Raw genomic sequence first — 64004 nt, forward strand, 5'->3', positions numbered from 1 at the left:
AAGGGGCAGGCCAAAGCAGAGCAGTGGGCTGCTGAAGGGACTGGAGCATCAATCAGAGGGCTCCAGGGCAGGAAGAAGGATCCCCCTCATGCAGTATTCTGAGGGGACTCCAAGTGTGCTCAGTGGTGTAGAAGGCGAGAAGAGAGCTCTGGGGCAGAAGAAAGCCTGGAAGAGTAGTCCAGAGTGCACTAGGGTGATCCTAAGGTGTCCAGGGGACCTCCAAGAGACTGTTGGGACTAGAATACAGCTGTAGGGCACAAGGAAAAGCAGTAGCCCAGAGTGCGCTAAAGGGGTGCTAAGAGGTCTAGATGGCCAAAAAAATTGTCTGAGAAACAAGAAAGAGATCTGGAGAGTTTCTTTTGAGACTGGATGGCTCCTAAGGGGGCTGGAGTGGCAGAAGTGAGCTCTGGGAAGCAAGAAATACTGAAAGAGTCATCCAGAGCACTGTGCAGCATTGCTAAGGTGTCTAGGGGGCGAACAGAGGTCTGCAGATGAAAGATGAAATGTCAAAAGAAGAGGCCAAAGCAGAAGAGAAGACTGTTAAAGGGGCTCCAGGGCAGGAAGGGTAGTTCCAGAGGGATTCTGAGGTCACTACAGCTGTCCTAATTGGGCTGGAAGACCTGAAGGCAGTTCTGGGGCACAAAGAAGCCTAAAAGAGTAGTCAAGAGTGCACTAGAGGGGTGCAATGGTGCCTACATGGTGCAAAAAAACTCTAGGGAACAAGCAATAAATCTGGGGAAATTCTGATGAGACTAGATGATGCCTAATAGGGTTGGGGGATCACAGGACAGCTCTGGAGCACAACAAGCACCCAGGAGGTGTTCTGAGTAGACCAGAGGACTCTTAAGGGGACGAGGTGGCCAAGAAATAAAAACTAGTTAACGAGACAGAAGTCAGGAGGTGCTCTAAGGGAACAGGAGGGGATCCTATGAGATGCAGATAGCCAACAGAGGGTGCCAGGGCACAAATGCCTCAGGAGGGCTTCTGAGCAGACTACATGAGTCCTAAGGGGTCTAGAGGACCAATACAGAGCTCTAGGGCACAAAGTCGACTTGGATAGTCATCCAGAGTGCACTAGAGAGGTGCTACGGAGTCTAGAGGGTGAGAAAAATGACTCTGGGGAAGAAGGAAGAAAGCTGGAGGCGTTCTGAGGAGGCTAGAGGGTTCCTAAGGGGGGCTGAGGGGCCAGAAGACAACTTTGGAGCACACAGAAGGCTGAAGGGGTAGCACAGAGTGCACAAGAGGGGTGCCAAGGGGTCTAGAGGGCCAACAGAGGTTGGGGGGAGTCAAAACAGGAGGCCAAAACATAGCAGAGGGCCGCTAAAGCAGCTGGTGCACTAACAGAGGGCTCCAGGGCAGCTTGAAAGGGTTTCTGAGGCAACTACAAGGGTGTTAAGGGGTCTAGAGAGACATAAAAGAGATCTGAGGCACAGGGAAGCCTAAAAGAATAGTTAAGAGCACATTAGAGGGGTACAAAGCGGTCGACTTGGCCGAAAAAGTAACTATAGAGAAGAAGCAACAAATCTAGGGAGGTTCAGAGGAGACTAGATGATTCCTAATGGAGCTGGGGAGTGGGCACAGTACAGCTCCAAGGCACAACAAGCACTCAGTAGGTGTTCTGAGCAGACCAGAGGGCTCCTAAGGGAACCTGGAGGCCAAAAAAAATATAAACTGGGTAACAAGACAGGATTTGAAGGATCCTATGGGATGTGGATGGCCCAAAAGAAGGCTTCAAGGTATAACAAAGGTCTTAGGAGGGCCTCTGAGCAGACAAGATGAATCTTAAGTGGACTTCAGGCCAGAAGACATCCTTGAGGCATGACAAAGCCCTTTGGAAGGGTTCTGAGGGGACTAGAAGGGTGCTAAGGGGACTAGAGGGCCAACAGAGGTCTGCAGGTGAAAAAGGAAAGGCCAAATAAAAGGACAAAGCACAGTAGAGGGCTGCCAAAGGGACTGAAGCACCAACAGAGGTCTCCAGAGCAGGAAGAGGAGCTCTGGAGGGATTCTAAGGGAACTACAGGAGTCGTAAGGGGTCTAGAGGGCCAAGACAGAGCTGTAGGGCACAAAGATTCCAGGAGGAGTCATCCAGAGTGCACTAGAGGGGTGCTAAGAGGCCTACCTGGCAAAAAAAAAAAAAAAAAAAAAAAAAAAAAAAAAAAAAAACTCTGGGGAAGAAGGAAGAAATCTGGGGGGATTCTGAGACTGGGCAGTTTCTAAGGAGCCCAGGGTCCAAAAGATAACTCTGGAGTACAACAAGTACCTAGATCGTGTTCTGAGCTGAGCAGCGCAGAGGGCTCCTGAGGGGACTAGGCGGCCAAAAAATAAAAACTGGTTACCAAGACAGAAGTCAGTGCTCTGAGGGGCAGAAGAGGGTCCTATGGGATGTGGATGGCCAAAAGAGGGCTCCAGGGCACAATAAAAGCCTCGGGAGGTTTTCTGAGTGGACTAGATGGGTCCTAAGAGGACACAAGGGCCAGAAGAAAGCTCTGGTGCACAAAGAACACAGAAAGAGTCATCCAGAGCACACTAGAGAGGTGCTAAGGGGTCTTGAGGGTCAGAAAAATGACTCGGAGGAACAAGGAAGATAGCTGGAGGGGTTCTGAGGAGACTAGGGAGCCAGAAGACAGCTCTGGGGCACAACAAAGGTCTCAAGGGATTTGGAGGTAACTACGGGATTCTAATGGTTCTAGAGAGCCCAAATAGGCCTCTGGGGCACAAGGAAGGCCAAAAGAGGGGTCCAGGGTGTAATAAATTGTAACTATTTGTTCATTGTTTAGAAGGAGGAATAAGCCGATGGAGGGGGAGGAGGAGGTTTTACAACAATCAGGGTTGAGACATGGTGTCAGACAAATAAATTATGGTAAGCACAAAAGCTTATATGACCCCTTGTGGAACCAGTGTCGGGGCCCTAGCTATCTTGCAGGACTATGAAGAGCTGAAGTAAGCAACAAGCTGCTCAGAGGTTTTGAAGGTAAAAGGATAAAGAAAAGATAAGCAGGCGCCTGTAATTTTCTCACAGAACAGCATCCCAAAAGGGAGTCAACACAACAGATAAGCAAACCCCTGTGATCACTCACAAGGAGACAAACCAAAATAAAGAGACAGAAGAAGACCACGGCCTTCCTCTCCACGACCACCAGAGAGCTTCAGACGACCTCCCCCAGCAACTCACACATGCGCAAAACGCACCAGGAGATTACAACGCAGATTATAAAAAGGGGACTGTATGTGAAGGAGGCGCGCGCCGTTGGCGGAGCTGAGACTCCCCGGCCGCCCAGCGCTGTTTTGCTTGTGGCTGCTTACTTAATTAAATAAATTGTTCACATGATTTAACAAACTCTCTGTATGAATTAACCTTCAAGAGAGTAACTTATGACACAGGGTTCACTAGAGGTATCCTAAGAAGTTCAGGGGACCAAGAAAAGCCTCTAGGGAATACTGGTCCCAAAGGGTCCTAAGGCAAAAGAGAGGTCTTGAGAGAGCTAGCAGGCCGAAAGAGGGCTCTAGCCACAATTTTGGCCACAAGAGGCATCTAGAGTGGACTAGGAGACTTGTAAAGGGCATAGGAGGCCAAAAAGAAAAGAAAAGGAGCTATAAGGCACAATGAAGGCAAAAGGAGTGGTCCTGATAGAAGTAGAGGGACTAGCAAAGGGCTTCTGCCTAATGAAGGCCAAAAGAGAGGTACTGAGAGAATTAGATAGGTCCTTCAAGAAGTGTTGGACCAAAAGAGGGCTCTAGAGGCACTAGGAAAGCTGCAGGAGGGCTTCCGAGAGTACTAGAGGGATCCTAAGGATTCTACATGCCCAAGAGAGACTCTGGTGCACAGTGAAGGCCAACGGAGGTCTTCTGAGAGGACTGGAGCAGTCCAAGAGAGCTAGACATCATAGGCCTGTAGGGCACAGTGAAGACTTTGGGAGCAGTTTTAAGTTCATTTGATTGGAAAATGGAAGAGTCTTGAGAAGATCAGAGGGCATGCATTTGGTTCTAGGATAGCTTTTCTCTAGTACACACCAAAGGCTCATGGCAGGGGTGGAGGGGGGTTGTTAGGGAGCCAAGGGACCAAAGGAAGCATTCTGTAAGGATTAGAGAGCAAATGTGGGAGTCCTGAGGGGGAAGAGAGAGAACATAGTGGACACCAGGGCACACCAAAATGGAAAAGGATGGGTCCTGATAGGATTAGGGTGCAGAGGCCTGGAGCACAACAAGAGAACACAGGGGTTCCGAAGGGAGCAGAGAGCAACTGAGAGGATGTGAGGCACACTGAAAGGAAATGGATATGGCGTGTGCTCAGAGGCAAAACAAAGATATCTGAGAGAAACAGAGAACTCCCAAGTAGGAGCTGAGGTAGGATTTGAGGGCATTTCAGGGGCGCTGGAGCACAATGAAGCCCCACCATTTTGACACTACATGCCACATGGATCAATTCTGACCAGACTAGAGGACGTATGGAGTGTTCTGAGGGACAACAAAGGAAGACAGAGGAGTCTTGAAGGGATTAGAAGCAAGGGGGTCCTGATGGGATAGAAGGCACACAAAATGGTCATAGGGATAGGTCACAGAGAGAACTCTGTAGTCAATGGAAAAGGAGAACTCTAGGGCACACTGAAAGGGTGCAACGAACACATAGGATTTTGGGGTGTCCCCAGTGCAAAACCAGGTGTCCCAAGGGGAGCGTGTAACAATCCGAGGAGTTCTGATGGGACTAAAGGGCAGTGAGATGGGCCCTAAGAGGCTCAGAGAGCAGAGGCATCCTGAGAAGACTAGAGGGAAAAACAAAGGCTCTGGGATGCACCAACAGCAAACAGAGAGGTTTTGAGGGGACTAAAGGAAAAAGAAAGAGGACTTAATAGGACAAGAGGACAAACATAGCAGTCTTGATGCTACTAGAAGGCAAACAGCAGAGTAATCTTGCAGGAACTAGAAAGAAACAAAGCATTTTGAAGGGACAAGAGAACTAATGGAGTGCCTTAGAGCACACCTAAAAGCAAACAGATAGGTGTTGAGGGATGTAGGGAGTAAATGGATGAGTCCTGAGGAGACAAGGGGGAAAACCTGAAGATTCTGGGGCATTAACTCATCTGCTGTAATCTTCCTATTTGAACGCTGCCTCTTACCTCTGAGAAGCTGGCTTTTGCTTTCATTCCACAGGCAGCTGTCAGCTGTTGGGCAGTCTTGGCAGGCAAGTTGGGGATCGCTGCCCAAGTAGTTGTGACCTGCAACACCACGTGTTGAGAACAGTTCTCAGGGAATCATGCAGATCCATAACCTGAAGGGTAAGAAACAAGTATCTCTTAAGGATAGTTTTTATTTCATCATAGGAACAATTTTTCCCCTCTCTTCTCCACTGTACTGCCTCTAACAACACACCTTGTAATCATCATTTTCTGCTGCTACTTCCACTGCTCTCAGTTGCCCTGCATTTTAGTCCTTTAAAGTGGCTGTTTTTCATCCACATGTATTTTCATGTCTGGTCACTGCTGATTCCCCCTCCCATTTGTCCTATAGCAGGCAGCTAAGACACCCTAGCCTAGTTCTTAGCTGCACATCCCTTCTAGTCTGGCCAGCAGCTCTGATAGAGCAGAGGGCAACAAGAAGAGTGGATCTAAATGTAGTAGTCCTGGGCACCAAGCAACACAGAAGCAGCAGCAAAGCATCCAAGAGATCACATCTTTCTAAAGAAAATACATATAGCTCCAAGTGATTGAGGAGTCCCTTTATCTGTACCCAGGGCTCCTGCAGGCTCTTTCCACACAGTTAAAAGTACCTGAATGTGGCTGTTCCAGGGTCTCTCAGGTTGTTCAAGGATCCTTGGACAGAAACAGCACTGATCACATTTCCCTGAGGATTTTGCCTTGTGCTTCATAACAGGACAGCTCTGCACCAAGCCTTCCCAGCACCACCGCTGTCTAAGAGGCTCCGATCCTGAGCAAAGCTATGACTACCAGGAGCCCACACCGCCCCTTGCACTCCTGCTTGCCTCCCCCACTGCCAAGAGGGAAGGCCTCAGCCCCTGGGACAACCTGCCTGCTTGCACCAGAGATGGAAAACACTTTCTGCCCTGCACCAGGGGAAAAATAAGAAAATTCCACTGGCCCAGTGACCTACAGGGACTCTTGTATGAGTAGCACTTATCCAGTAAGGAGCAGACACAGCAGGCTGCTGCTGCAGGGCTGAGAAGGCAGAGGCACCTGGAGCTACCGCTCCTGATCGCCACCAAGCACAATGTGGCTGGCTGTTAGGAGCCCTACTGGCAGAGAACCACGCCTTCCAGTACCTCGAGAGGCACAACATGATCCCCCAGAAGCCCAGTATGAGAATGTTGTCCCAAAATTGGGTTCTGTTACACAGTGTGCAAGGAACCAATAGACGCACAGGGTTAAGATATTTATTTCCTTTCTCTGCAGAGATGGGTGCTAAGTGGTAGATCCACAAAGCTACCACCCCTTCTCCTTTCCTCACTCTTTATTTATATATATGTTTTTCAGGGAGTACTTTATATGATTTATATTGGTTACAATTTTATCACATCATCCATTAATTCCATGCTTGCACTTTAACATTCCTGTTAATTAGCATAATGCACAGAGAAAAAGACAGTAATATATTAGTATGTTAATAAGCCTTAATGAACTTATAGGTTACTCTCTGTTATTCTGCTGTTTTTGTCTTGTCGACTCCTCACACTTAAGTGTTGTGGTTTCCTTGAGGTTATTCTGCTGGAACCGGTTGTCTTTCGCATTACTGTTTTACGATATCCTCTCTCCCTTCTCCCAGAATTTGCACAGCCGCGTTCCAACAGGAAGACTATATCTCCCAGCATGCGTGGCAGACTAAAATGGCCTCCCGGAAGCCCGGTGCCGGAAGAACACATCTCCCGACAGGCCGCGCGAAACAACATGGCTTCCCGGAAGCCCGGTGCCGGAAGAACACATCTCCCGGCAGGCCGCGCGAAACAACATGGCCCCGCGGAAGCCCGGTGCCGGAAGACTACTGCTCCCGGCAGGCCGCGCGAAACAAGATGGCCCCGCGGAAGCCCGGTGCCGGAAGACTACTGCTCCCGGCAGGCCGCGCGAAACAAGATGGCCCCGCGGAAGCCCGGTGCCGGAAGACTACTGCTCCCGGCAGGCCGCGCGAAACAAGATGGCCCCCCCGGAAGCCCGGTGCCGGAAGACTACTGCTCCCGGCAGGCCGCGCGAAACAAGATGGCCCCGCGGAAGCCCGGTGCCGGAAGACTACTGCTCCCGGCAGGCCGCGCGAAACAAGATGGCCCCGCGGAAGCCCGGTGCCGGAAGACTACTGCTCCCGGCAGGCCGCGCGAAACAACATGGCCCCCCGGAAGCCCGGTGCCGGAAGACTACTGCTCCCGGCAGGCCGCGCGAAACAAGATGGCCCCCCGGAAGCCCGGTGCCGGAAGACTACTGCTCCCGGCAGGCCGCGCGAAACAAGATGGCCCCCCGGAAGCCCGGTGCCGGAAGACTACTGCTCCCGGCAGGCCGCGCGAAACAAGATGGCCCCCCGGAAGCCCGGTGCCGGAAGACTACTGCTCCCGGCAGGCCGCGCGAAACAAGATGGCCCCCCCGGAAGCCCGGTGCCGGAAGACTACTGCTCCCGGCAGGCCGCGCGAAACAAGATGGCCCCCCGGAAGCCCGGTGCCGGAAGACTACTGCTCCCGGCAGGCCGCGCGAAACAAGATGGCCCCCCCGGAAGCCCGGTGCCGGAAGACTACTGCTCCCGGCAGGCCGCGCGAAACAAGATGGCCCCCCCCGGAAGCCCGGTTCCGGAAGACTACTGCTCCCGGCAGGCCGCGCGAAACAAGATGGCCCCCCCCGGAAGCCCGGTGCCGGAAGACTACTGCTCCCGGCAGGCCGCGCGAAACAAGATGGCCCCCCCCCCCCCCGGAAGCCCAGTGCCGGAAGACTACTGCTCCCGGCAGGCCGGGGAGCCGCAGTGCTCCGTGCGGTGTGACCTTGCGGCGATCCCGTTCTGTTCCGCCTCTCCCCCCGCCCCCTTCCCCCCCCCCACCGCTTCGGGACCTAGAAAGCTCTGCAGAGCCCGGACCGCACCCCCGCGATCCCCGCCAGCGGCCCCGGGTCAGCTCCAACACTGCCCCTGCCCCGCACAGCCCTCCCCAGGGCTTCCCTCGGGATCCCTCCTGCCCCTCCCGGACATGGTCCTGATCTGTCCAAGGACTCCCCCAGGCTAATCCGAGCGTGCAATAAACCCCACCACAGCTCTAGCGCAACCCCTTCCTCCCCCCCCACCACACACACGTACACCCTCAGCCCCGGTGCAACCCCTTCATTTTCACCCCTCCAGCCCCACCCCACAGCCCTGGTGCACTGCTCTTCCCCACCATGTCCTCTGCACCCACTGCCCTCATACAAGGCCATCCCTGGCCCCAGTGTGGTTTCCCCCAGCCTGGTGCACCTCGGTTGTGCCACTTTGCCCAGGACACTCCCATTCACCAAGGTCCCCAGCATATGCAGGACCTGCAGCCCAGGTACCCCCCAGCCCCACTAACTTCCTCTGAGGTGCAGAGGTCCTGGTTCCAGCAGGCGGTGCTTAGCAGCAGCTCTGTTGTGCCAGACTGACTCCAGCATGAGCTTTTCCCAAATGCAGACCCTAATCCCAGCATGTGCCCACTTCCTGCCCTCGCAAGCAACCCAACAGGCCCCACCTGGGACTTGTCCCAGCCACAGGGCACACAGCTGCAGCCCATCAGGGACAGCTGGGACTGCCAGGACAGCAGAGGCACCCCCAGTCTTGAGAGCAGCTTCCTGAAAGCTCAAGGGAGAGTCTTGGGGTGCATAGGGAGGAAAAAGAGGTATTCAGGGGACAAGAGAACAAATCAAGAGCTGTGGGTGCAACAGAAGTTAAAAAAAATGAAAGAGCAAACAGAGCAACTCTGGGGGCAGCAAAAGGCAACAGGAGAGCCCTGGGGCACTCAGAACACTCTGGGACAGAGGAGAACGCTAAACAGAGAACACTGTGGCATGCTGCAAAGCAAACACAGGGCCCCAGGGCACACCAAAAGGCACATGGGTGGCTTGGAGGCACACAAAATGTGAATTGAGGGGTCCTGAGGACATCAGAGGACAAACACAGAACTCTGGGGCAAAAAAAAACATAAAGGGCCTCAGCACACATCAATGGGGCCATAAGGCATGTCACAGAGCTTGATGCAGCTGACTGGACAGTGCCTGCAGGCTCCCCCACCACCACCCCATAGAAACTCTGTGTCCCTGCTCCAGACAGACAGACCCCAGCCCTAGACACACGAAGGATGTTGCGGAGTGCTGAAAGCAAATCCACGATCAATCTGGGCACCTCACACAGCCATGGAGGGGCCCTGGCTGCCCCCACGATGATGGCAATCGCTCCCAAGAGCCCAGGCAGAGCAAGGGCAGTTCCACACAGCCCTGCGAACAGCACTGAATTCCCTGTTAACTGCAGGCACTCCAAAGTACAAGGGACTTGGGCAACAGCTCCCAGCCCCAGGTGCAACTTGTAACCTCCTCCCCTAAGCATTATCTCCAGGCAAGGGAACATCCAGAACCACAGACATCAGCACAAAGAATAAAGCAACTGTTTATTGTTTTACTGCACAGAAACACCACCTGGGAGTGAGTCCGCCATGAAGCTTGGTGCCAGCATGCTTACCCTTACTTAGTGATATCTGAAAAGTCATTGCTCTGCCAGCATCCATCCATCAGGGAAGGATCAGCTCCTGCTGCTGCCTTTAACATGGCAGGTGTCTGAGTAGCCAATGTCCTACCCCTTCTGCTTTTCCTTCAGGGATAGGATTCAGCTCTGAGAGTTGAGAGGACAATGTCTGATCTCACCTGCCTGTATTTTTGTACCTCCCAGCCCTACTCACATAAAATACAGCCCCAGGACTTAGCTGTGTCCACACTGCAGGTCAGAGCTCATCCTCCATGGCCAGCTGCAGATCTCTGCAGAGCTCCCAGCTCTTGGGTGACATTCTTCTAGCAGGCTGTCTATCTGAACTCCTCCATCTTGCCTAAGAGTCTCCCTTCGGACATTATAACTTTGTCAGCAGCAACTTGTTGGTGCAGACATAGTAAAACCCATCACCCTACAAAACTATAGAGCAAAGCAAAGCAAAAAAAAAATAAAAAATGAAATAATCAAAGCTCTGCAGAGGCTAAGGCCCAGTTGGAATTGAGTCTGGCAAGGGATGTCAAGGACAATAGGAAGGGCTTCTTCAAATACATCAGCAGCAGGAGGAGGACTAGGGAAAATGTGGGCCTGCTACTGAATGGGGCGGGGGCCCTGGTGATAAGGGATACAGAGAAGGCAGAATTACTGAATGCCTTCTTTCCTTCAGTCTTCACTGCTAAGGGCAGCCCTCATGAATCCTGCAGCCTGGACGTGACAGAGAAAGTCCAGAGAAGGGAAGACTTTCCTTTGGTTGAGGAGGAAAGGATTAGAGACCTTCTGGGCAGGCTAGACATCCACAAATCCATGGGCCCAGATGGGATGCACCCACGGGTACTGAGGGAGCTGATGGATGTTGTTGCCAGGCCTCTCTCCATCATCTTTGAAAGGTCCTGGAGAACTGGAGAGGTGCCTGAGGACTGGAAGAAAGCCATGTCACTCCAGTCTTCAAGAAGGGCAAAAAGGAGGACCCAGGCAGTCATAGGGCAGTCAGCCTCACCTCCATCCCTGGAAAGGTGATGGAACAGCTCATTCTGGGTGTCCTCTCCAGACATATGGAGGAAAAGAAGGTGATCAGGAGTAGCCAGCGTGGATTCACCGAAGGGAAATCCTGCTTAACCAACCTGATAGCCTTCTATCATGGAGTGACTGGTTGGGTAGATGAGGGGAGAGCAGTGGATGTTGTGTACCTTTACTTCAGCAAGGCTTTTGATGCTGTCTCCCATAACATCCTCCTAGACAAGCTCAGGAAGCGTGGGTTAGACAAGCGGACAGTGAGGTGGATTGAGAACTGGCTGAAAGGCAGAGCTCAGAGGGTCGTCATCAGTGGCACGGAATCTAGTTGGACGCCTGTGGCTAGTGGAGTCTCCCGGGGCTCAGTACTGGGTCCCAACCTGTTCAGTTTCTTCATCAATGACCTGGATGAGGGGACGGAGTGCCTCCTCAGCAAGTTTGCTGATGATACCAAGCTGGGAGGAGTGGCTGATGCACCTGAGGGCTGTGCTGCTGTTCAGAGAGACCTGGACAGGCTGGAGAGCTGGGCGGAGAGGAACCTCCTGAGGTTCAACAAGGGCAAGCGCAGAGTCCCACACCTAGGGAAAAATAACCCTAGGCACTAGTACAAGCTGGGGGCTGACCTGCTGGAGAGCAGCTCTGCAGAGAAGGACCTGGGAGTGCTGGTGGATGACAAGCTGACCATGAGCCAGCAACGTGCCCTTGTGGCCAAGAAGGCCAACGGTATCCTGGGGTGCATTAGGAAGAGTGTTGCCAGCAGGTCGAGAGAGGTGATTGTGCCCCTCTATTCAGCCCTGGTGAGGCCTCATCTCAAGTACTGCATCCAGTTCTGGGCTCCCCAGTACAAGAGAGACATGGAGCTACTGGAGAGAATCCAGCGTAGGGCTACAAAGATGATCAGAGGGCTGGAGCCCTATGCGGAATGGCTGCGAGAGTTGGGCCAGTTTAGCCTGGGGGAGAGAAGACTGAGGGGGGATCTTATCAATGTGTACAAGTACCTGAAGGGAGGGTGTCAAGGGGACGGGGACAAACTCTTTTCAGTTGTCCCATGTGACAGGACAAGAGGCAATGGGCAGAAATTGAACCACAGGGAGTTCCGCCTGACCGTGAGGGGGAATTCTTCACTGTGAGAGTGACAGAGCACTGGAACAGGTTGCCCAGAGAGTTTGTGGAGTCTCCTTCTCTGGAGACAGTTGAGATATTCAAGGCCTGCCTGGATGCAACCCTGTCTAACATGCTCTAGGTGACCCTGCTGAGCAGGGAGGTTGGACTAGATTATCTCCAGAGGTCCCTTCCAACCTTACTGATTCTATGATTCTATGAAAAAGGCTTGTCTTGTCCCAGGAATTTAAGGGCAGATGTTAATTAATTCCACGAGGCTTTAATGTTTCCTCCCTCTATCTACTGTCTTGCTGTTTCCCCAAATACCACTGCCAGTTAACTAACTAGGAGTTGCACTTACTGAGCCCTCTGAAAATGATCTCTTGATTTTACAGTTCATACAATTTCTCTCTCTCTCTCTGTCTCTGCTTCTTCAGTAATTCTGGCCACTTAACCATCGTTCCCCTGAGATAATAATCTGCTGTCCTGTAGCTTTTAAAATAGGATGTTTCACAGATGTGTAAAGTCACATGCACAGAAACACATGTAGGTAGCATACTTGTTGTAACACGTGCAGACTTTCCATTATATGTTGGTGATCTATTATTCCAATTGCTATTAACAGCGATCCTTCCTCAACAGGAAGAATGGGCTTTCCTTTGTGGGAGATGGAGACAGCTCTCAGTTGGTTCCATTTGATTTAATCACTTCAGCTTGCTTACATTTTTTTGGCCTCTTCAGCTTCAGCCATGGCAATTCATCTGAAAGAGTAAATATTGTGTCTTTCCATCTATGCACATATGATAGCAAAACAAAATAGGAACAGGCAAAGCAAAACTAAGGCAGATGCAGTTATCGATATCCACAGGATAGGAACAGGTTACTTAGCCCTCAGTGCTGCCTCTGGGAGGTTGGAATAACTAACAGTTATTATCAATAGTTACCTTACCCATGGCAGAACACCTCCTGCTGTAGCAGTTGCTGGGGATACCAAGCGTCCGCTGCATTTTTGCTTCCTTTTTTCAATCCCGTCCCTTCAGTATTAATCACAAAAAGGCTGCTTGTCTAGCTTTCCTCTCTGTCAGCATTTGCTGTCATTGGTTCCAGCTCTGCAACAAAGAGAGAAACTGGCATTTTACTTGCAATGAAAGGCAACGAAAACATTTATGCGTGTTCTTTTTCCCTTTACCATGTCCTCCTCCCCCCCACACTTTTTTTCTCCCCTCCTTCCTTAAAGGAAAGGTCTCAATACAGCACTTTGCATCATACTTTATATATTGTACGTTGTTGGAAACATCGCATACGGCAATTAGGACTGGGCTAATAGATAGGCAGGCACATCACCTAATACTTACCTACTCCATCTTCCACAAAATCTTGTTTTTAATCCTGCTTCAATATTATTGTTAGTGTTCAGTATCCTTTCTCAAACCCCTGTATACACCCACTTAACCAGCAATTCCCTTGGTCTTTAACTACATAGAAAAATGATAGCACTTGATTTGCCTGTCTCTCTTTCAAACTTATTACCTTTTCGATACAGCTCCCAGATTCGCTTGGATGCTTGTCTCACAGGTGCTCAGGTTTTCCTCAGACTTCTGCTAATGACAGCATCTTTTTCAAGTTAATGCCCATTTGCTCTTCAGTTCCTGTTGCTAAAACTAGATTTTGGCATGCCATTTTGCATGCTGCCCAATGATTTGAATTATTATAATCCCAATTCAGATCTACTCATGGTTATGGTTGTCAGCTATCATCTTAATCTGCCAGTTCCCTATCCTTTTTCAATATTAGTTCTCTATGCCCTGGCTGAAATATCTGTTGTAAAAATACTCGAAACCCCCCCTCCTTCCCCCCCCCCCAAAAAGTAAGATGTCCCTCTACTATTGTAGGAAACAGTCAAGCTGCCTTCTCTAGGTCTTCCTGCACCCGGGACATTTGCTGTGCCCATTGAACTAGATCCCGGAGCCCATGGCCAATAAACATAGGCATGCAAGACCAGTGCAGGCGGCTGCTGATCTGGTGCCCGTGGTATCCCCATACCTGGTAAGGCATCACAGTGCCAATCATAGCAGCTTGCAAAGTGACAGATTAACTTCCTGTAGGAAGTGACAGGTATAGGCTGGAAGTTTGAGCAGAAGCAGATTCAGGTGCTGAAGCGGAGCCAGGGGGAGCAGAAGCAAAGCCGTTACTTGAGTCTTCCAGCATTTGTAGTGCAGACATACATCTTATGTTAGCTGAATCTATGAATCCCCTGGATGCTTAAACACCCGGTTATCCCAAATATACCAGTAGTTCATTTGCTGAGGTTTCCGATCCTCCAAATGAACCATCCAGTGGCCAGTGCTCACACTTGAGGGCCTTCTCAAGTCTGTAGTGACCATTTGCTCTACCCTTACCGAGACCTGAGGTACCTTTGATTTTCTTTTAGTTTTCCAGTATTTCTGCTGGCAGTAAACCCATTTTAGCTTCCTACTGAACCCTCCATGATTCATGCTGATACGGTTTTAGTACCTCCCTGGTGAGCATTGCCACCACAACTACTTCCCAGTGAACTCACCCTGTGCCGGCTGCGTCGAATGCAGTTCCAGCACTCACCAGATTGGAGGCTTGCTGCGTCCCACTTGGATTGCTAAACTGTTAAAAATTATCTGTTCTCTTTTGTTCACTCATGGGCACCAGTAATGAGCAGCAGGAGTCAGATTTCTAAGTATTTTGGTTTTGTTTTTTAAGTTTTATTGCTAGCAATAAGGTGCTTTTTGGCTGGGAGCACAAGCAGGGACCTCCTAGCAGCTTTTTTGCTACAACTTTTACAGGATAGTAAGTTATTACATATTCGATACTTTAGTTCATATAACGAACCAGATCTATCCACGATTCTTAGTTCTACCAATCTCCTTACCATGTTACAGTACAAGGTAGTTCTCCGCCAGCATTATTTGGTCCATCTTATAATTATTCATTAGCTGATTTTGTACCTCTTCTGGTGTTACCTTTGAACAACTTTTGTACTGCTGGCTGGATTAAACTGGCTTCTTTGCAGTTCTTCAACTTTGTACAAAAAACAGGGCTAAGGCAAGGTCAGATAAGATGTTCTGCTTGCAGGATGCCGTGATCTTGCATGTTCTTTCCATGCAAAACTAGAGTATAGTGGAAATTTTCTTAACACAATGCTCAGTGAAAAGGTCTCTTCCAGTTTTGAATCTGCAGTGTTCTGCAAGCACTCCCTGAACAAAACTGACATGTACTCACACATGATTTCCATAGGCACTACTATCCAGTAAAGAATCACCTTGCTCTTCCTATTAGGAAAGAAAAAAAGCTCAAGTTTTTCCCTGCATTGGGCCACTGCGCATTATCCCAGCTGCCCTTAACAAGCCCTAACTTTCATCTGCTCACAACCCAGCCATTCTATGAGGCTATCCTCATGTGCCAGGACATTCTCCAAGTCACCCTGTTGACTCTCTATGACACCACATCCCAACTAAAAAGCCATTGTTCTGGTATTTGATCGTTCTCTGTGAAGCAGGACTCAGATTTTGCTGGTACAAAGAGCACCATATGTTCTGCCAATACGCAAGGCAGGACGGTGCCGACAGCTGCCTAACGTACGTATCCTCCGACTATACCGCTCTCTGTGCGCTTACACTGCAGGCTCTTAACAACCTAAACATGGGTACCCATCTAGACTAGTCCTGCTGCTCAGATCCTACTTCTCATCTCTGAGCAGCACAGCTGCTGGATAGCTTACCTTAAGCCTTTCTGTAGCTTAGGCCAGGCACACAGCTCAGGCATCACTGCCCACACCATTGGGACCTGCCACACTATTCAGGCAGAATGAACCAGGAAACCCTGCATTTCAGTAATATCAGTGAGAGGACGCAAGTGTCACTAAGATACAGGCCTTATAGCTTGCTCAGTTACAGGTTAGGGAAAAATTCCCCCTTGCCATTCTCCACAAACAGGATATGAAAAACCTGCAGTAGGTAGCCAGAGGGAGTCAGAGGCTCTTTGCCAAGAAACCTACTAATCGTGACTCCTTAATTAATCCATTTTAATGGGACCATCGGCCAGTCAAAAGTGGCGCTTTCAAGCAGTGCTGCCACATGGACAAGAAAAAACAGGACTACTGCAACACATTTGCCCACTGCTCCTCTCACACACCAGTACAGACACAGGCAATTCTCCCCACCCCAGTCACTGTCTCCCCCACAGAAAAGATCCCGACACCCTTCATAAGCAGGAATGACACAGATCACCACTCCACCCGCGAGGCCCGAGGGATGTGACTCAGACTTTGCTCTAGGCCTCCCCACCGCAAGCAAGCCGATACTCCTCGGAACCCAGTACAGCCTCGCTGCCCTCTCCGCCGCGGAGCCTCACACGGCCTTACGAAAGAAGGAAGCGGCAAGCTGCGCCCGGCTCGGACCCTGGCTCGGGCGCGGCGCGGCGCGGCGCTATGCAGTGCGGCCGGAAACAAGGCGGGAAAAACACGGGCGGGGGGGGCATGTGACGCATGCCGGCACCCGCCTGCGGGCGTGCCCGCACCCGTCGCTAGGGAAGTGAGGTCACGCAGCATGGCGGGCGGGCGCCGCAGCCTCTGAGCTGCCGGGGCTGTGGGGAATCCGCGTCCATCCTGCGGCGCACCTGCGGCGCCGGTGCCGCCCGCCTCGCCGCTGTCACGCGGCGGGACAAAGGCCGTGATGGCAGCGGGAGCCGCAGGGCTGTGAGGTGGCAGGGCGCCAGCCGGTAGGGTGGACAGAGCCGCCGAGCGGGGTCGCAGAGGGAACGAACTGCCGCTATGGAGCTGCGGGTGGGGAACCGTTACCGGCTGGGCCGGAAGATCGGGAGCGGCTCCTTCGGGGACATCTACCTGGGTAAGGAAGGCGGCTCGCCCGGGCGAGGCCTGGCGGGCCCGGCGCGCTGTGGGGAGCAGCGGGAGCCGCGCCGGGAGCTGTGGGAGCTGCCACCCGCTCCCGGCACCCGCTGAGGCCGGACTGGGCCGCTCCCGCGACCTCGTTTCGTTCCAGCTGTAGGTCAGACCCCTAGATGCTCCTCGATGCAGGGTGCCTTGTCACCGGTGCAAGAATAGTTTAATATTTTATTGGCATCGTGTCCTAATTTAGACAGTGCAGAAAGCAAGACTTCTGGATTATTTGCATGCCCCTTCCCATTGTTGTCTTGTGACCTTGGGCACACTCAACCTTCTTGCCTGTAAAACGCGGATAAGGATGTCAATCCCTTCATGTGAAAAACCCTTCAGAAAAATATTTTGAAACAGAGATGTCACCCTCCGCACTGTCGGTATTAAATGTAACTGCAGTGTGCTAGGAGAAATTGCTGTCACTGGGAGGACTGTGTTCTTCCTGTGAGGCCTAAACAAACTAGGTAACTAAGGATGACTGGATTGGAGCTAAAAAACGTATAAACCCTTCAAAGAGTCAGCATAGGTCAGCTATCCTCTTGCTTGAATGTTATCCTCATGTCTTAATGCATGCATCTTATCCTGCTACTGTGTTTGCTATGCGACCGTAAAGTTGGCAGGAATAGGACTGTCTTTTCCTGCCTATTTATGTAGCTCTCCATCGTAATGGTTTGCTACATTTGATAAGCAGTGGTGTGTACAAGTTCTGAAAATATGCTTTTGTAGAGCATTATGTTCTGCAAAACAACAAACCTTAAGAAACCGGGAAAATCCAGGGAAACGTAAAGTTTGTATACTGCCACATAAAAATGAACATTTAGCTTTTAAAAGTTGTGTTAACTTTCAAAAGGCGCATCAAAAGACATGGGAAAAAAAAAACTTGCTGGAGCAAAGGTAGGTTAGCTTCATATGTCTGGAGGGTAAAAAGAATGTCGCTGGCTAATGCATGTAGTACATAGTGCATGAGGGTTTTTTTTTCTAGATAACAGCACTTTGTATTGCAACACACAGTTGCTGTTCTGAAATAATGTTAGTGAAAACTGCACTTGTTTACGTTATTGAGATATTGGTTATCCTTGAAATAGAACATACGCCTACTGGAAATTCCAGGTTTCTGGCAAAAGGTTTGTGGATTGTTTAGAGGCAGAGAACACGATTCTTTCTCTCTCTAATGCTTTTATAAAAGACTGAAGACTGTTGCAAGAACAGTACACATAAGTTATGCAAAATCGTCGTGTGCTACCTTTGGGGTTTTGGTGGGGATTAAGACAGCAGTTAAAATCTGAAAAATCTTAGCTGATCTGTGAAACTTACCTCAGCTTTTGACTACTCAGGTAAATCTATTCACATTTAAGTACAGCGTATTCATACTTTAATTTGTAATCTGAATTAACTGATAAAAATAAATCAGGCAACTATTGTTACTGTTGCATGTGTGGTAGCTAGACTGGAAACAGTAGATATTTTGTTTGTCACTTTTATCTTCATGGGTAGAGCCCACTAAAAAATTGCAGAGGAGATAATAGTTCTGTATTTATTAGCACAGAACTAGTGCTGTATGACATTTTTCACAAGAATTCCTTGTCCTTTGATTTTATCCTCTTCGTTTAATCCCTGAGGAGTCAGTGTGGATTTGCTTTCACGGCTTACTGCAAATACGATGATTGAGTCAACAACTAATAGCAAAGTATATGTGTAGAAGATCTAACTAACGATACAGATTTCTTTTTCTGAGGTAATTGCTGTTTCAAGAACTGAAATGTGGCAGTCTTTTATAGAGGCCCATTTTGTTTGCCTAACATAATCTGCTAAAAGAATTTTTTAAAACCTATGCTGTGTGTCATATGAAACATTTAAAACAACAAAAATAAGTTTATTCAGATGTTCAGACTGTAGAGTAGGTATAACTACATTAAAATAACTTTTTAAATCCTTTCAGATCTCATTAGTTTTCTTAAGTACGGATGGCTTTCTATCCTTCAATGGACTTCAGGTTTCCAATTTAATTTTATGATTAATCTTTTTTTTTCCAGTCTTCCTATAGTTTCTTTAATGAATTTAGAGTGTTGAAGACAGTCCAATGAGAAGAGGAGGAAGACCTTGTTTTTTTTTTCTTTCAAATACAGAGCTCGCAATTCACTCTTGAGTATCACAGTTCTTTCATAATCTTTCCCATTCTCTCTCGTGCCTCAGAATTTGTCTTCCGGAATTTGGAGTGGCCCCAAATTGGCTTACTGAGGATGGTAGGGTCCTACCGTTCTACCACAATAGTGGTAGGCACTATCTTAAAAAAAAGAATTGACAAACCTAGTGAAAATAAAATTTAGGAATTTAATGTACCTGCATCTGTTAAAATTACCTTCCAGCAGAAGAAGTGAAAGAGTAGCACAGATTACGAGACACTCTAAGTAGTACAAAACAAGGAATACCATACAGAAAAAAGAATCAGAGTAAGCATGTGTTTTCAGTCACTCTTGCAGTGAAAAAATGTTTTCTTATATTCAAGCAGAATTTCCTTTATCTCAATTTATGCCCATTGGCTCTTGTCCAGAGTAATGGACAGAGCTCTTGGAGGGTCAAAACTGTGATCGATCAGGTAATGATTTACTACTGTATGGAGCAGGACTTGATATCTGTAGTACTTTCTTCCATGCAGGTCTTGCCCCAATCAAACGCAGACATCTGCAGATATGTGTACAGAAAGATTTGCTTTTCAGTGTACCCTGAGGGTCAGCAGTTTGTGTCCATTTCATATCAGAATAAGAAAAAAAAAGCCGTTTCTGATGCTGATCGCCCTCAGATAGTATTCATCAGTGAATGTTTTTTGTGGTCTTGAAGAGGGCAGGTACTGAGAACAGGAAAAAGCATAATCTGCCTTGTAGGAAAGTTCAAAATCAAGGTTGTATCTGTTTTCTTTTTGGTGTAAAATGAAAAGATAATGCCTTCCTCCTTGTGTTATCAAGGAGGAAAAAAAGTACATCTGTCCTTTGATGTTTCTGGATTGATGTGCAGCACAGCCCCTTTAAAATCCATTAGAACAATACATTCACAAAATATGAAGACCTTAGACTACAAATTGAAGAGTTTCTGGTTGCTGCTACTGCCCAGTGACCTAAGTAGCAGTCAGGGATCTTGTCACTCATCCCAGTCATGTAAGGCAGATATACAGCCCTAGATACAAAAAGGAGAAATTATTTTCTTATGTCTTCTGGTACAGTAAATGTCTTGCATCCAGAGAGAGCTTCAGACAGTTTGTTTTCTTAAGGTGCATTGTCAAATGCCTAATAGATACTAATCCTAATGTTGTCTCAGCACATCACACTTTACTAGAAACACTCTCTTAATACACATGTGCACACACACACAAAAAGACATTTTCTTAACCTAATAAGATAAATAGCCTTGCATGAATTCAAAGATAATTCAGTGTTCAGTCGTGTCTTACTACCCAGGGGTAAAGAATGGCAAAATGACTGAAATGATACAAAACAGAAGTTTGAATTTCAAGACTGTCTAAAAAAGATGAAGAAATAATACACTTTTTTTGGGGGGGGGAGTGGCCTTGCAAAGGTTTGAGAGAATGAAATTCAATGGTGCCCAGTGACAGGACAAGAGGTAACAGGCACAAACTGAAACACAGGAAGTTTCATCTGAATATGAGGAAAAACTTCTTTACTGTGATGGTGACAGAGAGCTGGAAGAGGTTGCCCAGAGAAGTTGTGGAGTCTCCTTTTCTGGAGATGATCAAAACCCGCCTGGACGCAGTCCTATGCAACAACATGTTCTAGGTCGTGACCCTGCTTGAGGGAGTTGGACTAAATGATCTCCAGAGGTCGCTTCCCACCTCAACTGTTCTGTCATTCTGTGAAATCACTGAAAGCATGAAATCTGCTTGCTGAGTGATAGGGGAACCTGTGGTTCGAGAAGCTGGTGTGATTGCTTTTTACAGTAAAACTGTGATAAAGTATGACTGTGACTGGACATGGCTGTAGGTGACAGGACATCTCATTGTGACAAGGTATCTCAGGAAGGCTTCTTCCAAAGGGCCTCTCAATTTTGACTCAGATAGACAATAATGTTTTGGTATTCTGTAGATTCAAACACCTTCATATCCTTTTTTTGCTTGAAGACTAAAGGAAAATGTCAAGTAAACGTAGGAGAGCTTTCCATGGGAACTTGTATTACCAAGAAAGGGGAGGAAAAAAAATGGTTACAGGTAAGTTTCATACCTAGCAAGTATCCAAAAGCTCATAAGGTAGTTTCTGTATAAAATAAATTTGCCCCGCTCCTTACATAACAAAATTGGCTGTGTTATCCTCATTAACCTTGCAGATAGTAACCAGAAAATGAAACTGCTGTGCTATCAGAATAAATGTTTGAAGATGGGTTAAATGCTGTTTTAGAGGTAGAAATGGAGGGTAGAAATAAAGGCTTGCTTACGAATGAACTGAATACTGAGGTGATACAGTTTGCTGCTGATGAGAAGATATTTAAATTAATAAAAACAATGGCCAGCTGCAAGAACTGTGAGAAGATTTCAGTGTTGAACAGCCTGGCAGTGAAACAGCAGAGGAGATTGAATACACACAACTGAAAAATCATACCCATTTAGGTGGGGGAATAGTGTGTCTTTATAGACATAAGGGTGAGCACTGAAGGAGCTTCTTAGCTTCAGGAACAAGATTTTGGAGTTATGATAGTTCTGTGAGTACATTAGCTCAGTACTCAGTAATAGTCAAAAACAGCATAAACAAGTTACTAGGAATTATTAGGAAAACTAATTGGAAAAAAAATCATAATACTATTGTTCATCTGTAACTTGATTATTTTGTGTGGATCTGAAAAAGGCATTATGAAACTGGAAAATTTACAAAGAAATGAAACTGGAAATAATTAGAAATAATACAAAATGACTTCTATACAAAAAATGACAAGGATATAGGATAGCAGCCTTTGACTTCTTATGCTAGAGTGTCTAATGTCTGTGTTCTTCTAAACTGCTAGTGCATTGGATAGAAATTAGAAGACTTCAGAAGAGTTTTAGATAATCATGGCTGAAAGTACTTAACAACATCTGGATGTTTGCCATGGAGAAATAACTTGTCAGTGTTTGCTTAGTTTCAGTATTTACAAAGGAAATGCAATATGAAAAAATATTGTGACTGATGTTGTTAAATTTTTCTGATTTCAGGAACTGATATTGCTGCTGGAGAGGAGGTTGCAATTAAGTTGGAATGTGTGAAGACCAAACATCCTCAGCTCCACATCGAAAGTAAAATCTACAAAATGATGCAGGGTGGAGGCAAGCAAATTCTTTTCCTTTCTAAGAGACTTAGTTGTTTTTATGTTTTTGATTTTATCTTCCATCTTTAAGTATTTAATAGCTAAGATCTCTTTTGGAAAATTATGAGGAAGTGGAAAAGGTGATAGGGTAGGTGCAGTATAGGGTAGCAATTTCCAAACTATGGCTAGCAAACCTCGTGTTATTCTGTAATATCCTCTAAAAATGCTTAGGGCCTCAGAATATTAAAAAGTGAAAACCTGGACCAATATAGAGCAAAGTTTGGTCTTGCGTGGCGGTATGTTGCTTGGTTAGTGGTATTTCTCATGGATCAATGAAAGCAGGTAACCACTGGTGTTGAGAATTTAACCTAGCTTCCTTGATACAGTAGCACAAATTCTAAGCTTAGTAAATTCGTGCTAATTCTTGTTAAATTCTCTACTATTGTTACTTAATTAAAAGTATTTCCTTGCTGTAGGAATTCTAACATGTAGTGGCGTTAATAGTAGAGAGCATGAATGAAGCAGTTTCATAGCTCGTGCATGGTACTCTGCTAGGATAACTTGCTTAATGGTTTTAAAATTCTGCAAATGTAAAACTCCAGTGCAATTTTGGGACATAAATTCAGTATAGTTAATTTTTTTGCTTTTATTGTGTAATCTGTGGAATTCTTTCTGGGAAATGTTATACTTTGCATAAAGGCTGCATTTCACACTATATCTCAAATACAAAATGTGGTAAGTGTATATCTAAAAATAGACGGTAATGTATATTTGCAAATTTGCAGAATTAGGGTTGTTCAGTTATCTTTCAATTCCTGCCTTTCCTCAGTTAGTTACTTTCTGGGTGTAACCTGGCTAACCTTAATAGAATAAAATACTTTCTTTATAGGCTTGCTAAAGCCAGGATGGTGGGTCGCCTCTGCTGATGAAAACTGTGCAGAGGCAGGTGATAAAGCGAAGTAACCACACAAGTAGGGTTTCCCTATGAAGGGAATTCAGGAAAAATTAATTTATACTAAATAAAAATATAAATTAATTGTACTATTTCACTTCCAAATTACATAAAAATAACTCACAATAAAGTTATTTGAAATTTTGAGTGAGAATATCTACATGGGTGTAATTCAAAATATTTGAACAGTTGTACAGTTTTATGTGAAATAATGTTCCTGAGTTTCTCCGTATAGCAGAGCTATCTCTGGCTATGTCAAACTGGGTATATAGCAGTATAGCATGTCTCATAAACGGTGCTACTTCAGTAGAGATTCACCACACAGCAAATAAATCAGAACTGGAAGAAAGGCAGTAATATGAAGCAAAGGGGGAAAATCTTTCCAAATTCAGAGGGAAGAGAGAGGTATTTTACAGTGATCTTGTAGGCTTTGAAAGTATGTCTTTATTTTCAGACTTCCAGTTTGCTCCTTATTGACATCTTGGGTACTGCATGACTGTTACTATTTATAAAATATATATAAAGTTCAAATCCAACAAAACCACTAAATGCTTTCAAGTGTTTAGTTGGATCGTCACAAGCTAAGCACAAAGACTGTGAGGTTTCTGTGAAAGAGAAAAAAGCTATTTTAGATCTCTCTTGCTATATTTTTTTGTATTAGTCCTTCTATGAAGTTATCAGACTTTTAATTTCAGAAAGGCTGAAGGTAGCACGAAATATTAAGCTTCGGTAGAGATACTAAAATACAAACATTCACAGTAATGACCCTCTTAGAATCAGTGTTGTGAGCCTTGAAGATTTGTATGTGAGACCTATATAAATCCAAAAAATAAAAAAGGTACTGAATACACTGTTTTCTTTGTTCCAGTGGGTATTCCCACAATTAAGTGGTGTGGAGCTGAAGGGGATTATAATGTAATGGTGATGGAGTTGTTGGGACCAAGTCTTGAAGATCTCTTCAATTTTTGCTCAAGGAAATTTAGCCTCAAGACAGTTCTCTTACTTGCTGACCAAATGGTAGGAAACTGCTTTGGTGTTCTTGTTAATGAAGTATGTTGGGCATATTCACATTTCGTAAGAGAGATCACAACCAATTGTATTCTCTCTTTGGTAATTTAGAGATGAATAGGGTGTATTATATTAGAATAAAGGCTCAAAATTAGTTTTGCTTCTGTAAACATACAGTTTGTCATCAAAAGTAGTTACAAAGTCCTAATTTGATTTTAAAACCTGGACCTGAGCCACTTGCAAATAGGTATTACACTGCTCAAATGCAAGCAAATTTCCACCAAGAATATATTTTAGAAACAAAAGTGGAATAGACACAGGGAAAAACTAGAGAGAAGGTTTATCTATAGTCTTAAATTATATTCTCTTAATGCCTCTATGTTTTACAATAAAAAATTTAATTGCCTGTTTTATTAATAAGATCATGTTTCTAGTGCTTTTTAAGAAAAATGTGTATGCCTAGCCTCTCAGTTGTTTTCATCCTCTGTATCCAGATTAGTCGAATTGAATATATTCACTCTAAGAACTTCATCCACCGAGACGTGAAGCCAGATAACTTCTTAATGGGCCTGGGAAAGAAGGGCAATCTTGTCTACATAATAGACTTTGGATTAGCGAAGAAGTATCGAGATGCTCGAACTCACCAACATATCCCGTATCGTGAAAATAAAAACTTGACGGGAACTGCTCGTTACGCATCCATCAATACTCATCTTGGAATTGGTGAGTTAGAGAATTCAATAAATAGAAAATTTAGTGTCAGTTTAGTTTAGATGTTGATAACTTTAGCAGCCAAATGTTGCTTTATGGAGGCATAGCAGACCATCTCTATTCCTGATGCTAACAGTGCAATATGCTTAGGCTTGTGTTGGTGGGGAGGGAGTCAGTGAAGTTGTAATTCCACAGAATTAGCACATTTTTAATAACTGCAAGGGTCATAGGCTTTTTCTAGTATTGGATGAGTTTAACATGGATGTACTAGTTTTCAGCAATCTGTTGTATTTTTAAGGGGTTTTATGACATTATTGTACAGTTTTGTGTTTTTTCCAGTAGAAAATGAAACCTAATGAGTCTACTTTTTTATGCTGTTGTAGAGCAATCTCGCAGAGATGACTTGGAGTCCTTGGGCTATGTTCTGATGTATTTTAACCTGGGCTCCCTCCCCTGGCAGGGACTAAAAGCAGCAACAAAGAGGCAGAAATATGAACGTATCAGTGAAAAGAAAATGTCTACACCCATTGAGGTTTTATGTAAAGGATATCCTTGTAAGTTTCTCTTTTTGTGACACTGGCTGCAGATGTTTATTTGTTAGTGTTATTGCTTTTTTGTTTACACTAAATTCTAATGCCTGTATCAGAATGCTGTGTTTGAAGCATGTAATTTACTAGTCTTTCTGACTTGTCTTAGTGCGTGGGCATGTCCATAATAGAGATACTGTGCTTTCAAGACTGGAATCTTTGTCTTCCTAGATCATTTCTACTTATCCTCTCTGTTAAGTATTTAATGTGCAATCATTGCCATGCCTTTGAGACTGAAGGTTAGCTCAGAGTATCTGATCTACACTATGTTATGCATGTACGCGTATGTGCTGCCTGGTTAACTGCTACAGCCAAAGAGCTTTTTGAGGAACATATGTTTCTTCATATGTGTGGGTGCTCTTTCATGGATGATGAGGATTGTATGGCTAAGCTCACCTGTAACCTGTTGCAGCTGTTTCATCTAGTAATTGTCATGCTTAGTTCATCTGGTTTGGTTGGTTGGTGGCCAACATCTGTTAGAAGCGTAAGAAACTCTCCTATATCCTAGTGTGATCCCTCAAAGCCAGTCTTTTCCTCAATTTGGTATTGTTCTCATGTTAATAATTAGACAGTTTTTGAGCCATGCAAAATGATACTTAAATATACTTTAAAACTTGTTATCATTAACTGCTATTAGAGAATATTGTTTTCTCTCTGGAAAAATTCTCTACTCTTTCCGCACTCTTGGCCTCAACAGTTACTAATGATAATGAGAACCATAATTGTTATTATGGTTGTATGAAAACTTGTTTTCTATGATCTATTTCAAATGTCACTTCATTTACGTTCCTTTACACTCGTTAACATTTCTGTCCTCTGGAGTTTGCAGAGAGGGAAAAGTAATCAATTTTTCCTGCATTATTTGTTAGAATTTCTTATTTAACATAAAGTTGTCAGTGTAATCTTTCAGCTCAAAAAGCTGACATTTGAACTCAAAAGCTGACATTTTGATACTAATGTTAAGTCTCATGCATTGCATTCACAAACATATTCTGGTTTGATTGTGTAGCTAATATTTTGTAAGCCATGTAAAAATAAGTGTTCAGAATATTGGAAATCTAAACTTGCAACATGACTTACTTGTGATATTGTCCATGTTCTGTTCCTCTTCCTTCCTTCCTGTCCCTTGTTAGCTGTTAAGTAGCAGAAATGAATCTTCACGTGACTTTACAGCAAAAAGGCTGTAAAGTCCATGTCCTGAGAGAAATTCAGTTTAAATACACTCAGAACAGAAAAGGCAAAAAAAACCCTCTATTTCCATTGCTGCAACTACAGTTTTAAACTTGTCTCCCCTCTGTCTCCTCAAACCCTAACATTCAGTCTCCTTTCCAGTTGACAAGTGGGATCTTTCCCTGCTCTGCAATAGACATATAATACCTTTTTCTGGGTGTACTTTGGTAGATGGGATATAGTATTGTCTTCACTAGGTAGCAAGTATTTGGTTTCTACTGTCTTTTTCTGAGTTTGAGAGGTTCTCTGTTCTTATGGCTCAGAATTATAAAAAGCAAATGTGAAGCTGGAGGAAAAAAACAGGCTTTTTCTTATTACAGCTGAATTTGCTACATATTTGAATTTCTGCCGTTCTTTGCGTTTTGACGACAAACCAGACTATTCCTATCTAAGGCAATTATTCAGAAACCTCTTCCACCGACAAGGATTCTCCTATGACTATGTATTTGACTGGAACATGCTCAAATTTGTGAGTAGCTGACAGCTTACTAGAATAAATTTTCTTAATTTTTTTATTACATTGTCAGTTTGAGTTTTAACCGATATGTTTTATCTCTTCCCCTGGAAGCTTTATTGTCTAGGAAAAAAAGATCAGGAAATGCAGGAGTTGCAAGAGCCATGAGATGGGGCTGAATGGCAGCTAAGCTGCAGTTACAATGTTCTAAATGTATAAGGCTTTTGAGGTATTTCTGTCAGGGTAGTGACCAGGTTAGGTTGCTGAATTACTATTTTCTTCCATCTTGATCTTCAGCACCAGTCTGCTATGAAACTGTTACAAGCTGTCCAGCTGCCAAAATAGCGAGCTTGTACATTACGTTTTGAAGACTATTCCAACAGATGTATGAACTGAATTTATGACAGTTTTAAAGAAAATTCACCAAAAATTAATGCCCTAGCAAATTGCACTTAACAGTTTTTAATTTTCAGTATCTATCAGACTATATAGCTTTAAGTTCTGTACTCCAAGTTGTTCACTAGTCTCAACCCACAGGGTGCAAGCAGAGCTGCTGAAGATGCCGAACGTGAAAGGAGAGAACGAGAGGAAAGATTAAGACATACACGAAATCCAGCTGTTCGTGGTTTACCTTCTACTGCTTCTGGCAGGCTGAGGGGAACGCAAGATGTAGCTCCACCTACTCCTCTTACCCCAGCTTCACATGCTGGTAAGTGAGCAAATACCAGGATAGATGCACCTTGCAGAATACGCTAATTTGCAGTTTGTTCTTGGTAATTGAAATCAGGAATTAGAATTAGGATACCCGACTGGCATTTGTCTTTAGAGTATTTTTTGTTGTTGTTTTTATTTGTTTGGGCTTTTTAAAACAAATCGAAGGTAATTGTACCCGTTGCCTGCCAGTTGCTACTTACAGATTTCTGTGGATGTAGAACAAAGCCCTTAATTTCTCTGGCTTTGGCTCTGTGGAAGCCATATAAGCAAACAGCAAGAGTTCAGGAGTTTTTGAACGATTATGGTTTAATTCCTTTTCACATTATCAGAATACTAATGGAGTTTTTCTCACAGCCAACACCTCTCCTCGGCCAGTGTCTGGTATAGAACGAGAAAGGAAAGTGAGTATGCGATTGCATCGTGGTGCCCCAGTCAATATCTCATCATCTGACTTAACAGGCCGACAAGATACCTCTCGCATGTCAACTTCACAGGTAAAAAAGATTTTTGTGTAATGCAAAAATGAGGGTGATTTGATTGGGTTAATTTACTAAAAGAGCATATCAGCTAACTGATGAGATTTCATAATGATTTTTCAGACAATGTTGGTTCATATAAATGTTTGAAGTTTTACTTGAATGTTTGTAATTTGGCTGTAGGCTACTATAAAAATTCTTGTACCTTGGCAGTGATAATCCTAAAAGCTGAGAGTAAAGAAAAATCTTTTGTGTACGGGACAATGCAAAATCCTAGGGATACAGATTTTTTTTGTTGTTCTTTTGTTTACAGTTGTAGTGTTTAGCTTCTTTGATTATTGAATTTCTCGTATCAGTTATCAGTGAGGAAGTAGAGCAAGTTGGAGTCAGTTATGAGTTATGTTCCCAAATCAATGCAATGGATAATATCGGTACAGACTAGAAAAGAGAGAATTCATAAAGAATAGAAAGGTAAAGCAGTGAAGAAATACTGTAGTGCAGTACAGTAATTCAAAGCAGGTAAGCCACATTCACAGATGATTGAAAGGTCACAGAAGGCTCAGTTGAACAAGGGTGGCAGGAGGTTGAATGATACAGTGATTCATAGCTGTAGCCTGCACTGAAATCATCCGCATTGCCCCCTGTGACTTTCTAAAAAGTTTTTAGGAAAGCTTCTTTTTAGTACCAACTAGCAGTATTTAAATATATTTTTAACTCTCTGTGCCCTATCCGAAACATTCCTTTGTCAGATCTTTCGCACAGGCTTGTCCTAAGTAGCCAGTCAGTGGATTTTGTGCTGCTTGGCTTCAGTCTTACCTGCAAAATAGGGAGTCTCTTGTTCTAAAGATAGACTGCAACATTAATGTGAGAGGAGTATGTTATGAGGACAGGTGTGGTTGCCCCTAGGTTTCATCATTGTTACTCAACACTGTGCTGGACATCTAAACACACGGTTTTTATCGTGGACTCACATTATTCCTTGTTGATAAATATATTGTACTGATTTTAAAAAAAAAAAGAAAGAAAGAAAAAAAAAGAAAAGAAAAGAAAGAAAAAGAATTCAGTTCCTTTGGCTTCTTCATTTCTTTGGCAGAATTAATTATTTGGGATTATATGTGTTCTTGTACATTAAATCGTAGTGCTAGAAGGAGAACTCTTTTAGATGGAGGGCAGATGGATGTATTTAATGAAGCCTGAGGTCACAGGGCTTTTTTGCAAATGGGTGTTACATTCTGGCCTGAACTGCAAATGAGAAAGAGATAAGACAATGAAAACACAATGGAATCAGGAAAAAATGTCAATCTGGAATTCAATTTTACTAAGAATAATAGAAAGCCTGCCAGAGGGGATTCATTTACCAAAGCAATAAAAAGATGATAAATACCTGTGTGTCATAAAAGTTTTTTTAATCAAACTCAAAATGCATTTAAGAAGGAAATGTGTTTCCCTCATCTGTATAACAGGAGAAGAAACAGCACAGCATAGTATTTTATAGAATGAGAAATTCGAAGCAGTGGAAGAATGTCTGTGTGTACAATGAATGATGAGCAGCATCGTCTGATTAAGACCAATTTTGCCTCACTTCAGCCTGCACCATAATACTTATGTATTAACTGAAGCAGAAATTTGAGGGACTTTAGCTCTAGAACCTACAAATCCTCTGTCTTATGACATCCAGTTTGCATAGTAAATAAACAGCATGATATGATTTCATTTCCTTCTAAATATTAAGTTAGAAAACTAGAACTGCAGCTGTTATTTTCTTCCTGCGGCTTATATAAGAAGAGATAAAACTTTTAAAACATCTGTAACACTACTTCAGTGCTTTTAGGCATATCCACATCAAAGGTGTCTGAGTATAGGAGAAGATGCTGTGTGTCCATTTAGAAATCTGTGAATGTTCCTGTTTTTGCCTGACAGTTAGGGTCTTGAACTTTAAAATGTCAGAGATCTGAGGGAGAACAGTGCTAATTTGGATTTCTAACAATTTAACCCCACCAACTTAAAAACCTAGGGCTGTAGTTTGCGTATGTTTTAAGCTCACAGAGTTTCTGGAAAAGCAAGCTCTCTCTAGCATCAGTATCACCATTCATACAAACAGATGCAGAACTGGACTGGAGAATTAATTCTCCTGTAACAAAAGCAGAGTGGGATTTTTTGTGGGGTAGCTTTCAGGTGGATGAATTCTGTTTCACCATGTAGCTGCACAAATGTTTGTGCTGGCGTTAAGGATGGATAGTGCAGGAGGAAATACAGTGGGCAAGCAGAGGAGACAGGTGAGGCTATCTCTCTTGGCTTTGGTGGCAGTTTTTGCCCGCTTAAAATGTTCATTGAATTGTAGTTCATGCCACTAAAAAAATCTCAGGTTGAAATAATTTATGGCTAAGGTTTATGAGGAGTATGAAAATGCATAGGTTGTAAGTGGGCATAGCTGTGTTTTAATTATACCACATACTAAAGTATGAGGTGAAATACTGGTTTTAAGTTTCTGTGAAGCTCGAGTCTAGTTATGGGCTCCCTATTATAAGAGAGATCTGGACATACAGGGGGGAGTCCAGCAAAGGGCTGTTAAAATGGTTATGGGGTTGGAACATGTGACATACATGGAAAAGTTAAGAGGGCGGGGATTGTTTAAGTCTAGAAAAAGGCAGGCTCAGGGGGATTTTATCAATGTGTAAAATACCTGATAGGAGGATGTAGAGAAGATGGAGCCAAATTCTTCTTAGTGGTGCCTGGAGAACAGACAAGAGGCACAAATTGAAATACAAGAAATTCTGTTACATAAGACATAACGGTGAGGGTGGTCAGGAAGTAGAACAGGTTGCCCAGAGAGGTTGTGGAGTCTCCATCTCTGAAGATACTGAAAACCTGACTGGAGAATGCTCTGATCAACCTGCTCTAGTTGACCTTGCTTTGAGCAGGGGGGTTGATCTCCAGAGGTACTTTGCAACCTTAAATATTCTGTTATTCAGAGTTCTCTTTGAGATACTCAAGTATAAAGATGTTTCCTTGGTGAAATGTGCACACTCGAGGTTCGTCTCTGGCATTCTGAGCAAATTTCAGGTAGTTTGTCTCTGTTACCAGTCAGATGAAAGCAAGTAGTTAGTGGAATAACTGAAATAAGTACAATAATACTCGGTTATGCTAGGAGAATCAATTACATTGAGTATGCTTTATAAATTTTTACTATACAGCTGATGTTTAGTTCAGTGTACGCTTGACATTTTTTCTAAATTTTATAAAGTATGGATAATCCAGGTAGGTTTGCAGATAGACTTTCTATTTAATTTGTAAAATGGGAATATTCTGGGTTTGTGTAGGAATGTTTTTCTAAGTAGTCTGTGAATATCCACATTCATGGCATGTGCCAGCACTCCTGCCTGGACTAATGGCGTGTTTCCCTACCTACCCTTTGACACTCTGCTCCAAGTATGGGATCACTCAGTCGGCTTCTTTACAATTACAATAGCAGACTCATCAGGATCTTCTCTGGATTGTTGGAATTTATCTTTCATCTTCTGTTGATTTCTTTAGTTCTTATCAAGCTAGTGAACAGCTGTTGGTCTTCACTCGTACAGTGGTTGAACAACAACGTGCGGTCATAATAAAATTTAAATGTCTTCGCAGAGACCTCTCAGGCTTAGAAGGCAAGAGAGTTATACTTAGATTTTTTTTATCTTATAAAACTTGCCTTTGGGCCCATTAGAGAAAATTCACTTTTCAGTTTTCACTTATTCTATAGCAGACTAGATGATAGATTTAATTGCGTGTTTCAATAGCTTAGGCTGTTACTATCTTCATAAAGTAATTCTTCCATAGTCAAAATTTATCCTGAGACATTTACCAGGTTAGAAATTAAGGCCATGGTTTACTGTGTATCTTTAGCCCTTATTCGTAGTCAGAAGAACCTAAAGTACCCAATTTGCATGGCAAGGTCATTAAGGAGAAATCCGTTTGGATAGATCTAAAGAATGTAGAAAATTGTCTATACCACTTCTTATCGGGAAAACTACTGGTCATCCATGTCCATCCCAAGCATGCCAGTTTCCTTTCCAAGTCTTAAGTAAACACTAGCACTTAAGTAAGAAATTCTACTGTTCCTTTTTCATTTAACTCTGATGCATAGATCTATGGATATCTTATGTTAAGAACTAGATCTGTTATTTATAAATTGATTAACTAGACTTGGTATTGTATTGGATGCCTTCATTTGGTAAGGCAACACTGCCACTATAGTCTTCTCCTCTCATCATCCAGAGGAAGGACTACTGCTTATCAAACTTTGTACAGTGGAAATGTATAGAGAGTACTTAAAGAAATAATGAAAGCTACTCATCTGAAATTAGAGTTATTAAAGATGACCTCTGCACATTAACTTACTTTCTTGTTTTTTAAACCTAGTTTTGATTGGAGTTCAGATCTCTGTTACTAAAAACTTAAAGGATGGGAATGTAGATAATACAAATCAAAATACGTAGAGAAATTTAACGTTAAGCAGGAAAAACAGAGATTAATAATGATAGCTGAATAGATGTCTCACGTTCCCCACCACCAAGACGTTGTCCACATAGTACCTAAATCATCCTCATCGGGAAGATTATCACTTTGCAACATTAAATAACAAGTAGTTTTTGGAATAACAATTAGCAGGTCTCCTAAAGGGTTCATGGAACAGTGTTTCTAGTGAAATTTTCACAGTTCTGTGACAGATATTATTCCATATTTTTTCTCAGTTATGTAAAAGTGAATATAATGGCTAAAAATCTTTGGGACATGAGATATTGGAGTGATAAACATTGATGAGAGTTGCGCAAGCATGCAAAGAAGTTGCAATTCATTAGAGAGGTGAACCCAGTCATATAAAATGTGTGTTAACACAGTACTCCAAAGCCTGATTGGGATCAAGGAACGCAGACTATTGTTTTATATGTGGGAATAATATCCATGGTGAATGATGACTGAGGCGGGCTTTAGGTGTGATGATGGACAGGTTGGTGTGATGTCATAACAAAAGAGATTAGTCTCATCCTTGAGTGTGTACAGAAGACAGTAATGGATAGAAATAGGAAGATTATTTCATGGCATTAGTGACACTGATGCTGGAATACTACGTCTAGTTCAGTTCTCAGTATTTTAAACTATTGCAAGGCTGAAAGTAGTACAGAGAAGAGCTGTAAAAAATGTGCTTGAGAAAACACACTACAACAGAAGAATTTTGGCTTAGTGTCTTTTAGTTCGTCTGAAAGATAAAATACCATCTACAGTTAGTGCAGTATTATAGAGACAAGGGTTGTACCAGGAACTTAAATTTATATGAAAAGCATGCATGAAGAACCTATTACTTAAAATCAAAACCAGTCACATTCAAAGAAAATTGAAGCAGAAGTTAAAGTGAAGGCTGTTAGACACTGAAACAACTTCTAAAAGAAGTACAGGATTATCCATCCCCTTTCTCTTTACACCAAAACTGGATTCCTTTCTAGGTCATATATTTGAATCCAAAGGAAGCGTAAGTTACTGGTTTCAGTTCAGGGAAGTTCTGCGATCTGTGCTGGACAGAAAATCGGACCAGCTGTTAAAAGATCCTTCTGCTCCTAAGCTCCATGAATTAGTTGTTCACTGTATCTCCTTTATGTAACCACAGTCTTAAAATGTTAAGAAAGGTAGTAAAAAAGGGCGTGAGTATTCCAGTAAGCACTACTCAGTCAGTTCTGTCAGTCCAGACTGCACAGACTGCATTCCAAAAGCATGAATGTGCAGTGATCATCCCAGAATCTAGTTACAGGTGAGTAGCCTTCATTTCCCTTTGCGTAAGGTTCAGTCCTGCAAAAAACTACCTTAGTGGGGACTGCTCATGGTCTAAAGTAAGTTTTTTTTTTTTTTTTTTTTTTTTTTTAATACTGCACAAAGAAGTATTCAAATAAGTATCTTCTGACAAGAGAAGTTTTCTAAATCCAAAACTAGCAGTGAACAACTTAAGTGTTGTGACACTTCATTTGAAAAAAGCAACGTATTTCCAATATCTCTGCATTCCCCCCCCCCATGAGTAAACCTATCTCCATACATTCATCTTAAGAGGCATCATACTCTGCATTGCTCTTCTGACTCTGAGATTTATCAGCTTTCTTTGAGGAGTAATTACTGTTCCTTTTAAGTATTTCTCAATATGATAGAAATATCTGATAGAAGTCTGAATTGTGAGCTCTTCAAAAGATATATAGTTGCAACTACAATTTTTATAGTCATCTTTACATATTTGGACAGTGGAACTGTTACAAATTGCTGTCTTTTCCCCCACCTCAGAATAGCATTCCTTTCGAACACCATGGCAAGTAAGCTGCTCGTCTCCTTTCGTTGGAAGGCAGCACTGGGTGAGTGCTTCTCATTAGACACCAAAACTTTGGATGGGGTGGGGAAAAATCTTTAGAAACATCAGTCTTTGCTTCTCTTCTTCACATGATCTCATAGTTGTACACTGTTTCTGTGCCTTCCAATCAGACACTTGATGAAGCATTGTTTTCTTCTAAATGTAAATGTCCTTCCAAAAGTTGAGTTGTTCCACTTGAATTCTTTAGCAGAACTGACAAAAATAGTGACTTAGGAAGTCCCTAAAATCACTCAGGCATCAAAGATAAAATAAAACAGCCAGCTCTAAATCTTAGCTGTTCTAGAATTACATGTCTTTCCAGGGATGATCATGCAACAGTTTGTCATCCATTCAAAACCAGATCAAGCTTCAGAATCGTAAAGCCAAAATATTTTACAAAGAACTAATTAACCACATAACTCAAATGAGGCTCTGTCTTGTCATGAACGGAATGTTCTACTACAGCATTATTAATTTTTTACCGTTCTATTTTTCTTCTCCATTTCTTATGAACTGTCATGTTAAAAATATTCAGATCAATTATATGAATGAGAATAGTTTGAACATTGAGCATCTTGAAGACGGACAGATTTGGGTTTAGATGTATAAACTCCTTTCCACTGATCATTGCAGTAGAAGTTTCTGCCTTTTTGTGTGCAGTTTTCAGCATTTTAGTCCATTCTGCTTTTATCAATAGCAGGTTTCATCAGGGAAGCAGTAAGTTTCAGTTGGAATCCAAACCTTGGTATGCTGAAGGATGCTTTCTTAAATATTTCAGGAGCTTCTTCTTTGCTTTGCTTTTTATTAAAAAAAAAAAAAAAAAAAAGGCTATAAGATTTTTCTGTACCTTTTTAAATTCCGCTGTATACTCTATCTACTACCTCACTTTCTCTATAAATCTTAAGCTTGCACTAATCCTATATCTCTAGTTGGTGAAGCATCCTGCTCTTTCTCTTTGATTTTCTCCTGCTTTTTGTGCTTGGCTGCTTGGCACAAGCTGCTTCTTAAACAGTTTATAACTTTAAATGATAGATGAACACTTTATAGCCCAATTGCCAGACCTTAATTAAAAATTAAAAGAAAAATAATACTTTGAAAAGTTCATGTATGTGAGAACTGTGGGTTCCAGTCTGCTCAGGGCTGTGTCTGCATTGCTTAACCTTTGCTATATTATATGCTTTACTATTTGTAGCTATTACAACTAGAAATTAATACTAACTTAACTACTTTGACATTTCTCACATCTTAAATTGCACTGATATGTGATTGTTTTTCACTATCATAGTGAAAGTGTTACTGAAATAGGTCAAGCTATGGAAACTTTCAGAGTGCATTTTAACACGATGTTCTATTCAAAAGCAAAACCAAAACACCATTTAAAATAATTATTTTTCACCCTCACCTTGGGATTTTTTTTTTTGTTTTTTTCACCCTTAGTATTCATTGATTCTCTTTCTCCACATTAGTTTTGTTTTTATCTGGTTTGTTCTTTCTTGTGTGCATGTTTATGTCTGTTTACTTTTTCTTCAAAAACTCCCTTCTGTCTGGAAAGGTGAATTTTCCATATTAACTTCCAATAAAGGAGGAAGATAGAGGAAACTTCATGTAGCTACAGGTGGGTGTGAAACATTACGTAGTTCACTGGATTTTAGATTCACACACTTTTTGGCAACAAATCATGTGAAAGTATGTTGAGAGCCATTTGTATGTTAACGGGAAGGACTTGTACTGATCTTATCTTGTTTTTGGCTTCGGTAGATTCCTGCTCGGGTAACTACCAGTGTTCTCCAGTCTGCTGTGCACCGATGAAAATTGTTTTGCCATGGAGGGCAGATAATGCATGGCTGATCTTCTATGTTGCCAATGGCTTTACTAGCAAAAATACCCTAAACTAGAGTGGAAACGTTACAACTGGAGTTCTCCATGTGACTTAAAAGGCACTTGGAGGAACATGGACAGACTCCAGCAGCTGCCATTACAGGACGCTTTTGCCAGAAACCCAATGACCTTAAGAGAACTTTGTAGTAACAGGGCTGGAAAAGAAAGATGGTTTACAGAGATGACCGCCTGTTATTGGATGGCCATTTCAATTCTCCCTCCACAGGCGGCAGACTTTACCCCTTTTTAGTATTCTACTGTAACTATAAATCTTTTACTTGGTTTCAGAAAGTTTTTGTATGATTTTGCTAAAATTATTGGCTTAATTCTCTGTAAAGAACTCTATTTTGCTTTTGTCTGATTTAAAAAATGTAGAATATACGCAATCCTAAACTAAAGACAATGACTTGAAATTTCCTGTTTAAAAAAAAAAAATTAGTCTGGCAGGGAACATATAAATGAATCAAAACCATCTGACTTCATTTAAACTGTTCACTTAATTGTATGATCCCATTCTGAATGAGAAGACTTTTCTCATGAAATTTTAAAAATTTAGTTATATTTTGTTGTTTGCTGTCTTCATTCACACTTGCATTTAGCTTTCCATGTAACACAAAGGAATTTTTAATACTTGTTCTTCTGCATGATAGAAGAGGATTAAACATCCTGCAGGAGAATCTAAGAACAGTAGAGATGGAAATAATGGATTTCTTATTTGTAAAGGTTATGAAGAACAAAGTGAAAGACTGGTATTTAAGGGATTTAGAGGTAGAAAGCTTGTCTTATCTCTCTGCCATATTTGAGAAAATGGATTGTATTTCAGACTTTTTTTTTTTTTTTTTTTCTGGGTAAGGTCTTGTTTCTTGTACTCTGAGGCTGGTTAGTTTGGAGGGAATTGCAAGTGGAAAATGAATGTTGCCAGAGAGTCTCCAGAGAATTGGTATGTTTGCTTTAGCATCTACATGTTCAGAAAATTTTGATTCTGGCCTTCTGTTTCAAGCCAAGACTCAAAAAGGGATTCTAAAGAAAGTATTCTTGCTGTGAAATCCTGAGAACTGTCAAAACTCAGGTATGTACCATCTTTGATTCTTAATCATAATCAACCTGGTATTTCTAGAATCCTTAGCCATTAACTAGGAATAAATGACACAACTTGCTTAGGCTGTCCAAAAATTTTGCAGGTGTTATGGCAAATGTCCTTCTTCAGGAATATAGGAGAATCTTTGTATTGTTTATTACTGTAAAAAGTCTCATAAAGTAATAATAGATATTTTGTCCTCATAGTAATTGGAACAGTATCAGAAGTACTGTTTATACTAATATCACTGAAGTAATAGGAAGTTCCATGCTGGAACTGCAAGTACATAAACAGCTTTTGTTTGAAAAGTTAGCTATTTCAAGAAACTCTTCCTTGCTTGAAAACAAATTATTTAATGGTTTATTGACCTTCAAAGTTTTATTAAAAGTAATATTTATTGTTCAAAAGTTTGCAAATTCTTCCCTCCCTCAAAAATCTACATATTAAGTATTAGTCACTTTTCTTTAGAGGTTTTCAGAACATTAACTACTCACTTGTGTGTACTCTGGGTCTGATTGGGGAAAACTGTGTTTGGGAGAGTATAGTGGAAAAGCGTAAGAGTTTGATCCATAGGTAAGTTTGCATAACAGAATTCTTTCCTGAGTTACTGTAAACTTCAGTATTTTAGGCATGTGCACTACCATTTGAACAGTTCTACACTTCACTGTGCTTTCCTTGTAAGTATCTGTGGTTAATATGTACTGTTAGAGGGACTTTCAAAGGCAACCTCTTTATTCCCTCTGTATCTGGAACATTAGATTGCTGTACTAAAAAATTGACTGCAGATTTCTAGACTTGTACTCAGTTGTGGGCAATTTTTGTCCTTCATAATAGTTAAATTCCATCATGTGGAAAATAGTTAGACTGTCTGTATAAACCTGTGTATTGGAAATGGAAGCTCAGAGCACTTCATTTGTACTACCACTGTATTTGTGTACTTTAACAATTGTGTAAATACATTCATAATGACTTCTACTCTTCCTTGGTGTAACTTACTTACTCACGATGACTCCTTACTCTTTCCTTGGTGTAATTTTGTTTACCTTTTTAATGGGTTTCTGTACACATAAAGAACATTCTCAATTACAAGCACTTGAAGAAATTGTGTTAATACTAAACATTTCACTGAAGGATTTTGGTAGTCACAGTCAGAATACAGCAGGTAGGGTACACAAGGGAAAAAGAAGGTATTCATTGCTTGTTTCACAGAAAGCAAGTCTTTTTTTCTTTAAAAGTTTTTATTTGTTTGGATATTGCTTCTGTTCTGGAAGTCTTTTTTGCAAAGACTTTGTTTTACCAGGCAAGATATTGTATTGCTGGGAAGCTGGCAAGAGGAGAATACTTAGCTTTACCTGCAATGCCCTCTGTAATGAAAGTCTTTGCTTTTGGCACGTAATCCACAAAAGTCTATTCAAAATCTGAGCACAGGTAGGCCTTCAGGAGCCCTTTAGGTCTCTAATTACAGGTCTTTAAAAGGTGAAGTACCTTAAAAATAGTTGACAATAAATCCTGTACTTTTAAGAGATATACCAAAGTAAACGGATTTAGAGAGTCTGTGCATTCCATGTGTTAACTTCATGAAAGTATTTAAAATCTCCCATGGAGGAAGCCATGTTGAACTTAGAGGCTTCTCATTCTTCATTCTCAAGTAGAGAAAGGTATCGTCGGCACAACTGTTTGTTATCTTGCTTTCCCTGCACTCCAGGCCTCAGAATGGCAGCTCATCCATTGAAACTGTCAAAGGTAGCACTTTCAGAAGTAGAATTTCCCAATAAGAATCTTTACAGTGAAATTATGGATTTATGGGTACAGCACTGGGTGGAGTGCTTGGGTTCATTTCAAGAATAATCCTTTTCTTTCTGTAAGAGAATGAAAATCCCTGGAAATAAAAAAGATATTTTTTGTTGTTCTTTTAACTTGGGTTTACAAAAGCACCTTCTTTTAACATCTAACAGTACTCACTTTGTGTAGACAAAATACTGAGTGAAAAAATGAACACTGATGGTTTTTTTACTAGTACTGAGACATACAGTCAGAAATCTACTGTGAACTTAATCCTGCAACAACAAAATAGTTTCTAAAATTCACAGGATGAGACAGGCTAGTAAAAAGAAGTTTTTGCTGTTAAATTCAATACTGTTCATTATTAAGAACAGTCCTTATCCCTGTGGTTCATTCAAGTACCTTTTACTAGCATTATATGTATATTGTCTGCATGTAAGTGATTGTATGAACCTAGGTACCATTTGCATTATTCAATAAGACTAATATGTTTCAGTCCTTTTGACCAAACAATTGCATATTGCAAGCAGAGGTACAACAGAAAATTGAGATGAGTTCTATACCTATGACCCACACAATCTTAAAAAAAAAAAAAAAAAAAAAAAGAGAGAGAGAGAGCTTTTTTAAAGAACACTTTAAAAAGTGTTCTTTGTTAATCTAGTTTGTGGGAAAATTCCTGACTCAAAATACATGAATGAGATCCAGTTCTGAGAAATATAAGCACAATGGACAAATGGGAACACGGAGAAAAGAGATTTTGTCTATATCATCTTAAAGCATTAAGCTTTAATTCCGGTTGTTTACCATGTCTCTTTCCTGTGACCAATCCAGGATACTTCAGGGTAAATAAAAGAATTCATCTGGAACATTATGAACTGTGAGGAAAGAGTCTAGTCCTAACCCCACAACCAGCCAAAACATTCGGCTTAGTTACAGACCTTATCTTGAATCAGAGCTGCAAGTATTAAAGGCACAAATGCAGCGGAGAGCTCCTGGTATTTCCCATAATCCCAAACAGTAGAGAATTCTTTTTTCTCACTGCTAAGAAATTGCATTTTATCAGTAGGTTTGTCTGACATTTAATTGTTAATCATTGAATCCTATGCCACATTTTTCAGTAAGACTGAAAAGTCTTCTATTATTTAAGACATTTTAAATATTAAAATCTAGATGTGCTTCTTTATTGGCTTCAGAGTTTTCCAGTGAAAGCCTTTAACTTTTGAGACAGCAGTAGAGAGAAGAGTCAGACTATCTTCATTTTTTACTGCTCCAAAGCATTCATCTAGGGGTAGTGAGAAAATTGCCAGCTGGAATGTTGCTGAGATGATGAAGCAGGTATTGAGATTGGTCCAAGAACAAACAGCTTGTAGAAAGAGGTAAGTAGCTTTTCACTCCGTCTACCTCCTAGCTTTCCATTCTTTCTCAGACAAATGCAGGACTGCTGATCTTACATATTGTGCCACTAACAAGAGATGTTTTGATCCTCTTGTTTGGAGTCCAGCAGTAGAGGAAGAGCTGTGTAACTCAGGTCATTCCTTTCTTCCTCTGTAGTGAATGGCCCTTCTTCTTCCAGGCTCTGGCAGTGCCAGAGGCAATGATAAACTTGCACTTTTCCCTGCCAAATTACAGTTTTTCTTTGGGAGGTAACAAAGATGAAAATATTAGTCTATTTGGGATTTCCATTTTTTGTTTGCTTGGTAAGGGGGATGTTTCCACTTCTTGTTAGAAAATGATTTTTATATTACCTATCACGTATTTGTTCAGATGAGATTTGATGTTAACAAGCACAAGATTTGTACAATCCTTCATACCATACTTTTTTCAGTTCTCAAGGATGTGCTGAGTGCATACTAACCCATTCTGTTGTTTCAGTTGACCTGACAACATTCATTCTTTTAGCAGGACGTGGTTTAATTTGGTCAGTGGGGTAGCAGAATAGTTGCTGTACGAAGCACTGAAAAGGGCAAAAGAAAAGTAGAACTCTTGCTGTCTGTCAGGCTATTCCCATTGCTGCCAAAGAAACCGCTGAAGTCTTTAGATGTTTCTTCTCCAAGAACTTGATTAAGCCTTAAGTCTCATCTGTTTAGCCAAAGCAGCATAAAAAAAGTAATCATACATTTGCTCAAATGTGTACTTAATGTAAACTAAACATAGGATCTTGTAAAGTGTAAAAGTGTACAGAGAAACTTGAAGCTAAGACTTGGGGAGATTTCACTAAGATTTTGCAGCAGAGGTGCCTAGACTTAGGCATAATAGGTGAGAATTTTACAAGTACCCACACTTCTAGATAACAAAATGCAAATCTTATTAGGTTGAAGAGAAATGGTAACTTTGATTTATTTGAGTGAAGCCTTGAAACTATACTTTGAGGAGTCGGTCTCAGCTGGGGAGCAGTAGGATTGAAAAAAGCTCTGAACAAATGTATTCTTAAGCTATGTTCTTAGGAGCTTTCAAGTACTAAAGTGCATGCTGAAGAGCATCACTTAAAGATGAAGACAGCTTGCTAGCAAGTCAGTATTCAAAATATGCTGTGTAAGTCAAAGCATAAAATTTAAAATTTTTAAAATTTTACAAACAAAACCTGGAGCACTTTACAGAGGACAAGGATAGCAATTTCTCCATGAAGCACCACAAAATCAATAGCTATTATTTTTAAGTAGTTGTTGCTTTCAAATGATCTTCAGGATCATTTACAACAGAAGACCACGTCTGTTTCCGCTTTTGGAGTCAGCAAAACTCAGGGTCATTGCAAAAGCAGTCCCCTTACCTGCAATAAAGTTTGGCTGCCTATCAGCTCAGTGCACCTGTTGTTATTTTTTTTCTCCATGCGCATTGAGCTTTTGTATGACTATTTGAGCATGTGCAAATCAAAGTGCATTACAGAATGCAATTTGTAAATCTGAGTGTTAAACAAAGGCAGAGATTTTTCTAAGCTTATTTCCTGACACCAAGATATATTTATTCACTATATTTGCAGCAGTTTACTAGAAAGGCAAAAAGCACATCTAAATATAAATGTACACATTACATTAAAGTGCGTTAACAGGAAACAAATGTCATCTCATCAGCAGAAAACAAAGTGTACTTATATAATCCCAGAGACAAGTGTAGCAGAGACAGACACAGGTCTGTAGGTACTTACCTTTGTAACCTGAAAGAATGTGTGTTCTCCTGAAAGCCCTCTGCTTATGTTTGCCTGCCAAATTAAACGTTTTCTTTGGGAGGTAACAAAGGTGTAAACACGAGTCTGTTGAGGTTTGTTTTTTGTTTTTTGTTTTTTTTTTTTTTTTTTTTTTTTCATTTCTTTACAGAGAATGATTTCACATTGCCTACCATGTACTTTTTTGGATGGGTTTTAATATTAGCAAGTACAAGATCTGTCGAATTCTTCATACCATGCTTTTGTCAGTTGTTATCTTTAGGGAATTAGCTGCTCAAAGAGCAGGTACTACTGAAAATTTGCTGTAATGTATTTAAGAACTGGAGAAAAATAAAATCTGAGAAGTGACGTTCTAAACAGACAGCTGCATCACTTCATGATTTTTCATTCTGACTTCTTGTGGCATCTGAGTAGGAACAAGATATTTTATTTAGAAATTAAAAAAAAAAATCTGTGTAGGAGGAGGAAAAAATATTTTTAACTCTGCATTGCTCCTTGCCTACTGAACATGCAAGATACCACTCTTCCAGTCTACTTGGTATTTTGCATACATTTGATGTATATATATCTAGAGAGAAAGACACGTACACACTCATGCATATACCTATTTACATACTCTGTGCGTTACAGGCATGTATACACATACACTCCTCTTGCATAAGGAAATTAGGGGCAGATTATTAAATAATAAAACAGAATATTTTAACCATAAATCCTGTAGTACACAATTTACAGAATGTACAAAGATCTGAAAAGCTTTAAAAATTACACTAGCCTCTGCACTAAGAGAACAGACCATTTGTTAGTTTCAGAGAAATAATCTGTGAAATGACCTTTTAACTGTTTTATACTTGGATTTTTTGCATCTCTATATTTAGATTGTTACCCTCACAGGCTTCTTAAATAGGTTCATGAACTGTATGTTTAAAGAAATTACATTTGTTCCAGTAGTGTAAGATGTAGATGCCAGAGCAAGTCATAATACTGCCCTTGTGATGTTTGGTGATTCAGTTGTGTAATTACCTATCCTTTTCATTCAGTTTTCCAATCAAAGAATTGTAACCAGGTAAAGATGAAGCAAAGGTTTGTTCACGTAGCTGTTGCAAGGCACTGTTAAGCTTCTGTGCCCTGCTGGAGACAGCTAGCATGTCCCTGGCAATGCTTTATGACTCAGACCACCCCCTTCCCAAAACAGATGAAAGAACACAGCGTATCAGAAATTGCACCTAAGGGGTTTGCATCTCAATGGTGCAGAGATTAAAATACCATTAAGAAAAAGTGAAGAGATTTAAGAGTATTTCCTTGTGTTTGGAAATTGTTTGAATTTGCAATAAGCAGAGTTAATTTAATATGGAGCTGGCTAGTCTTGCCACCAAGAGAATGGTTGTGATACAAGCTTCTCCTCCTTCTAAATGTAATACAGTTCCTAGCTGTTGTTTTAAGATAGTACTGGGAACCTTAGGCATTACTGCAGCTTTTTACAGCTTGGGGTAGGAAGGAGGAAGTTCAACATAAAGGCCTTTGTGGCTGTGTCCATATGAGTGGTGGGTACATGCCTCAGCGTGGCCTAGCATATTGGTCCAGTTTTCCAGGCTGAGGATCTAGTTGGCATGCTTGAAGATTTCTTTCCCATCAGCACACTGGATTTCCTGCCAAGGAACTCCAGTCAACAGAGGGAAAGAGGACTGGAGAGCTAGCACGTATCTGGATGTCACCCCAAAATGGGATAGGATGGAGGCTGGGAGCTTGACTGGCTCCACAGGTCAGAAGTACGCTCAAGTCTGACGGTTTAGATGTTGCTAAGAGATCTACATTAAGAGTTTCTCCTCTCCATGTTGATACTTCTTGTAAATAATGAAAACAAGTAAAAGATTTTTTTTATATTATTTCAGTAGCCTGTGTGAAACTAATTACCAAATTAAATTCTAAGCCAATTTCTTACAGTCAAGAAGAGTCTTGTGATTCAGTCCCCCTCTTATGTAGTAAGCATCTTCAGATACCAAGAATACTGCAATCTTTTGGTAGGCCTATGCTGAAAATAGCACAAGAACATTGGTAGGCCTACTCAGAATAGTCCATCCTTTAGCCAAGGGAAAGAGCTTGTATAGGCCAAAGAGGCACTTTCCATGAGCACTACGTTTACTTTAGAAATTATTTGTGGAGTCCTGTTGAAATGTTTTCCCCTTTTCTTAATGACTCCTTCTTCCACTCCAATCAAATAAAGCTGTAACTTAACACTACCTGGTTCCAGTTTAACTGTTGGAAAGGCATTATGCATGGAAAATGTCTTGTAGTCTAGCAGGTCAGCGTAATAAGTTACAAGCCTGAATTTAAGAAATGTTAGATCTGGACAACTTGCAGGATTTATTGAAACATAAAATTGTACCAAAACCTAAAGCAAAAACAATAAACCATTTAATTCTATGATAACAGTATAGTATTCTCGAGCAAAAGAATATGGAAATTAAAATCCACAGTAGGACAAAAATGACTATTTGAGAGGTTGAATTCACATTTGGAAAGGCTTTTAGCTTTTGCTTTCTGAAACAGAACAGGGAACTCCCATCTGAAAGCACAATCGGGCCTTATTATTATCTGATTATTGTAACGTTTGAAGCGGCCTCCAGGGATATCATAAACTCATCTATGCGTTCCTTTTTCCTCTTCCCCTTTCATATGGTGGCCTCCTGGGACAAGCATCATTGTGTTCCATTGACTTTGGCAAACCGGAACCAAGTTCTGTGACTAAGTTCTTATTACTAGGACATGTCAGAGCAATTCCTGCTGCTAATTCAAAAATATTTTAAAATAATGTTATCTATGCAGTATAAACAATTTATTCAGTACAGCATCTATTTTGTTTTAAAATGAGTCCAAGAAAAACCCCTTCACGAACCTAAGGTTTCAACATCTGTGGAAGTTTTGTTCTAACAATGCAAAACCAGTTTCCAGAAGTTACTAGAATGGAAGCTGGTTAGGGAATGTATTAGGGAATGATTCATGTTTTGGCACATGTTTTGGATTTACTGAATGTTTCTGCTAAAATGATCTATTATGAAAGAACTAATGATGTTATTATTTTGAATTGTTACAAAGTTTCATAGCTTTCATTATTAAGAGAAGTTGAACAATTTTGGCACTTCAAAACCAGTACTCCTTTGTTATCAGCAAAAAAATAAATAAGTTACAATTAAGCTTGTTTTGAAAATTGTTACTACAGTCATAAAGCCTAGAGTTTTTTATAAACATAGCTGGAAGGTGGCTTGCTGTAGCTTGATTTTATAAAAAAGATTATATAAATTTCTTCAATGTGTTCGAGTGAATGAACAATAGAATATATAGGATCCTTTCCTTTTATTTGCTTTTTCTATTGAGATAATGTCCTCACAATGAATATTTTTCCTTTTTGCATTTCTTCAAATGTGGTGTCACTACATTCTGTTCTGCTTGTTTTACTTCCTTTGCCTGTCCCAGTATTGGAGAAGATTAAAAGACTGGAGACTCCCTGTTTTGTTTGTGCAATGAGTGGCAAAGCAGACCCCATTCTTGAATGGTCCTTACATACTGCTGTCATAAATGTGATGAACAACTTTGATCACATCCTCTTTTCTCAACCAACAAGAATAGCATCTTGAACCTCTTTAGACCAAGCAAAATGATAGGGAAGTAGGGCAAATTAAAAAAAAAATAAGTGCAACATTTTAAGACCTTCCTATGTTGCTAACATTGCATTTTTAACATTCAACATGTTTCAAAATAGCCCAGTCCTTTTTTCTAAGTTAACCAACATCAGTATGTCTCATTAAACATGATCTGGAAACCTGTCTTGTTTTTTATATACAAAATAGAGGCTCCTTAAGAAGATTCTACTAAATCTAGTATCTGTCTTTTCAATGTTATTTTTAATATTTTTCTGAGTTACAGAGAGAGTACTGAAAACTCTGTGATTATAAACTAACCTTGCTTGCTTATGATCTGTCAGAATCAATTCTGCTCATTTTATTTTCTCTTGGTATTACCTAGGAATACCACTTGTGTGATCTGCTGAGGACAGTATACAGTGTTTTCAGATGATAATTACAAAGATCACAGGTTTAGACAAAACTCATAGAAATACATTTGCATAAATCAAAGGAACAAGTATTACCAAAATAAAAGTAGGGCAGAGCCAATTAATCTAAAAATCTAAAAAAGTAGGAAATTCAAATACCTAATGGAGACCTGTAAGTTCCTGAGATTTTTCTCCATCTCAAACTCTTTCCCTTTCACAAAGAACACAGAAAGGGAAATTACATTTAGCTGCACAACACAATTCCACCCATATTGTCTGAAAACATACATAAAATTCCACTTTACTTAAAATAGATTCTTCCTATATATCTCTTCCAAGTGAGAATTTTCTGGTGATGCATAGCAGGACTCTACTTGTGTTTACAAAATCTGGATAGTTTACATTAAAAGTATAACCACAATGCTTCACCTTTTAGTGATAAAGCTAATTTTCTGATAAAAGGTTGTCTAACAAAACAGCTCCCAGAGTAACCTGATAAGCTGTCTGGCCTCCAGTTAATGAAGCAGATAGCCCAACCCTAAACTAGTTCTATTTCTAAAATAAATAGTGTTGAAAATCTTTGACTCTTTTCTGAATGCTTTGTCAGTTTCTTGTCACGCTCACACACATGTTTCAGGGTTAGTAACAACTTCCCCATTTTTTTCGGGCTCATCTTTCAGAAACTGTTCCACTTCAATCGAGTCCACCTTGGCATCTTCGGGAGTTTTGTCTTCAGATTTGTTTAATTCCTCTCTTTCTGCTGCTTCTTCTTTTGTATGTGGTTCTTCTGGTTTTTTCTTAATGCAGAAGAAATTTCCTAAAGCCAATACGAGTGCTGAGGTGGTAACTTCAATTCCAGCAATAATAAAAACAAACATGTACCTCCCTGTTGCATCCAAGAGTTTTCCTGAAAAAGACATCATTCCAGGTAATTAACAAAAGTGATTATCTTACAATTAAGTTTTGTCTGTTCTTCTTTTTTTTTAAAAAAAAAAAAAAAAAAAAAAAACACACAAAGCCAGCATGTAAATGACTGGTTTTCAGAAGTACCCTGATTATGTAACCAGGTTTCTGAAATTGTATTTTAACAAGTTTTTAACAGAAGAGTTCACAACTGTTTCAGTGTCAGCCTAGCATTCACTGGAACTATTTAACAATCTGAAAAACACATTCCTCCCCACACACACAGTTACGCAATTCAGCTGGAATGAAGCAAACCTAGACTTCATATGCAAGAGACGGGACAAGCACCATACATCCTCTTCCCTTCCTAGGCAGGCACTGCATTGTGTAGGCAATCAGTTTGCTTAAAATTTAAGTCTTATTAAATAGTCAGTCTGGAGCAACTGACCAACTCTCTGATGCTTTGTTTAAGTTAGATTTTTCACTGAATTGGGTGTAGGTGAAGAATAGAAGGGAGTGTGTGGAGGGAGCTCCACTCCAAACCTGAATGTCACAAAAAGTAACACATAGTACTGTTTTGCTCCAGAAAGGATTCTGTCATAGTAAAGATACCTGATGCTTTTAGGTGCCTGGTGTAAAAATAGCATTCTGTGGCAGTGAATTTTATTTTTTTCAGTTCAGCGTTGTGTAAAATTTATGTGCTTAGTAGCAAACTTGCAATATTTTGTAGTGTCTCCTTAGTCTTGGGTTGTGGGACTGTGCAACAGAAGCAGTCAATCTACCTTCCTGAAATGTTTCCTAGTCCTCCTTATACAGCTTTTTTTTTTTTTTTTTTTTTTCTCCTTTTCATCTTCTGGAGTGTTTTTTTTCCTCCTTCAAATCTACCATGGGGATACAGAATTTATCCCAGTACTTTCTGAACTAAACTGACAGATTTCATATTCTGAATCCCAAACCAAAAATATCTGAACTTCATAAAAGTTACTCACTGTGTGTGTATGAAATTCATCTCATATAGTATTAGCCATGAACTAGTAAGATAGGCTTTCAGTGCAGGCTTTAAGTAGAGGAAGAGCAGCATCTCCAGGTGGCAACTCAACCAATTGTAAAATAGGCCCAAGACAAAGACAGAATTCATCCAATTGTAACTACAAAAAGTCATGTAAGCATACACTTTTTGAGTGACTCATGTTGTTTCTTTTTCTCCCCTTTATCATACAATTTATATAAATAGGTGCAATGCAAATGATGTTGACTTCTGAACTAAATGGAATACTTACCTGCTGATGGTGGACCAATTAGAACAGCCATAGCTTCTGCCAGGAGAACTAAACCGATAGCACTGGAAAACTTCTGAGTACCAACGATAGCCATGAGAACTTCAAACTGAAGAGCACCTACCATTCCATAAGAAATGCCAAAGAAAATGCAAAAGACCACCAGGCCGCCGTAATCAACAGACATGGAACCCATAAGATCTGTAAAGCCATTAAAAATCATAGCAAAACTGAAGAGGTAGACACATCGTGGTCTAACCCACTTGAGACCAGCTACCATTCCACAAATAGGCCGAGCAAAGATATCAATGAATCCTAGAATAGTCAGAAGAAAAGCTGCTTTTGTGTCTTGATACCCTAAATCCTTGGCATAGCTCACAACAAAAACTGGGGGCACAAAAAGGCCAAGCACCATGATAGAGGCTGCTAGCGTGTAGATTACAAAACCACTATCTTTAAATACACTGAAATCCAGAAGCTTTTTCTTCACTTTCTTCTCATCGAGTTCTTTGGTAACTTCAGACTTTTTGGGTGGCTCCAGAGGTCTCATTAGTGCTCCACATACACAGCAGTTGAGCAGCATCCCACCCAGGATAAGGAATCCTCCTCTCCAACCATACTCGTGTTGTAGTATTTGCCCCAATGGTGAGAGGGCACAAAGAAACACTGGGCTCCCAGCAGCAGATAGCCCATTGGCTAAAGGACGGCGTTTGTCAAAGTAGCGGTTTAACATGATGAGCGAAGGCTGAAAGTTGAGTGCCAGACCCAAACCTGTAACAAGGATACATAAAAATTAATACTGGCCTGCAATATTGCTATAGGAAATCTCTAATTATAGTTCTTCTGATTCAATTTTACTTCAAATGGATGTAAAAATTCCAAGATAACAAAGCTTTTGAAGAAATTCTACCTCTGTATTATCTTACACTCTGTAGATACAGGTCACTGATTATAGCAGTGGCTATTGAACATACTGGAAAAAAATAACATGCATAAAAAATAAATATGACAAGTCCATTCCATATTGAACCAGTATCTTTATAAAAGGCCATTTGGATGCTCCTGATGGTATAGAGATTTGTCATTTACATGATTCTTCACACCAAAAGCTAAAACATTAGCTAGCTCCTTTTCAACCATGCACTCCACTTACCAGTAATCACACCTGCAGTTAGATAGATCTGAACAATGCTCGTGCAGAAAGAGGCTATGACCATCCCCATTGATGCAAAAAGGCCACCCACCAGCATGACAGGGCGACAGCCAAAGCGATTGACACATACACTGCAGAGTGGACCTGGACAAGAAGAACAAGTTACAGTTATAAACCAGTTTTTGCTATCAATTTTTATGTTGGCTTGCAATTCTTTCCATACTTTGCCCACACTGTCAGGACAACCTGGGAGGGCAGTCTTGTCTCTTTAGTCATATAGTTAGTTGTCTTCATCTTCAGAATACCATGCATTTTTTCCTTTCTCACTATCTTTAGTACCTACTTAGTTACAGGGATTTAATTTTATATGCAAGGTGGATGTGCTTAGATTTCTGGTTTCATGTGATTTGCAATGGTTCTTTGAAATGCCTTAATTTTGCACTAGTAATGATATGCAATCGTGATTCCCAGTGTAAATGTTTGTATGATTTACATGCAATCTGTTTCAAAAACAGGTAACTACTTACCTGTCCCATAAAGCATGGCAAGCAGAATGGAGGAAATCCATGCAGTGTCACTATATCCAACGCCAAATTCCCGGATAAGTTCTTTGAAGAAGACACTAACTGCCTTAGGAAAGGCATAGGAGAATCCTGTGATGATAAAACAGCCAAAAAGGACAGCCCAGCCCCAGCCTCCATCAGGGGCTTTAACACCAGATGGACCATCATCAGCTACTACAGCTCCCATGATGAAACTCAAGCGTGTTCCCTAAGACATCAAAAAAAAAAAAATTACTGGCTATAGACATTGGGACAGTAGTCTTAAGAAAACTACCCAAAGGTAGATGCTATTCTACCATTAGTTACAAACAAGATACGAGAGTATTTTAAATATAAATATCAAAGACATGGGGCTACTTTAACTATTCCTTGTTTTGTCAATTTAAAACTTGCAAGGTTGCATACAAATGAGACCCATACAGTAGAATTTTAAATGACTGTCTCATAGCTTTTTCAAAGTCAAAACTGATCAACCAAACCAAACCACTGTTTCACAGAAAACTGTAGACATTACTGCAGGTTAAGGATGAATTTGGCTTTCATAAAAGTGTAGCAACTACTGCATTAAAGTCTGGGGGATTTTTGTTACAAGACTTTGTTATGTGAAGCTGCTGAATTATTCACTTAAGAGGCCTGGATGCAAACTGCTGGTGTCTCACAAGTGTTTGCTGCAACAGCGGATATAGCACCCAGGCTTTTTGTTCCTTCCTGAGGACAGCAGTGCAGCCCTAATGCACAGATACCTTAAAGCTTCTGAAAAGCTATCAATTTCTATGCATCAATAAGTGCCTAAGCTAAATTACAGTGAAAATCTTCTCGGGAAAGTTTTGTGGAAGAAATAGTTAATAACTGCAGCAATCTCTTTTCAATATCTCAGTTTATCTAAAGTAATACTTTCCATTGGTGGTATTATTACTTTATTAATATAATTTCCCAGTATTATGTTTGCTGAATCTTACTCTTCACACCTTCCACATACAGACACAAACTCTACAAAATAAAATCTTTTACTGGGACAGTGTTTACGTACTATGCAGTAAGGCTGCAGTTTTAAAGGGGGGGAGGGAGAGATGCTGAGAAAAAGTCACTGGAAAAGGCAAGTGAAGTGCATCTTTATGGCGAAATAGCAGGGAGATCCACACAATGCAGTTACAATCCCTTCTCGATGCATATAGCATCTGCGCTAGAAGAACAAGCCAGCAAATGGCCAAAAAATCCAGTAGCATCCTTGATTCAAAAAAATCTTTCTTTTAAAATATTTCAGGGTGTAATGTACTTCAAGATAACAGTCTACTTATAAACATAATATTCCACAGTTGACAAGTAAATTAAAAAAAAAAAAAAAAAAAAAAAGGATAGCTAGTAACTCAGAAAACAAGGGGCTTCTCAGACACTAAGTTTCATCTAAAACATAACCTTAAAAGCAGTTTTCCCACAACTTTTCATATGCATGTTGCAGGGTGAGCAGCTGCCCTGAAGTTAGGTTGGTGGCTTACTGCTACCCTTTAGGCACAGGGCCAGGGCCATAGAAAAGCCTCTTCTGCTTGGCAGAAAGGAGAGTTAAAACATTGAGCTTAAAGCAAAAAAGTAAGAAAGGCTCTTTCGAAAAAAAAAATAGAGGAGGCATAAGGGCTGCCAATCTGTCAAAACAGCAAGTTGTTTATAAACAAGTGAAATATGTGTGAGTAAAGCAGATAGCTGGAAGCAGACGGAAGTAACTGCTGACAAATAATGAGCAGCAGTTTTCTAATACCTAGTGGCATTTTTTTAATGTGCAGTTGCTCCTGTCAAATGTGATTTGATGCGTTCTCTGCTTCTGCATATATAGTTAGGTTTCTATAGGATGCGCTTATTATAGAAGCCTTGAAAATATGAAGTGAAGCGTCAAATCAACCCTGTTTATATAAAATTTGATCATTTGTTCAAAATACATATGACTTCCCACTGGGTCATCGTTCCACTATACTACTACCTAAAAGAGGAGTTCAAGCACAGTTGTACATCAGAGATGTCCATCAGTAAGAAATGCTTCTGCTTTGAAAAGTATAGCCCAGTATCGTAATAGCAATGTATTCGAATCATGTAATTCCTACAGATCTAATCTGGATCAGACTGTGTAAGACACACAGTATTGCTGATGCAGATTCACTGTCTGGATAACTGAGCACTGACTGCATAACTGTTAATAGGCCTTAATGAACGTACTTACTATGGCATTTAAACCAGCACTGCTGCCTCTTGGAAGAAACAACTTCATATACAAGACCCACATGTAAACCTAGCCATGACTATAGCTGATCTGTGCCCCTGGGCTGTTCAAGGACGGTAAGCCTCATACCACCGGCTTCACCTCTTGTTTTCTGCAAATATAAGCAGATAACAAAATGTCTGAACTCCATGCAATTAGACGCTAAAATGGTTAAACATGGAGTGAAACAGAAAACATAATAAAACTAAGCATCCTAAAATCAGTGCCATGATTCTAGGTGTCTGGTTAATTTGCTGACTGCCATAAGAATGTGCGCTTTGTTAAACTGGGCAGTTTTGTCACCAGTTTTGGGCCTCTAAATATATGTCTTCAGACGCAGACCTCATCTCTGCAAGCCCTCCTCACAGAGCATGCGTCCACTCTTCAAAACTGTTTTCCCAGTAACTTCTGTATGATACACATGCATACTGCACTCTGTGATAATGATTTTTGATTGGTAATACTAAATTACCTAGAATTCTCCAAAACCTCATCTCCTTTATACCCTTTGAATGTTTTGCTATATATTTATTTAGGAACTTCAGCCCTCAACCCAAAGGCACCTAAATCTCTACTGAACTTTACTATTGTGAAAATTTATTTCATTTTACCTTTCTTGCTTACATTTGAAAATCCAGGTCTCAATTTGTATCTGAAATACAGAAACAAATAGTATTTGGAGAAATAAAGAATTTTCCAGGGAGGAAACATCTAACTAGTTTATCAAAAAAAAAAGAGGTGGAGAAATGTTTTGGTAATACGCAGCTATGCCTTTTCTCCATCCAGACAAAGAGCAAAAAGGCTTTTGTAATACGGCAAATAAAGAAGTATTAAATACCGAAGTTCATTGAAAACTTGGTGTACTGTGAGAAGTGAAGCGGGACATCAGCATACTGTTGCTGTTTGACAGCTTTACAGTCCATCTAGCTGCTCTGCTACCTACCTGCTCTTCCACTGTCCACCCACCAGATGACAATATAATCCATATTAATGGTTTGCTAATATAAACCCCCAATACATAAAACTTCAGCTATGCCTTTTTAAATCAAAACATGGTCAAAATCATTCTGAGTGAAATCACAGAATCATAGAATCAGTGAGGTTGGAAGGGACCTCTGGAGATCATCTAGTCCAACCTCCCTGCTCAGCAGGGTCACCTAGAGCATGTTAGACAGGGTTGCATCCAGGCAGGCCTTGAATATCTCAACTGTCTCCAGAGAAGGAGACTCCACAAACTCTCTGGGCAACCTGTTCCAGTGCTCTGTCACTCTCACAGTGAAGAAATTCCTCCTCATGGTCAGGTGGAACTTCCTATGATTCAATTTCTGCCCATTGCCTCTTGTCCTGTCACATGGGACAACTGAAAAGAGTTTGTCCCCGTCCCCTTGACACCCTCCCTTCAGGTACTTGTACACATTGATAAGATCCCCCCTCAGTCTTCTCTTCCCCAGGCTGAAGAGGCCCAGCTCTCGCAGCCGTTCCTCAGAGGGCAGGTGCTCCAGCCCTCTGATCATCCTTGTAGCCCTATGCTGGACTCTTCAGTAGCTCCATGTCTCTCTTGTACTGGGGAACCCAGAACTGGACTAAAACCCAAGCCAAAGTACTGAGTTTATATTCTTCCAAAAGGATTTTGGGTTTTTTTAAAGCAATAACAGGTAACAGAGTACATGCACAAAGTGTAATATCTTTTTGACACAGTTCTGCAATACTGAGATTAGGAAAATATTGATTCAAGTATCTCAGCTCAATTATATGAGTAACAGGAGTAAGAAATGTGAAACTGCAAGAATTTAGGGTGAAGGGGCTTTGATCACTCCTAGTGTTTCCAAAATAGGAGAAGAACAGATGGAGTGAATGTTTAAAATGTTGGCAGAAGAGTAAATCTGATTTTTTATTCTTTTATCTGAGCCATCTAGTGGTGACATAAAATAAGCACTATGGCACGAGCATGTTTTGTTGAAAAATACCAGCCAGCAGTTTCTGCAGGTGACTTCAGTAGTGCAGGACTGCAACAGTCAGCTTTAGGAAGAAATGGCTTGTTGCCATCCACCTCTGTGTCTCTTCCTGCGCAGAGGTCTGGACAATCTCCTTTGCTGAATCTATTGCCATCAAAAGATGCTTGCTCTCTCCACAGATTTCCAGTGCTGGACCCACACAATAAACTACATCCAAATCATCTCAGTGGCAAGTGGCTCTTTGGAGAAATCATCGTTAAAAGCTACCTGTCAGCACACTTGTTCTATCCGGAATGAAATGCCAGAGATTCACAGAATTTCTCTCAAGGAGCACGAAACTGGCTTAGCACGCGATACCAGCGCGCTCAGCGCCAATGCGGCCCGGCCAGAGGGCGTGCGGCGCCGTGCAGCGCCCCGCGGCGCCGTCCTCCGCGTGCAGTGCGCCGAGCTACCGCGCGCGCCTGGGCCGCGACCTCGCGTGACCCCGCGGCGGCGGCGCGAGCCACCCCGGCGGGGCGCGCGCCACCCTGGCGGGGCGCGCGCGGGCGGCCGCCGCACTGAGACGTGAAGGACGTGACTGGCGGAGGGGTGGGGCTGTTACCGTAATTGCAGACGGAGGCGGTCTACCGCGCCTCTCGCGAGCGGTAGTGTCTGGCAGAGCTCGGCTCCTGCCCAGCGCGGCGGCGACGGGGCTCTCGCTGCTCAGGACGGGGAGAAACGCCCTCTGCCCTGGCGGTTCCTGTGCTGCCTCTTCGCCTAGCAGAGCAGGTCAAGCCATGCTTCATTCGCCTTGCCTGTGGGGCTGACCAGCTTTGTGTGTCCTACCAGTAAGAATCTTTAAAACAATTTTCTGCTGTGATGTGAGGGGCAGACTTGCATAAGTGGGGGGCTTTGCCCACTCTCAGCCTTCCAGAAAAAATATGCCTTTGGGAAACAGTAACATCCATTTACTTTTCATCATAATTGTCTATTAGCATGTGTGGTTAAAAATCGCCATAAACCACCACCTCAGGCCCTCAGACACCACCTTGTTAAAATTGGTCTATATACACATACCTCCATCTTGCTCATCTGGTTTAATCTGTTAGTAGCTCATGGTAATATGTAAGAATTAAAAAAGCTTTAACCAGAATCAAATGAACTCTATCTCTTTAAACACAGCACAGAAGATGTGATTCATCCTGTTGTGGAAAGGGTGACTTGGCCCCACAGCATGAACCTCTTTAAGCACGAATAAGGAAGTAGTGGGTAAGTTCCTGTGTTAAGCAGTTGTGCAAACCTGGGTTAGCATTGGAAGAGCTGGGCGCATGGTTGCTTAGCACAGGCAAAACTTTTTCATGTATTTCACTTCCAGTACTCAGTATTGAGGTCATAGCCTGCCAAAGGAGGGTACTGCGTAACCATTACAGAAATTCACTTTTCTTCCTGCTCTTGCTAGCTTTGGCCTGCCAGAGGAGGATCACGTTTAACTGGCTGTAGTTCTGATTCCATTGCCAGTGTTTCTTCCAGATTCTATCAAAAATGGACTGTTGCTTTGGCAATATGTGAAACAAAGGGCACAAACCTAGCTGAATCTGTGTGTTTTCATGCTCTTGATATTTTCTCGTTATTCCTCTGGAAACCAATACAGGACACAATACAATGAGGAGGAAATATTAGGTGATTGTTGGTAGCATTGTGGGCGGTGTAAGTGGTGCAACAGCATTTGTATTATAAAAAGCAGCACCAAGAAACAAGATGCTGTTGGTGTTTAGCCAGTACCTTTATTGGCCATGTAGCAGTACTTTAGGGCCAGCTGTATGGGTAGGAGGGACATTTGTTATTATGTAGGCTGACCTCCTGTATAGCCAGAGAACTTCCCTTGAATTAATTTAACTAGGGCAGATCTGCTAGAAATCTATCCAACTTTGAATTCCTAGGTTAGAAATAAGTAATAGTTATCAAATAGAAAACAGGTCTTGCACTTCCATATAGGGATCGCAGTTCAGATTGGAAACCACTAAGTAGAGTGTTGTACAACCACAAAAGGAAGATAGTCCAGGCTGAGCAATGTGGAGAGCTATGTTCAGTTTCTTATCCATGGAATTTAGAGCATAATGCTGCTCTCTTCAGAGGGTGTTGAGAGTATAGATACGCTGAAAAGGTAGCATTGGTAATACCATCTATTTGGGGTACTGTGGTAATAGGAGTCTTAAACCTCCTAAATCTCCTGTATTTGCCCAAGGATATTAAAATCTAAATAAGCTAGACAAAAGATTTATTATCTTCATTTTTTGAGTGAAGAATTCTAAGACTAACCATCTTCACTGAACTCATACTGAAAAAGACCCTTGCAAAAATCAATTTATTTTAATATCCTCCAGACCCTGGTTATAGCCCACTACATATAAAACAACTACCCATTCCATGAACATATCACAGACATCTGCCTACCCAGCATGATTTTGACTATTTCCTGGTGCTCTAAACACTCGTTCATGTATCTTAAATTCTAATCTTACTTATTACAGTTCATTCTTAAGTACTTCCCACAAGCTGTCTTGATAGGCCACTAGTCTGAAACAGGAGTGCATTTTTTTCTGTCTCAGCTGCCTAAATGCCAGCCATTTTAGTTAAACATCCATTTCCAAAGACTGCCGCAAACTCCCACCCCTACGCAATCCTAACCGTATTTACCAATGCCTTCCATGACCTCATGTCCTCCCACTTACACCGTGCAGTCACTTTCATTCTCCAGGTTTGGCCTCTTCTGTTTTATTAGAAATGGTCCTGCAGTGTGCGCGTCTGCCTGTCTGAAAGGTTTGCCAACTTTCTCCATTCACCTATCTGTCTCTCAAAACTCATAAGAAAGAATATGCAGTATTTTTGTGCTGTCTACAGTTGCAGATGATGTTTCATACTAACACTTACTATCAATCTCCTATCCCTACTCACGCTCAAACCATTTTAGTGTTATTTCACTACTGGAACTATAACATTGTGCATCACAAGTTACTGGCCTGAACAATGCAGCAAATTCATGCTGCACGCTTATGTGTAATAAAGGATGATGACCGGTGTCCTCCTGTTATCTGGGTAAACTATCTGTAGGGGAAGTTTTGCATTTTCTACTTTTTTTTTTTTTTTAACAGTAAGCATGTTAAAACAGTGTTAATTATATTATTTGGGAAAACTGAACGATACTGATGTTTTGTGTTTTGTTTTTTTGTTTGTTTTTTTATAACAAGCATGATACCAGCAAGGACCCCCAACTTATTCTGGGCAATAAGCAAAAGAACAAGCCAAAGATCTGCATACTAACTTGAAGCTGAAAGAAGAAAGACTAATGTGATTTTCTTCTTACCAAGAAAGGAACGGCTCTTTTAATCTTGATATAAATACTTTCTTTAATTACAAATACAACTGTAACTAGCAATTCAATCTTTGTAAGTACCATCTTTGAGACAAATACATTTGCTCTGTACCAACAGCACTGTGAACTCCCTAGTTATTTCCCCTAACTTTCATATCAAATGCCCTGTTTCTAGAGAAGTAGTCTTGTTTTTCTAAAACCTGTGTTGTTTTTTTTTTTTTTTTTAATACCACATCCATTACCGTAAGTGCCAATGCACTGCTGTCAGCACCCTGGGAACAGACAGCATATGCCCTTTCTGTGTGCACAGAACAAGCAGCCAGCATGCCTTCAGTTGTACTGGAATTATCCTGCTGCTTTCAGTATGCTTTCAGAAATGGAAGTTACGTTAGCCCAGCCTCAGTTGAATACTTATGTTTTATTCTTCATACATCATGAAAATTAATTTCAGCCCTGCAGCTGTGGTAGTTTCATAGTATGACTGAGATTAAAAAAGATAGAAGAATACTCTCACCAATTGTTAATGGTAGATAAATGTCCTTATTTTGTCTTGTATAAAGACCAAAGGCAATATAGCTAGATAAATTCTAATTAAGGGTGCAGTCCTGTCACTAACAGTACGTGTGTGCCTATTTTGTGGTATACCAATGGATGACTCTGATAAAGTGCTCCCATGCAGGTGTATTGTATCTCAAGCAGGTTAGTAGATATGGCTGAATAAAACAGGAAGAGATCAACTAGCTAAGAGGTACGGTTTTGTATAGTGCAGCTGAGTCACACAGTAGCGTACATCTGTGTATGTGAATTTTCTCTTCATTCACAATTTAAAATGTGCATAAATCCCCTTAATATTTTTATAATATTTATTTTTATAATATCCTTTGAGTTACTACTTCTGACTTCATCACAACAGGTGTATTGTACTGTTTTACGTTTTCAAACTGCTGACTGCCACACCTTATGAAACCACCGCTCCCTTGGAAACAAATACCGCAAAACATGCATCCTTTCATTCTAAGACATCCTAAACTAAATGTTTTACCAAGTATCCAAAAAAGAACTCAAACCTGTTGTCCAAGAGCACACGTTTCCAGAACCAGCACTAGCGATCTGTGCTGGTGAGGAAGTTGTCCTGTTACAATCCAACCTCCTGTTTGTTTTGTGTTGTTTTTGTTTTCTCCACAAAAACTGTTATCTAGACTAAGGCAAGTTGAAGACCTTTGTATATGTTTTTCCCGCAACAGCAAAGAAGCGTTGTCCGCACAAAGACGAAGGGTGAACAGAGAAGCCCGCGCGCCCCGCCGCCGCGTGGGGGAGGGGAGGGGGTCGGGGGAACAATGGTGGCGGGCGCACGGAGCCGCCAACGGCCGCAGGCCCGCGCGCGCCGCCGCGGCCCGGCGACTCCGGCGGGTGCGCTGAGCCGCTGCCTCAGAGGCAAACCGTCTCTAGGGAGACAAGGAAGAGATTAAGCGTCCAAGTGCTTAATCGTTTTCAGAGCGCTAGCAGAAGCGACTAACGGAGTTAATGCCTTGCGCCGAGGCGGTGTCCTCAAGAAGGGACAATCCTTCAGATTGCGCTGTGCTGGCTCTGACGGATTTCAGGTTGTAAACGGCAAAAGGTGAGCGACAGCAAAAGGAATGAGAGGCGCGTGGCTGGACGTAAGTCCCCGTGTTCTGTATCGGTTGGAAGCCGGCGATGACAAGAAACGAAGCCCGAGCGCAGGGGCGCCCTGGGCTGCCGCCGTGCCTGCTACCGGGGCCAGGGACAACGCGCCGCCAGGCGTGACCCGGCCCTTAGCGGGGGGCTGGAGGCAGCGCTGCCTCGCGGCAGCTCCGCAGGGCTCGGCCCGCTCAGCACCGCTGGGCGCCCGGACAGCGCTGTCCGGGGAAGAGCCAACGAAGCGCGGGTGGAGCTCCGGAAGCGCCGCCAACGCGGGCTGCCACAGAGAGGAGCGCGCCCGCCAGTCCCTGGTCTCGGGGGCCGGCCGGTGCGCGCAGGGACCCGCCGCGCGAGGCGGGGCCCCGGGGATCAGGGCGGACGGCGCCGTGTCCGCTGCCCTGGCGGCCCGCCCGACGAAGGGATGCGGTCGGGATGCCCGCGCCGCCCTCACGCAAGGCTTCGGCAGCGCTCGAGCGCGTCCGCCGGCCCGAACCCCGCCAAGCGGCGGGGCGCCCTAGACCTGCCTGCAGCCGGCTTGCCCGGCTCGAGGCCCCCGTGCCCCCTGCGGCGCTCGACCGCTGCGCTTGCCGAGCACACCGCAGCATCACGCGCGACGGCTGCGCCTCAGTACCTGAGTCACGTTCCGCGCCTCAGCGTCGGGATGCTCGAGAATGCGCCGGACCGCCGCCCGCTCTGCCCGGTGCGCCCGGACGGACCCGCCCCGACCCGTCTGCCGGTGCTCCGCCGGCTGCGGAGCCTTTCGGCTCGGCCGGTCGGCGGGCTGCTCGCCCCTCCCACGTCAGAGCAGCGGCGACGGGTCCTAGCGCCGCCGGGGCGCGCGGTCCCGCCGCTACAGGTTCGCCCGGGCAGGGGCTCCCCGGCCGCGTGCGCCCGGCCGCGCCGGCGCGCCCCAGCGGCGGGACGCAGCGGCGCGCTCCTGGCGAGTCTGGTGCGTTGTTTCGCGCGCCCGGGGCCGTCCGTGCGGCCCAACGGGGCGGGACCCGCCTAATAACGGGCGTTATGTCTGCGTGCGTTTCCGCAACCGAGGTGTGTGCTCTGTGCCGTCTTTCCGGTTTTCTTCATCGTCTTCTCACGTAAGAATGACTTTTATGAGGTTCCTCGCTTTTTTTCTTGTTCTCAGTCGTTTTAATTGTGACCTTGTGCCTTCTGAAGATAACTTAGAAGCTTCCCTTCTTGTCCTTTTCCAAGGGGGTGCTGACTGCAAATGCAGCTGCTTAAAATGTGACACATTTTACATCCAGATAGAATGATGTCTCTGCACAATCTGCTGTGGGTCTATTGTTATTCATACAAAAGTTGGATTATAAAACTGAACATGCTTTCATATTGGTATTATTTTGCATCCATGCAAGTTGTGGTGTGTTTCTAAACCATGCTACAGACTGTAGCACTTCTTAGGCTACTCGGGGATTAGGAAATTTAGGGCTAGATGCTCCACTTTTTTGTGCACTTACAATACAATTCAATCTATGTTCGTTGCAATCCTGCCACCTGGATGGAGATACATAGGGGCTGGAACTGTAACTAGTAAAGGATAAGAAAGGATAGTCCTATGAGACTTATGGTGTTGCACTGATTAATAGCTTTTAGAAGCTATTTGGTGAAATCAGGCAGTACGGAGGCAGAGTCAGAAATGATTTGCAATCTACGGAAGTTTTTTTTCCTGGACAACATATATACTCTGGCTTTTCATTAAGTTTTGCTATAGTATCCCATTTTACAACTGCAATTACACATTGCAGTAATGTGGAAGAGTGAGCAAGGCTGGATGGGTTATTGGGCTATACTGCCAGTCAGTGGCTAGTCTTACTGTTACTGCTATTAGTTATTGCTTACAGTTATTGCAGATAAGTAAAATCATTTGTTATCTGTTTACTGTTACCTCAATCCAAGTCATTCATTTAGAGACCAGATGAAGATATTGCAGAAGAGCAAAGATTACTGATTCTTGTGGAGTTTCTGAAGCAAGTGATGCCATGCCTGAGGCCCAGCAAAACTAGTGCAGTCCAGCAGCTGCAGACTTTTCTGGGTGCCTCTATAGCGTATCTTTGTTCTCCAAAAAGAGGAAATATGATCTTGATTGCTCATCCCTGAGGACTGGAATTCTTGAGGAGACAGTTTCATTTATCATTGCCTGTGTCCCTGATTACAATTTCTTGAGGGTGACAGTACCTTCCTGCAAAATCTTTTGCCTAATTATTCTACCTTGTGTGAACTGCCACATCATTGACATGTATAATCAATCACCTGCTAGAATCTTTATTTCAAACCTTAGAGATTTGTACTCACTAAGCACACTTTCAAAAAGGACAGAGATGCCTGGGAAGGGAAAGGGAAAGAGAAGCAGTGAAAGCAAAGCTGGCAAAGTAGAGGCCAATGTTGCACCTATATCCTGAAGAATTTATTCTAAAATATCAGTATCTCTTCTAGGTACTTACATGATTTAAGAGGCTAGATAAGGAAGAAGATGTACGCCTAATACATTTAAAAGACTAAAAGGAGAACTGAGGTATCTTCAGATCTGGCAGCATTGCTCCTACCAAATCTTGTGTGCCAGATTAGATTTGCAGTTCCTCCAGCCTAATCAGGAGAAAGTGACATGTTCTCTGGTTAGAATTCGATTGTAAGACATTCACATCATCTTAGAGACCCATTTTTGTTTTTTGTTTTTGTTTTTCTGGAGGCAATGTGTCACTGCAGTCTGTTTTTCAGAAGTAGATGTCCAAAGCCATAGACCAGATGCTGAGAAAACTGTGACCAGTGGTCTGTGGTCTCACTTTTGTATCTGATAACTCACTATTTCAGAAGAATGCGTTTTCTGAGAGTGATCATAATCACAGAGGCTGACGTGCCAAGGTATGTGACACTTCTCAACATCAGGACCCAGATCATTCGATTTGATTCAGTATTCAACAAGTCACTAGAGTAAGTGAGCAGAACGCAAGGTTGCTGTACTTGCAGAAGCCTGAACAAAGTCTGAGTAACCTCAGAAATACTTAGAACTGAGAAGAAGGCACAAAACCCCTAGTTGTTAGGTGGAATTATGTTGCATAAGTTTAAGCACTAAATATATGCTTATATATATGTAATATATATGTATGCAACATATATATGTAGCATATATATATGTAATATGCTTATGAAAAGAGAGAATTTTTAAATGTAACAAAGAAAACTCAAAACACAGGGACTTGAGGCTTATCTAGCTTTCAAAAAAACTTTGAAAAATCGTTCTTTAAGTTTTTAACTAGGTATAAAACAATTTTCTACAGCTTATTATTGTTCATTTACAGGTATGCCAGCTATTACGGATATTCTCAAAGTATTATTAAGACAAACTCATGAGGAGTCATTAACTAGGAAAATTCTCTTTGTCCAGAGTAGACTGCAGAAGTCTCAGTTTAGTTTCTTGCTAAAGAGGATTCTTAATAAGAAAGAATAATATCGTTGGGTTATATTTAATAGAGGCCATATTCAGCCAGATCTCCACTAGAGTCCTTCACTCAGCACTTCCTTACTGGTTTCCAAATAAATAATGATCCCAGTGTGTTCTTTACTTATATACTTAATTTTACTTTGTCTTTTATATTTTTATTTTCTTTGAAACTCTGATATTCAAGCAATACAAACACATACTGAATCAATATATTTGAAATAATGTAAAATAAAATTTTAAATGCTACTTAAATTCATACAAAATACATTTGTATAACATCAGTGCTAAGATCAAGGGACAGAATATACTTTTTTGCCATGATGTAGACTTACATATCTAACAAAAATCTATTTTTGTTTCTGTTCCCTTTTAGTCATTACTTATACCATTCACTTCATTGCATATCTTTTCAGTTTTCCTTCCTTCATATCTTTTCTGTATTTCTCAAAAAGATATTCAGTGGTTTTCCTCCTTTCTCATAGGTTCATAGAATCACAGAATGGCTGAGTTTGGAAGGGACCTCTAGTCCAATTTGTGTGCTGTAAGCCTGGTCAACTAGAACAGGTTGATCAGGACCGTGTCCAGTTCAGTTTTGACTGTCTTCAAGGATGGAGGCTCGGCAACCTTTCTGGGCAACCAGTTCCAGTATTCAATAATCCTTAAAGTAAAAAAGGTTCTTCTTAGGTTTAAAGGTAAATTCTTATATTTCAATTTGTGCCTATTGCCTCTTGTTCTTTCACTGAATACCACTGAGAAGAGTCCAGCTCAGTCTTCTTTAGTACCCTACCCCATCAGGTATTTATAAGCATTGATAAGATTGGCCACTGAGGGTTCTTTCTCAAGGATACAGAGTCCCAGTTCTCTCATCCTCTCTGATTTTGCTGCAAGGACACATTGCTGGCTCGTGTTCAACTTTGGTCTATTTCTTGATATTCCTAGGCTGTTTCCATTAAAAAGTCAGCAAAAACTGTAGTAGAAGGTAGAATCAA

The 64004-nt window shown here is 42.0% G+C and overlaps 1 protein-coding gene and 2 long non-coding RNA genes across 23 annotated transcripts; 2 read left to right on the forward strand and 1 right to left on the reverse strand.

Moving 5' to 3' along the window:
• Positions 1 to 9564: 9564 nt before the first annotated feature.
• Positions 9565 to 16277, reverse strand: LOC134149029 (uncharacterized). 13 transcript variants are annotated; one of them, XR_009960342.1, is made up of 7 exons: positions 16187 to 16277; positions 15046 to 15095; positions 14696 to 14933; positions 13837 to 13946; positions 13324 to 13454; positions 12743 to 12902; positions 9565 to 12554 (listed from the first exon to the last, which is right to left on the reverse strand). It is a non-coding gene; the product is annotated as an uncharacterized LOC134149029 (long non-coding RNA). The 13 variants fall into 13 exon arrangements; XR_009960333.1 differs by having other exon boundaries at positions 16110 to 16260; XR_009960335.1 differs by lacking the exon at positions 15046 to 15095 and having other exon boundaries at positions 16110 to 16260.
• Positions 16278 to 16364: 87 nt separating this feature from the next.
• CSNK1D (casein kinase 1 delta) lies at positions 16365 to 53434 on the forward strand. Of its 9 annotated transcripts, none has more exons than XM_062591506.1 (10): positions 16365 to 16670; positions 21909 to 22019; positions 23821 to 23969; positions 24455 to 24683; positions 25055 to 25225; positions 26809 to 26957; positions 27480 to 27651; positions 28011 to 28150; positions 47256 to 47376; positions 48586 to 53434. In XM_062591506.1, exons 1-10 carry the CDS (start codon positions 16595 to 16597, stop codon positions 48636 to 48638), a joined length of 1371 nt encoding a protein of 456 aa, XP_062447490.1. In that variant the 5' UTR covers positions 16365 to 16594; the 3' UTR covers positions 48639 to 53434. The 9 variants fall into 9 exon arrangements, with proteins under 9 accessions (XP_062447490.1, XP_062447493.1, XP_062447494.1 ...); XM_062591509.1 differs by lacking the exons at positions 47256 to 47376; positions 48586 to 53434 and adding exons at positions 34436 to 34503; positions 36258 to 39371; XM_062591510.1 differs by lacking the exons at positions 47256 to 47376; positions 48586 to 53434 and adding exons at positions 34436 to 34503; positions 37231 to 39371.
• A 1734-nt stretch (positions 53435 to 55168) lies between these two features.
• Positions 55169 to 58016, forward strand: LOC134149038 (uncharacterized). Its single transcript, XR_009960348.1, has 3 exons — positions 55169 to 55374; positions 55709 to 55795; positions 57775 to 58016. It is a non-coding gene; the product is annotated as an uncharacterized LOC134149038 (long non-coding RNA).
• The last annotated feature ends 5988 nt before the right edge of the window (positions 58017 to 64004 follow it).

The sequence above is a fragment of the Rhea pennata genome, chromosome 19, assembly GCF_028389875.1.
Source record: "Rhea pennata isolate bPtePen1 chromosome 19, bPtePen1.pri, whole genome shotgun sequence".
Classification (NCBI taxonomy): Eukaryota; Metazoa; Chordata; class Aves; order Rheiformes; family Rheidae; genus Rhea; species Rhea pennata.

Coding starts and splice junctions, on each gene's coding strand:
- CSNK1D (XM_062591506.1), top strand. CDS start 16,595: ATGGAGCTGCGGGTGGGGAACCGTTACCGGCTGGGCCGGAAGATCGGG. Junction 23,970..24,454: donor TCTTACTTGCTGACCAAATG/GTAGGAAACTGC, acceptor CTCTGTATCCAG/ATTAGTCGAATTGAATATAT. Junction 25,226..26,808: donor TTTATGTAAAGGATATCCTT/GTAAGTTTCTCT, acceptor TTCTTATTACAG/CTGAATTTGCTACATATTTG.